Below are 69,930 nucleotides of genomic sequence, written 5' to 3'. Positions count from 1 at the left end.
TCAGACTAACACTCGTACTCTTGACCCTGCCGTGTGGGGCGGGGAGTTAAAAAAGTTACTTCCCTCTCATCCAAGCCTTAAAGTCACTGGTTCCCCACTGTTTTAAAAACAATGAACTTACCCTGAGTGCCAGTCGTTGAAGTACTGGAGAAGTTTAGAGTAATTTCCCTGGTGCATGAAAGCTTTCTCGGGCATATACTCAAACCGAATTGTGCATTTGAAGGTTGCAAGAGGCTGAGGTCCTTCCATCCCGACGCAGCCCCTGGTCAGCTGTCTCACCGTGGACAAGTCACCTGGTTCTTTGCGGCGTCCGCTGCTCTGGCCCCGGCCCCTCCTGGGAGCAGAGGCCCTCCAGGGCCACCACGCCACGTGCCGCTCTGACGCTGAGGCTGTCTTGCTGTGATCTTTAAATGGCCTGAGAGCTTAAAACGCTACACAGGCGTTGGTTATTACTACAGGCTGTCTCTCCATGGGGGAAGTCCGCTAATCTCTCCAGACTGAATTTCTGCATCTAAGAGCCTGGGATAAACCACCACACTCGCAGGGTTCTACGTAAGCCTCAAATGACCCATGGGTGTGAAGGCACCAGTGAGAGTTACAGAGCAGCTGACAAACACCGGGTGGTGTTCGTGGTGCTGATGATAAATGTCTGCACCTGGAGAGTGGCCTCTGCCATCTTCTTAGAGAGCGTGCCTTCCTATCGGGGAGGTGGCGCAGTTAATGGCAGCTGGCGGGCCAGCTGACGTCCTTTATCCACCCAGACTTGACACACGCCCTCTGATTAGACTGATGAGCGTCTTAGGAGGCCTCAGGGCCGACCTCAGCCCGGCTGATGAGCCAGGGCTGCCAGCCCACGTTTCTGCAGGCGCGGCTCCCCTGCTGGGAAAACGGGCATCAGCGTTTTCATGGGTTTTGCTTTTAAGACAAAACTCACTTTGGGGTCTTTTATCTGAAGGCTCCCACCGGTTGGTCGTGAAGTAGCTCAGGTGACCCCTGACCTACTGTTCATTCTGCAGGAGCCATTTGTACCTGTGACATCAGCGCAAGAAACTCAGAAACAGTCTCAGCAAACGTGAGACGAAAGAGGAGACTTTCGAGGGGGTGGGGGAGGCGTGGGGCAGAGTCCCCGGGAGCAGGTGCCGCTCGCCCCTCTGGGCACCAGGCCTCACGGAGAAGACACGCTTCCTTACCACCCCCACGGTCAGCTGCCAGCATCGTCACGGCCTCCAGGATGGACCTAAGGTCCCGTGTCGTTGTTGGGAAGACTGGGCCTTCATCCTGGCCCGAACGTCCCTCAACTGGGCGACGCGGGGGCCCACGCTGGCTCGGGCGGCCATGGGTGCTGCGGCTGCACAGGGGGGTGTCCGCTCGTTCGCTCTCCTTCTTTCCTGGCAGGAACACCTGTTTGCTTTTACTGAGGTCTAGTGGATTTACTGTACTGTGTGAGTTTCTGGTGTGCAGCAAAGTGGTTCAGTCATACACGCATATCTATTCCTTTTCATACTTTTTTGTTATAGGTTATTACAAGATATTGAATACAGTTCCCTGTGCTCTACAGTATCAACTTGTTTTTGTCTGTTTTACATGCAGTATTAATATCTGCAAATCCCAAACTCCTGATTTATCCTTGCACCTCCCTCCTTTTCCCCCTGGTAACACCACTTTCTATGTTTTCTGTGTCTGTGTGTTTCTGTTTTGTAAGTAAGTTTATTGGTGTCATTTTTTTAGATTCCACACATAAGTGATATCATATGGTGTTTGTCTTTCTCTTTCTGGCTGACTTCACTTAGTGTGATAATCTCCAGGTCCATCCATGTTGCTGCAAGTGGCTTTATTTCATTCTTTTTTATGGCTGAGTAGTATTCCATTGTATAAATATACCACAACTTCTTTATCCAATCATCTGTTGATGGACAGTTAGGTGCTTCATGTCTTGACTATTGTGAATAGTGCTGCCATGAACACTGGGGCGCAGGTGTCTTTTTTGAACTAGAGTTCTCTCAGGGTGTATGCCCAGGAGTGGGATTGCTGGATCATAGGGTAAGTCCATTTTTCGTTTTTAAAGGAACCACCGTTCTGTTTTCCATAGTGGCTGCACCAAACTACATTCTCCCTGGTAAGAACATTTAACCCCTAATGAACTTGGAGGTGCACGACCCCCGTGTTACCCTTGGGTCTCTCCCTATGATATCCGAGTTCCCTCAGCCTCCAGTCCTCTCCCCCTCCCCTCAGCCTTCCCTCTGCACCACTGGGAGCAGGGATGTCTCCCTGGAGCCCTGCTTAGCTTGGTGGTTCTCCAGCCCAGCAACACCTAGGGGCTTCCCATCGCCCACAGAGCAACTCCATCCCCTCTGCCTGAGGGGCCCAGCCTGCCACCCCCTGGCACCTGCACCTGGTGCCCGGCCTCCTCCCCTCTCCTCAGGCACCACGTGTGTGGCTCCTCCACCTGAGACGTCCCGCCTCCTCTGGGGATGTGAGCATCTGACCTTGCTGTGCTGGCGAGGTCTCCACAGCTCCTCAGAGCTGGGTCAGAACTGAGTCGGTGAATCTAGAATTACTTGCTCCTCATCCTTGGAGTCAACTGAGTGTCCTCAGGAGCCTCCTGGGCTTTCCTGCACTTGCAGAATCAAAGGGCCGAACGTTTGCCAATTTCAGTCTGTTCCCCTGCTTGTGACGGGGCCTCCCCTCCGCTCCCTGCTCTGTGTCACCTGAACGCTGGGGGAGGGGAGCGCAGGGTGCTGGGCGGTGAGGCGTGGTTCAGCAGCAGAGCACCGGGGACGGAGGCAGAGCCGGGTGTACACGAGGTCCTGGAGGACGTGCCTGCACCCTGGACAGCACACGGGCAGTCAGGGCAGGTGCAGGCAGACAGGGAAAGAAAGAGGGAGAGGGGGCCTGGGGCACAGCCCTGACGGGGGTCTGCGGGTGGGCTGCTCTGGGGTTCCGGGCTCAGGCAGGACTGGTTGATTCAAACCTACAGACCAGGGTTTTGTCAGGCTCCTCGGGGTCTTATCTTGGGGGGCCCAGGGGAAGGCGCTGTGGGGCGGGGGATCCTCTGGGGGGTCAGGGCAGGAGCTCGCTTGTGCTTTGACTCTGCAGCTGCTGTCCAGGCCCTGCGATTGCAGGAGGGTCCAGGCCAGCCTAAGGCCCCCAGGCCACTGGCCACACGGGAGGGAGGCTGAGGCGGCTAAACCCGGCGACAGAAATACTCCCTGTTCATGACAAAGCAGGAGGAGCCAAAGAGAAACCATTAAAAAAAAAGAAAAGGACGACAAGGGAAGAGTCCATTTCCTGTTTCTCATGGAGATGCTGGCTCTGCCGAGAGCCTTGGAGATTTGAGAAATGCAAAGGGGGTCAGAGGCGCTCGGGTGAAACCCCAGACAGACTGTCTTTTTGTGGCTGGAGGTTTGCTGCTGTCGGAGCAAACTCTTTCAATCCCCCACGTGCCTCCGGATCTGGGGGGGTTAGTACTACAACTTCTGCTTCTGTTTGGGGTAGAAATGAAAACCAGGGTGGTTACCACGGTGGGTTCTAACCCACACCGGCTCTGGGAAGCGGCCCGGGACTTGACAACGACTCAGGGACTCAGAGAGACGAGGGTGTCCCAGCCGACCCTGGGAGCGCCTCCTGTTTTTATCACCGTTCCTGGTTCCTGAGAGTCGTTTCTGTTCACGGTAGCCCTTCTGGCCTGGGCGACAGCCTGCGGCACCCCCGAGGGGAGGGCAGGTCCCAGCTGGCGTGCACCTGAGCTTGGGCAGAGCGACCGCCGGTGCTTCCTCCCGAGGTGACTCAACCAGATTTGAACTTGAGTGACTTGAGTGTTCTCCACCGGGCAGGAACGACAGGGCTCTGTGCTCAGACTTGCCTTATTTGCTTGATGTTTATGGCTAATATATGGGCCTAGGAAGTTGTGTGGTGCGTTACAGCTCTAGTAAAACAGGCCAGAGATGTTCGCAGCGTTTGATGTGTGTCTGGGTTCAGCAAACGTCTTCTGTGCTTGTGATCACCAGCAGTGTCTTTCACGGAGACCGTCCACCGTCCTTGTGTTGAGGAAAGAGAGCTCTCTTTTTTCACTTAAAAAACTATGGTAAAATGTACATAACATAGAATTTACCTTATTAAGCATTTTATGTGTACCTTTTAAAGCACATCCACATTGTTGTGCAACCATCACCCCATCCATCTCCAGAACTTTTTCATCTTCCCCAACTGAAACCGTCTGCTAAATGGTCATGCCCTCCCCCCACCCGCAGCTGCACCTCGCTTCCGTCCGCGGGGCCCTCACGGCTCGGGGACCCGTGTAAGTGGAGCCGCACAGTGTCCGTCTTGTTCGTCTGGCTTATTTCACTTGGTACCACGTCCTCTCCTTTCGCCCACGTGTAGCCTGTGTCCGAACATCCTTTTTTTAGACTGAATTGTATTCCGTTGTGTATATGAACCACATTTTGATTATCTGTTCCTCTGTTGACGGACCCCGGTGCATCTTCCAGTTTGGGGCAGTTGTAACGCTGCTGGGCGGACGGTGTCTGTTTGAACGGAGAGCTCCTTCTTCAGGAACAGCCGAGGTGGAGGGACAGTCCAGCTTTCCTGAGCTACTGGGGCTCAGAACTGCGCTGAACCCATTTCCAAGCTTTGTAAAGTAGCCGGAGTCACCGGCATCACAGTTACCGGGCCTGAAAGCCCTGAGGGGGACTAGGCGACCTCTCCCGCCCCAGCAACGTGAGCGAGACAGGCCCAAGCAGCGCTGACGGTTTCGGGAGCCGCTCGCGGTCATTAGACGGTGGTCGGCAAAGGGCCTTCCCTGCCCCCACAGGGGGTGCTGAGTCACAGGTAATCTCACCACAGCCCTTATGGTCCGGGTGGTAAGATTTCAAAGTACAAGTGACAGAATACTTAGCGAAACCAGAGGAAAAGCCGAAATCAGAACCTTGTAGAAGGCCGTGAACCAGAACCATGAGTCACACAAGCTTGCTGATGTTGCTTGTGTAATGTTTATGAGAGGAAATAGTGTATGTTTACATGTGGATTTTAGTTTTTCATTCTCTATGGTCACCCTAAAACACGACGGCTATAATGTCTGCAAATTGGGAAAACAAACCCCTGAATGTGGAAGCAGTGAGGTTTCTATGAGGGTAGGTGGGGCTGTTTCTTAAGAAAACCCGCCTCAAGGGAAGCGGGGGGTGGGGGGCTGGGGTGGTGCCGGGCCTGCCGTCACCTGGCTGACGCTGACGTGGGGGTGGCGGCACTTCAGAGGCCCGTCCCCACCCGGCTCCCAAGAACCCGGCCATCTGGCTGCAACGTCCAGTGGCAGAGGCCTTGTTAAGTTGTGTAGCTTCTCGGAGAAATGGAAAAACGCCAACCTGACCACTAGCCTCTCTTCATGATTCATTTTTTGTTCCTGGAGGCCCTGAAGAAATGATTTCACGGCCGGCCCTCTTCCTGTAGTGTTCTGCTGGGCCTGTCACGCCCTGCTTGTCACGTGCTCTGATTTGTAAGGGGACCACCTTGGACACGTCTGCCCTCCGCCCTGTGACCTCTTCTGCCATCATCTTTGCATTTCATGGGGCCCAGAACAGGGCTCTGCACACATGGTTTTAGGAATGCAGTAAGTGCAGTCTTAGAGTGGACAAGGAAATGGTGGACACACTCAGATGTTTCTGTCAGGCCCTTCACCCAGGGCGCCACAACATTCTTACCATCAGGAAGAATATTTGTGTGCTAGCTGCAGCTCAGTGCATTTATCCTTAAAACTTCAGACTCAAATCCTGCTGTAAATGAACTGCGGTTAAGCTCGAAGGAGATCTTTGGTGGTATTCCACAGTCACCATTTTTACTGGCTTAAGTGACTGTAGGCTCATTAAACTGACAGGTGACATCAAGTCAGGAGGAACTGTTAATAAGCTGAATACAGGGCTTAAAAAGGTCTAATGGCCCTGAGGGATCAGGGGAGACCAGTGGGATGACTCGTAACTGGGAAAACGCAAAGCCCTGACCTAGGGCGTAAAATCCAACAGACGTGCCACAAAAGAAAGTCTGGTCTCACAGGAGGTGGGGGTGCGGGGAGGGGGACACTCTGTGAAAAGGTGGAAAGAAGGCAAGTGCTCACTAACAAGGAGACGCTCGAGCAACCAGGGCACAGACGGCCACTGGAATATTGCACACCCAGGAAAAAGAGCAGTCTAGACATGCTCACGCAGACCTGGAACGGTTCCCGAGGCAGATCACTAAGTGAGACCCTGTCACGGAGAAAACTACCTCGGAAATGCAGACCCAAATGGCTCCGCACGTCTGTGCGTATCTGCCCAGAAGTATTTGCTGCTGCGTGAAGTCTGGGAGGCTCTCCTTGGAGAGGTTCATACGGACACTGAGCCCGGCTGGACTTGAGATTTCACTTTGACTTTATACACGTCTGTATTTAAGCTAAATGCTAGTCATTTACATGTTAATTCTGTAATTACACACGTCACATGGACGGCCTTTTTAATCGAAAACAAGCAAAGGTGATGGGCTGTTGAAAGCAAACTCGATGTCAGACCCTTAACGAGGAGGGGCGGCCGGGGCGGGGCCGTGGCCCAGCTGGCAGCACCTTCCTGCTGGGAGGGCATCTCCTGCTGGACACAGCCGGTCGCCAGGGCTGGACGGCCCGAGGGGGAGCCCGTCTCCTGCTCTTCCTTCTCCGCCTGCACCTGGAGGGTCGGCGCACAGGAGCTGCTTAATATTGAGAGAATGAATGAATAAATGAGGGGAATGGGGACCTGTGTCTCTGGAAAATGGAGTTAGGGTTGAACTTGGAAGTGCTCTCAGCTATTTGAGGTTCTTCCATGGAAAACAGGCTACTCTGGGTCCATCAGAGTCAGGACAGGTGCCTGAGTGCAGCCGTCACAGAGGCCGGTCTCAGCACCAGCCTGAGGGCCCAGGCCCTTCCTGGGCCTCCTCTCCTCCCGTCCTCCCCCGACGCTGGCGTCCCGGCCTTTCTCTCCCGCTGGACCCCTCGTCCCTAAGAGGCCCTTCAGGTCTCCGGCATTCAGGCCTTCCCTGATGACGGGGCCCTCCTCTCCGGGCCTGGCCTCCTTCCCTGTTGGAGGCTGCATTTTTCCCCAGTGCACTTCTCTTCCAGTATTTGTTTGCACTTTGTTTGTTCGCAGTCTGGGTGCCCGGCAGTTCCTGGCACTCAGTTGGGACTCAGTAAATGTTGGCTGAGAAAACAAATAATTAGAGACATGCAGACATGGAGGAGGATGTCTCACGAGGCCGGGGCTGCCTCCTTAACCCTGTCGCCCTGGGGAGGGCAGGGGCCCCAAGGGGCTGGCTTCTAGCTTCTGGAATTGTGCACCCCCGGGGACTCTAGCATCCGATCCACACATTCTCTGTGAGTTGGACCGTCTGTTCTTGCCTCGGCACCTGCTGTGCAGTCTCCCTGACCCCTCGACCCCTGGGTAGGAATGACACGGCCCAAGGGCCAGCCTCGGACTGCTCAGGACTGTCACCGTGGAGAGTAAATGAGATCGCGTACCTATAGCGTCTGGTGATGTGCATGCAGGGACTCCGTCCAAGGAGATGAGTCCAAACTTCCTTTCTCACATGCTGAGTTTTCTTTAATGACAGAGTGACAGAGCTGTCATCACCGTGTCTTTCTGTGATGTTCTGTTTGCACTCTCCCTTCTCGTGTGGCCAGTCTGTCCTCACCGCACTTGTTTTGGGCCTTGTGTAAATGGGAGCTCCCCTCAGGCTTCCAGCGCGTCAAGCTCTGCGTGAGTCATTTCTATCTGAAATCCCATCCACCTACTTTCCAGCCTGGGGTGGAGCTGATGGAAAACAGAGGACAACAGTATGTGGCTTAGCGCTTTGCTGTGTAGAGAGTTTACACCAGTTGTCCTATTGGGTCGTCACTAACCTGGGAGGTGTTCAGCAGGCTGCTTTCAGAGGAGGAAGCTGGGGCCTAGGGAAGTAAGTGAGGTCCTGAGTACCCACGAGACACCGCTGTCAGCCCACTGCCCGCTGCTCCGGGCTGCCCACCGAGGCCGGTGACGGCAGTGACAGACCACGCAGCCCCGGCCCCAGCAAAGCGCCACGCTTGGCCTCCTGATTCAACCCGGCCTCGCCTTCTGACCACTGCATGTGTACAGAAAAGCTGACTGAGACCGTGGCGGCCAGTTTCTTAAGAAGCTCTGTTCAAGGTAGAGTTAGCAGCTGGACTGTTCCCACCGCCTCCCAAACTCCCCAGGGCGACACCAGGCACGCGGTGCCCGGCCAGTGCTGGAGGCCCTCCTGAGGCCGCCCGGGTGAGGCCACGTACTCGGTGTGACCAGCCTGACACAGGCCACTTTGGTGGAAACTTAAAAAGAAAAGAAAACAAAAAAAAGAGCTTTTCCTTCCTTAGTGCACGTTATAAATCGATGACTTGAGATACACCCAGGGCTATCATTTTCAGAGTTCAGGCTCTGATTCCCAGGCATGTGGCCAGACCTCTCTGTAAGTTCTTAAAAGCGGTCAGGTCTGTAATTATTCTGACCCAGTCTTTTAATGCCTGAGAGTAATAATCTTCATAGCTTGTAAGTGAGCACATCTATTTAAACATGTGTGCTGCCGGGGGACCGGCTGTGCGCAGGGCGCCCGGGAAGGGGCCCGGGGACCACTTCTCTACCCCTCTGTCACCTGGATGCAAGTTGACTGCTTTTTGTCCTTTTAAATCTGTCTAGAAAGCGCATGGTTCCCTGTGAAAGCTCTCACAGGGACTGACGTGTGAACGCTTTGGAGTCCCTGGAGGAGGCTCGGACCTGGGCTGTCGCTGGCCGTCCGGGGGAGCGCGGTGGCAGGGCACCCGGGCTCTGGGGAGCAGGAAGCGGTCATCAGCCGGCTTTGACGGGCTGCCGATGCACGCCGGTGTGAAATCCCCCAGAAAACCCCGTGGAAAAGACACCTGGCAGGACTTCCCTCGGGCCTCGGCCAGCCCCAGCTGCGAGCAACGTTTTAGAGCGTCTATGTGACTCTTAGGAGCCGGACTGGCCAAGTGGCCCCGGCTCAGCCCCCTGAGCGGCAGGCCCGCCTGCACGCCGTGCCGCTCGCCCCTCAGGCTCCCGGAGGGTGAGCGCGCGGGCAGGAGGCGTCCCCGGCAGCCTTCCCGGGGGCAGAGGCTTCTCTGTCACTCGGCAGAAGAATCACAGAATCGTGGACAGTCACCATGGCAACTTGCCCACTCAGCGTATGACATGTGAAGTATTACTACACTTACAAAAGTGGCTATAGGTGAAATTAAAATCTGCTATTCTATTAAAACTGTAATAGATTTTAAACAACTGTTACATGAATTAATTATATTTTAATACTTTGACATTTGAGACATCACAAAATTATTTTAGTTACAAGTATGCAATTAAAGCTATTATTTTTACAAAATGTTTTCTATAATGCTATCCTTGGCAATAGGAAAGTGTTTATTTTCATTGAAGTATGTCAAGTACCATTTCTGGGAAACCATGTCCAGCATCACGATAATATTAGGATTCAGTTTATCTTATAGAACTGCTAAATATTGATCTAACCCCGAGTTCCTATTTTTAAAAAATTCCTATTAATTCTATTTTCACCTAAAAACCCTGGATCCTGGAAAGGGAAGCAAGGCATTTTAATGGTCAGGATTTATAGTCTAGTCTTTCCAACTGCTCTTTAAAAATAGGAACTACCAGCCCACCCCCCAATTTTGCCATTCTGTTTGCACCGTGAAATCATACGATGGCAATAAAATATTCCCAAGCAATCTCTTCCAGCCAGATTCTTCCCACACCCCCAGGAAGGGAAGGGGCAGCGTCTGAGGAAGAGGCAGGAGTTGGGGCACAGCCAGTCTGTGTTTCTCATGCAGAATTACAGCTAAATTTTTGAAATGAGGCCGTTTGCTATGAAAAGCCATCACTAAGGACTTGTAGTTTGTTTCACCTGTGAGAACTGAAGTGCTCTTAGCAGCAAACACCTCGGTTCCTACAGTCGGCAGCCTCTCCGCGGCCCTGCCAGCTACTCACAACTGAAAGGCCGTGTTTAAATTCAATGATAGCGTCTAATTATGCACCATGTACATATCATAATCTGAGCCTTTGTAAGAGGAGAATGTATAATGGTTCCCAGAACTTCTTGTAGATCAAAAGAATATATTTTTAAAGTTTTCACTTAAAAAAAGTATAATAGAGTTTGAAGCATTGTGTAACCTTGCCAATCGTTAGTGACTACAACTTCAAAGCGAATAAAAGAACCAAGATTCTCTAGGTTTGCTTTTAACTTGGGGGAAAGGGCAGAGGGACCCCTAAGTGACCCACCAAACCTCCTCAGCATCCTCTCTAGGCCCTGGCGTTTCTCCTCCTTCCTCGAACAAAGAAAGAGAAACAAACGCCGTACCCTTTGTTTGCCACAGGGAAGAACTGATGGCACCCGCCCCCGCCCGGCAGCCAAGCTCAGAGCTCTGCCGAGGTCCGCACTGAGGTGCCTGAGTTCTACGGGAGATCTACGGGAGGTTCACGGGGTTGCCTTTCAGATGAGAATCTTAGCCTGGGAGACGCTGGTGCACTGACTGCCTCACCCTTTCCCGCCATCTTTTATCTAAAGCTGGGTACCGTGTTACACTGGCTTTTTGGACTTTTTGGAACAAAATCTAATTAGCAGATAGCACAATTCAGTGACATTCAGCAGGATGCAAATTCCGGACACCGCGATCATGAAGACGGTAAAGACAGTCTTCTCTGTGGGCCTGGACACGAAGCAGTCCACGGTGTTGGGGCAGGGCCACGCGTTGCACTTCACCAGGCGCTGCATGGAGAAGCCGTCGTACATGACGTAGAAGACGTACATGAAGGCCGCCTCGAAGATGATCCGGAAGAAGATGCTGCTGGTGTAGGTCCACCACAGGGAGCCCTCGATGCGGACCTTCTGGCTCTTGATCTCTTCAATGTCCTTGAATTCGTTCTTTATCTCTCCCTTAATGAACTTCCTTTTCTTCTCGTGTCTGTGGTAGGCCACGTGCATGGCCACCAGCAGGGCGGGCGTGGACACGAAGATGAGCTGCAGTGCCCAGAGCCGGATGTGGGACACGGGGAAGTAGTGGTCGTAGCAGACGTTCTTGCAGCCGGGCTGCAGCGTGTTGCAGGTGAAGTCGGCCTGCTCGTCCCCCCACACCTCCTTTGCGGCCACCACGAGGATCATGATGCGGAAGATGAAGAGGACGGTGAGCCAGATCTTCCCGATGCTGGTGGAGTGCTTGTTGACGCCCCCGAGGATAGTCTGCAAGGTGCCCCAGTCCATCCTCCCCTCTGTGCAGGCTGCGCTGGAAGAGACAGAGTGAACACAACACCGGAGTGACTGATCAGGCCCAGACAGGGGACACCTGTGGGTCCAGCTTTCTGAAATCCCTTCCCATGCAAGCACCAGTTCTCACACAGCCTCAGCAGGAAAGGTGAGAACAAAACCGACTTGGCATAGGGTGGCTGTGCGTTCCCCAGGCCTCCTCCAGCACGTCTGTGTCCTCTAAGGAGGAGCCGCGTGTTCATCCGAGCAATTCACCCGAGCTTAGCGCACCATCGACTCAGGGCGGGGGCACCATAAGCAAGTGCATCCACTGACCCAGGGCCCCGGACGGTGACCGAACCCCTGCAGATGCCGCGTGTGGTCTTCCCGACCTGCAGTCCCTCAGCGCTCCCACGGCACCTGGCACTTCCACCTCCTTGCCGGCCCCAAGTCTTGGACGGCACCCTGGACTCCTGCCAGCTGGGGCCAACCTCGCCCTAGAGGCCAACAGGCCATGCCTCCTGCAGTGCCTTTTCCTGAAAATATTTCCAGTAATTTTCATGGACGTGGGATGCAGCAGCCATGTGACTGTTGGCAACAGTGACGTCTACACTTGAGGGACCCCTTGTTCAGCATTTCCCAAAGGGCCTCATTTTTTGATATAAAAAGGAGCAGCTAGAAAAGGTCTCTCTGGGGAGAAAAGCCGCTATGGCATGGGTTTTTGTGTCCATTTTGTACATGGTTTGGGGTCCTCGCTGTCCTGCGGGGACTAACTGCTTGGTTAGTACTCAGGTTTGGAAAGTGCTGCAACTGTGTGTTTTCATTGTGGGCTACGGTTTTAATGTCAAAATGTTTCTAAAGAGGTGTATTGTTAAAAAAAAAAAAAAAAGGCCAGAAATTTAACCCAGCGATTCTCCAGGGACTGGCTCCACAAATTCACAGACTGAAGAGGAGGGGTGATGTGCTACTTACTGAAAAGGGGCACCTGTGGGGAAGCCCGTGGGTTGATCATACAGGAGCCAGCGGCCTCCTCTCCATCCCAGGAAATAAACTGCACTGATGCCTGTCTGTCTCAGTCAAACCTCTTTTAAGTACGACTCCACCCTCCACAGTCCAATGAGTAATGTTTCCACACCTTCCAAACTGGTTCTCAAGCCTCCTCCTTTACTTAAAAGCTTAATGCTCTCCTCACTTTGAGCAACTCGGGCCCTGCTGCGCTTCCTGAGCAGGAGAAAGTCTGATCACCATGCCGCCTCTGGGGCGCCGGGGCGCCCCAAAGTCTGGCTGAAACCATCCAAGGCCACCTGGTTCAGATGAGGCAGCAGAGACGCAAGGAGGGTCAGGACACGAGAGCTACAAGGAGACAGATATCCAGCTTGCTCAGCTTGCAAGAGAGAAACAGCAGCGGGAAAAGGGTCTGGGCCAGGGTCAGCCTTGACCCTTTCAGTACCTTCTGTCTGGAGGCCTTAGGTCCTGCACCTCTGTCTGTCCTGCCCCAAAGCACAACCAAAGCTCCTGTGAAATCAGACCCTCCACTTCTTCTCTGGCACTTACTAGGTGGAAACAGGACACTCACTGGAACAGACTGTCGGGTCCGCATCAGTGCATCTGGCTAAAATTCTGGGGTGGGGCTCGTGCCAGACACAGACCACACAGCCAGTCCAATCGGCAGCAGCTGAGAAGGAGGCCCTCCGAAGCCAACGGTGCTCGTTGCTGTTGTTTAAAGCTCGTGGCTGAGCTGCAACTGCCTGTTCTAAAGATCTTTCAGGAAGAGGAGCAAATGAAAACTGGATCCCAACAGGACAGGTAATCGGGAGAGGCGACTCACCGAGCAGGATGAAGTTGTCACGGCACTCAGATGAGCCGGGAGCTGCCCTCCTGCCTCCCTGGCCTGCCCACCCCACCTGCCAGGGGCGGACTGAGGATCTGGTTCCTCTTTGAGAGAAGCCACTGGGCAAATCACCAGGTTCCAGAAAAGGCGAAAGGAATTCTTTTCCCCTGAACTTCTCAATCCTTACTTTTTTGATGGTGGCCTTTGACTAATCTCTCCGAAGTACCCTCCTCCCCACACACCCGAGGTGCGAGTTGTTGTGACTGACTGCGCACTACTTCTGACATGGACTCAAAGGGCACATGGGGACATGGCTGTTGCCACACTTCTGGGAGACTCCAGGTCACAGGAATCTGGAGGGCTGTTCAGGGTGATTCCCCTCCTGGGAGGGGCGGTCCAGGGACGATACAGCCTGGCTCCCCAGTTTGTAACCAGCGTCCCTAAGCCCCCCCACCCCCCAACTGCACAAGCCACCTGGAGACACCAATCTCGAATTCGTAGAAGAGAAGCAACCACAGCGCGGACTCAGATCAGGCAGTGAGCGGCCTCTTCTCTGCAAAGCAGAGTGAGGACGAAAAGGTCAGACTCCTCCAGGCTAAGCTTCCGCTTAACCCAAGATACTGAGTTTTCTTTTTGAGCGACGCGTTCGACCAATTAAAGTCTCCTGGTGGAGGCAGGTGAAGCACCCGGCGGCTGTGCCAGACTTTCCCGGAGGAACGAGATCGACCACCAGGCGACCCGGCGGCCGCACACCTGTCCTGCCGGCCGTCCTTCCCGCGCGCGGCCCACGGCTCCGGGCCAGTCGGCGCCGCCGCCCGTCGCGGGGTCGGCCCGTTCCCCCTCCAGAACGCGGCCCCAGGGGCTCCCGGCAGGGGTTCGCGATCGCCACCCGCCCTGCGCCCCAGGGCCGCTGTCGCGACTGCCAGGGACCCGGCGTCGCGGGGCCTCGGTGCGCACCGGACGCAGCCTGGAGCCCCGGGTCCCTCCCCCCGGGTCCCGCAGCTCCTGGCTGTCCCAGGAGTCCCTCCCCGCCGGGTCCCACAGCCCCCGGCCATCCCCGGGCGCCGAGAGGCGGCGCCGGCCTTACCGCTTGGAGCGTTGCGCACGGACGGGCGGCCTCGCCGGGGTCCGGGTGGTCCTGGCCGGGCGGCCTGCGCGCTCGCTGCGGGCCGGGGCGCCGCGACGGGCTGGGAGCAGGGAGAGCGCGGCGCGCGGGGCGCTCGGGCCTTCAACAGCTGTGCGTCCCCGCGGCGCCTTTTAACCGCGGCGCGCAGCGCGCACCCCGCCCCTTCCCCTGAGCTGTTGAGAAAGTCCTGGAGGGGGCGGCCCCGCGGCGCTGCGGGCGGGGCGCGCCGGGCCCGGAGCCCCAGAGCTTCCCGGTCCCCGCGCCCCCTCGCGCGCCCGGCTGAGCTCCCCGCGCGTCGGGAGCGGGCGGGGCTAAAGGGCAGTGGTCGCTGCTGTTACTTCTGCTCGGACAGGCTCAGGAGCGCTGTCGTAGTCAAAGCTCTGATTTAGTTGAGTTAATTATTTTTTAAATATTTGATGAGTAAGTTCAGGCGCGAAGGTCGGTTTCCCCGCGAGGCTCTCCGCGGCAGCGCGGTTGCCCTGAGCCGGTTCCGCCCTGGGAATCTGGGTTCCTGGGGGGCGAGGAGGGGGCCCCGCGGGGGCTGGCCAGGTCCTTGCTTCTTTCTCCCCCGAAAACCTCACAGGTCTCCTTGACTTCCTGATTTGATTCGATCACTTTCAACTATGTGCCGAGGGCCAGGGCTGGGCGTGGGGGGAGACAGGGCTGGCGCCAGGGACCCCGCACGCGGACCCAGTCTGCCCCCAGGAGGGGGTGCCCCCCGGGGTCCGGCCCGCGATCTCCTGCTCCCACGGCTGAGAAATCGCAAGGGGTTACTCAGCTCGGGGTAGGGGGGCCACCACGAAAGAAGTGCTCGGGCCCGCCCCCCCCCCCCCCCCCCCCGGCACACACACCACCACGGCGCGCACTGGTGGGATTTCTGGAGTTTCCCTGGGAAACTCAGCTCCTCTCCCGGAAGCTTGATCTCGGGTTACGGGTTTCATTGTTCGCCTTTGGTTGGGCATTCTGATGTCTGGAGATGCAGGTGACAGAGGGCGGTGTTCACAAGACAAGTGGACGGAGACTGAGAACTGCAGAAGCTGCAGCGCCCAGCCTGGGAGCAACAGCCTCGCTCAGGACTCCCGCGAAGCGCCCCAGCGTGGAGGCCACCAGCCCGCTCCCACGCCGGCTCCATTAGGTCACTTGTACATTAAGCAAAGATGATTCACCCTACAGGGAAGATCTGGCCTCAGAAATGAATTTCCCATGATTGCCAACACTGGCGTAAAAGCATTGACTTTCCTTGTAAAACGGCCGCCCCGTTGCCAGGGGCTAGCTTGGTCCGACCGTTCTTGCATGGGCAAAGCTGAGTTTGTCCTGTGGTCACTACCCCACCTTTCAGCCCTAGGTCTCAGTCCGGTAGGGAGTGTCTGTTCATGAACAGACAAAGCCCTACAAGGCCCATGGGAGAGATGTGCTGAATCAGCTTGTTGGAAATGACACCGCAAAGCTGGGTGGGGTGGAGGAACCTTCTGGGCCTGAGCCTCCTGGGAGCTGGGGGAGAGGTTGCTGCTGGTGGGGGGGAGCTGGTGGGCACCCCTTTGGTTCTCAGGGGTCTGTGTGGGGGTTGGGTTGGGGTGGAGGAAGGGTGTGGCACCGTTTGTACGCAGCCGCTGGTAAAGATGGTTTGGAGAAGGAATATTGACTGGCTATCCCCATTGAGAAATTTCACCTTAGCTTCCAGTGCCCATGTCGTGATGACAGGTTGCTGTTCAGCTTCCTTCTCCTGTTTTCCCTGACTTACTCTCCTGATTTGCATAATTACCACGCGTTGTTGGCTAACTGAGGATCACAGCCGCTCTGTAATTTAGGAACTGTGCTTAGAACTCCCACGGCGTTTAAGTCTTAATTACAGTTCAGCACTTGATTTTACTCTGTTCTGTGTGACTTCTGTTGTTTTCTGTGTTTTCTCCTAAAGCAGAGGTGGATTCCACAGGACCGGAAGTCTTGCAGAGGCGTCTCTGGGTTCTCCAGCGTAGAGGAGGGGCGGAGGTGAGCGGGCAAGGGTCTCCCAGCCGGCCTCCTGAGGCGGCCTCCCCCTGAGCTTACGCGCAGACGCAGCTAGCAGGTCGCGTCACAGTCTCACACTTCTACAGGTCCTGCCGCTGTTTGTGTGCAGCACAATAGCACCACTGCATTGTTTTTAGTTAAAAGCATTACTTTGTTCAATATAAACATTGAAAATAAACCTTAATTTTGTCCCCCCGTTTTCAGGTCTTCATCTCTGAAGCCTGTGTGGGTCCTGCCCTCACTCCGGCCTCCCGGGCACCACAGGACCCGGATGGGGCAGGTGCCCACTCAGCCCCCTGTCCACTGACACCCCTTTCTGGCCTCACTGGTGAGCCCCGCACAAGAGAGAGAGTAGTGTTTGACTCAGCTCTTTGTGGGAGAACTCTGGTGTCTCCGGGGTAGGTCTTGGAGCTCATGGAGGGAAGGCACGTTCAGGGAAGATTGGGCATTTCTTGAGTAACTGCTGGTGATTAACCAAAGGGGATCTGCTACAGCCACACCCCATCAGGGCAGAGTGTCAGAGGGCCCTGAGACCCACGCTTTTACACACACACTCAGCAGCAAACAGGCAAATCCTGGTTAATACTCGAGCTGCACTTCCATGCAGATATTTAAAGCAATGCAGCTGTCAGGTTGTAAGGTGACATGCTAATGTTGAAAGCTATTTGGTATTTTAATTTGACAGTTGACTTATAAATAAGCCAAAAAAGTTGCTATTGCACAAGAAATCAGTGTGAGACAAAGACCATTTCTCAACATATTTTAATGAGTGAGTGATTGCTGCCAGGTGAGACAGCCTCTTGAGTTCCCCCTGGCAAGGATGCTCTGAACATACAGGAAAAAATGTCTCAGTTAAATTTCTGACTCACAAATCGTATGGACGTGATAGCAGAAGACGTCTCAAGACAAGAGGAGACTTGTAGCTGGGCCGAACCCCACCCTAACTCTCAGCAGTCTTAGAGCCACTGGGTGTCCCGAGCGATTGGTTATAAACCATTTCTTGACTTTGCTGTTGAAATGTTAATCACAATAATTAGCGAAAGGGGGAAATTCAGCGCTCCTTAAAAGAGCAGATGTAAAGCACTCCTGGAGTCTCTGGGTTATTGGCCAATAGTGATATATGATACAATAATTTTACATATGATGCAATACATACGACAAAATAATTTTAAAGCGTGAGTGGCCCTAGTGTGATCCTTTAAAATTTTTGTAGATCATTATCACAGGAGAACAGCACTTCCTTAGGATTTCTCCCTGCATCGTTGACCCACACCCTCACTTACGTATCCTGAAAATGGTTAATGCCCAGTCATTCAGGGAAAAGATCAGTTGCTGTATTCAAAGTCTGTGGGGGAAAAAAGACACTAGATTTCACTAATTTAATTGTTCTTCACTTTCAAATTAAAGTCATCTCATTAAAAAATCCAGCCTTTTTGTTGTGACTGAAAGTGTTATAAGCTTTTCCATCTTCTTCATTCCATTCTTACATTCACACATAAATTATTTGGGGGAAACTGGAGCTGCTGGATGTGTCTCAGTTGCAAGGCAGTGGTAAGTCGGTTTTGTTGGCTTGACTGGGTGAGTGCATAGTCTTACCTGCAGATGTACCAGTGCAGCTCTTGTGTGATTACTTAAGCAGACTGGCGAAATTACCAAGACACTTCCAAATGGGTTTGTATCAAAAGTACGTGTTGGTCGGAAATGAATTCAAAGCTATAACTCCCCAGGCAAACTGCTAGGGAAAATATACTTCTACTGAATATAAAAATTAAGTTCTGTAAGTTACAGTGAGTTGTCAAAATGGAAATTCTGCACCGTTCGCAAAGGAACAAAAGAGATTCCTACATTGTAGTTGTGTTGGAACAGTGCTGTGTTATAGGTCTTCTTGAGGACCTTTGGGAATAGGTTAGGGGACAGCAAACACTCATGTTATGAGTTGCTTTAGTGAAAAACATTACAGGTGTGGTCTGACCTAGGTCTGCAGAGCATTGGTTCTCTGTTTGATAGACTACAGCAGCTTTTCATGGAGTTCTAGTCCAGGGTGTCCTGCATTCAGCGTTGTCACTCTCTGGAAGCCACTGACTCCGGGGTCGGCTTTGCCCATCGGGGGGTGTTCTCCAACTTGGAAATCTCCTTTTTGGGAACTTGATGTGAAATCTTGGATCTTAGAACTGGGTTTTTGTGTTAGCCGAATGCACAACATTCACCTGAATTTCTCTTTAAACCGTTTCAGAGCCATTTCTACTTTGGGGGAACATGGACATATTGGTGTACGGGGTTCTCTGGTTTAATCTTATCCTTAAAAAAAAACTTCCTGCGGGGGCGGGAAGAGGTGCTTGCAATACCCAGAGGGAACAGTAGATGGCGCAGGGAAGACTTGTCAGGAAGACGTGCTGTGACCTCGTCAGGAGGCTGGAGAACAATTTCTTTCCTTTTCCAACCCCAAAATGAAACGAAATAGAACAGAACAGGAAATACCAGAAGGCACTGCTCGCAGTGAGAGCTAAGCAGTGCTCTATGACACGTTTGCCTGGCGGCTGTTTCCGTGCGCACGTGTGCCCGGGGCCCAGCGTGAAGTGTCCTTGTTGCTGTGGAGCTCTGTCACAAGAAGCCAGGACGTCACTGCTCTGCCCCACTCCCAGGACAACAGGGGTAGCACGTGGCCTCAGGGAAGCGGCGTGTCGCCGGCGGAGGGACCTCCCGGCCCTGCTGGGCCTCGTCTGAGCCCACGGCCCTACCAGCTCCCAGCTGAGGGGTCGCTGGTGGGTGGGCTGCTTGAGACCCTGCTCAGGCTGGAAATCGACCTCCTTCGCTTAGATGCGTCCCCCAGGGCCCCGCTTCCTGCTCAGGGGGATGTGGGGTCGCAGGACGGAGGGGAAGCAACCCAGCACTGGATCAGGCTTTTTTACCAACTTAATAGAACTGTTTGTCTGCAGAAGGGTACGTGTGATGCTCTGACGTCCAGGGCGCTCAGAAGCCAAGGCCAGCCATTCTGATGAGTTATGTGTTTACGACGTGATATCGAGAGTTTGCTTGGACTATTGGGCTTTGGGAAAGAGGAGACAGTAAACACAACTCTTCTTATGATTTTTTATAAGTAGATCCTTTGAAGTAGATCCGTGATGGGGGACAGTTCAGACTCCGGGGCCCCTCTGTCCAGTGAGATGCGGCTCCTCTGCACACAGTTAGTGGAGGTGGGACTGGTCGGTCTGGAGGGCCTTGGTCTCACCCTCTCAGTCACCGTCTGATGGGAAACACCCATTTTTTCTTACAGGCAGATGACATTGCACACTAGGTCATTAGGTTGGTCTGCTCTGAAAGACACAGCCCCTGCTTACAATTTACTAAAGGGAAACAGAGACTGTTGCAGGTGTAAATAGTTGAATGACTAATTTAGGCTGTGTGACTGACATACAGACACCACGAACGCAGACGAAGGACTCTGGGTATAATCCGTGTACAGGGGACTTGCTCTCCTGACGCTGCTGAATGCTTTAGGGTTATTCTGTCCCGTAAACCCCCCAGGAGGGGATTTTTAATCCCATTCTAAAGACGTAGGACCTGAAGGATCAAGAACTTTAAAAAACTGAGGTAGCACTCTTAGCACTTTGTTTTGTGTCTTTTCAGAACTTTCCATGTCCCACGACCGTGCCAGAAACTCCGCTCAGCCCCGTGGCCTCTCAGCGGTTCTGCTTACTTGTCTGAGTGAACTGATTTCTCTCTCACCTTCTCTGTGGAGGCTCTTGCGGTTTCAGCAGCTCTCTGACACTCTGACGTGTTTTGTTCACATTTTCCAGCTTTCTCGTTCTTGGCAGTAGGGTTGTCTCAGATAGACTAGCCCACCTTCCCTCAAACCAGAGATAACTTGCTTATTTAAAACACTATCTATACAGTAAATAATGTTAAAAATTCTGATCATACTTTCTAAATGTTTTTCATAAATATTATTTGATAAAATTTTAGATACTTTTATTGTTTCCAATAATCTGTTATGTGAAACTTTTATTTACGGCAGTCTTCTAAGTTTTCCTCACTGATGAGGCAAAGTCTGTGTACTGAATCTCGATAAGGTCTCTGTACTTTCACAACGGGGCTTTCAGCATCACTTCCTCTCACTGACAGTCACGAGCGCTGCTTCTGCTCACGTCCAACCCCGGGGTCACCCCCTCTGTCCACCTTCCTCCCGCCAGGTCTGCGCACGGGGCGTAGTGCTGGGGGCAGAGAAGGAGACAGCGTCTTGGAGACGAGGCTCGGGGTCCACGCCCATCACTGCCAGCCGGGGCCGTGGGGGAGGGTCCGTGCACGCCCACCACGTGCAGAGCCTGAGGAATCAGGATCTCCAGCGGAAGACGTTGACTTGGCAGAAAGGAGAAAGTCAGAGTTGGGAGAAGGAGCAGCTGAGGCCAGAAATCCACGCCCTCCGTCCTGCGAGGGAAGGTGTGGTCCACAGCCCAGGCTCGACCTCAGATGCAGCACCCCCTCCCCCATGGTGAACTGGGACACTGCTCTCACCTGTGACCGGTGGTCTGGGTCAGAGAAGACAAGGAGGCCGCTGTGAAAGGAAGGAGAAAGAATCTCGGCGGAGAACAGAGAGGAGCTGGTGGGAAAAGGCGCAAGACTGTGGGCCGGGCCACAGAGATGGGTAAAGACATCTTTCATCATGTGCTTTGTCTGCGAGGAGCGAGGGCCTGGCACCGACCGCAGGGCCTTTGCGGGACACCGTCCTGGGGCAGACCCGGCCAGAGCCCCCCGCCGCCTACCCGCAGTGGGACAAGCTGCTGGGAGGACCAGCTCATCTTGTGAGTGGTGGGGGCTGCAGAGAGTGTTTAGCAACAGCTCTCCTCACCCTCAGCCTGTGGCTGAGCACCGCCCAGCGTTCACAGACGCTTTTCCAGGGTGGAAGTATTTCAGAGAGGCACAGCTCCTCTGAAGGAGCCTGCTTGAAATGCCAGCATCTGGGAGTGTTTTTGGAGACCACCGTGAGGCTCTGGGTTGGGGGGAGTTGGAACGCAGCCCGCCGCCACCGGCTGAATTAGATTCTGGCCCTGGGACAGGCATGTGCAATGACGCTGAGGTCGCCGAGTCTGCCTGCCCCGTGGGAACTGGGAATCAGGCTGCTGCATAAAAGTCAACTAAGACTTTGTTAAAAATACAGGTCCATGGGCTGTGGGACCAGAAAGTCTGATCCAGTAGGTTTGGGAACCCACGGGCTGTGGTCTGTGTTAGTCGGTCCTCATGATTTTGTGGCTGCGCTGAGCAGTCTTCACAGACGGGCCTCAGGGGACTCCGGATCCTGACCCTGCAGCAGTAACTCCCGCGGAGGCTGCCCGCCTCTGTTTGGGTTAGAACCACCACGTAGGGAGGAGGCACAATAGGACAAATTCCGAACTGGAGCATCTGGGAGGGCGGGGGAGGTTGTGGGTCGTTGCCAAGACCCTCTCTTTGGTGTCAGCGCCGAGCCCAGCGTCCGTTCTCGCCCGTGTTGGAGTCCCTGCTACGAGCAGAGTCTAGACCAGCCGTGGGTCTCTTGGGGCTGAAGTTCATCCAGAAACAGTCAGTTCCCTTCTGACTGAGACGCCTTCCCTTTCCTGAACACTGCGGTCTGGTTGCTGATCACCAGTCAGCACACACTGTCTCTGCCAGGTTGAACGAACATATTTTGGGTAGAAACTAATCTCTTAGTCAATAAGGGATGAGGAAGGGTAACGTGGTGCACAAAGAGATCATCCCCTAGAGTCTGGCGCTAACTACGGTGTGAAATACCGTGTTAGCCCTGGATTTGTAAACTTAAAAGTTATGTTAGCAAAAAAACCTGGAAATAAATTATTTTCATGTCTGTCTAATAAATCACCCAGAAACAGGCTGACAGCACCGTCATGTTCCTGAGGCTGGTTAGTGGAGGAGTCCCTGACGTCTGCGGTGTTGTCTTTGCAAAGCTCCTTGGCTGTAGTTTCACAGTTAACTGGATTCCGCATCGTGGTGAGCTGTTCCCACTGTGCTCTGACATCTGAATGGTTTCAGAGCTTCCTGTCACTTCTCCAACTTTTTTCCTTCTTAAAATGACCTGAAAAGGCCTTGGCCGGCCTGCTCCCGCATCAGCATTCACCTGCGTGTCCCTGGCGGTGGGGAAACCATGGCAACAGCGGTCCCGCAGCCAGGGAGGTCGTTCTCCGGCTTCAGGAAGCCGCGCCAGGTTCCCTCTGTGGGAGATTGCTGGTGATCAGGACCCCAGTTAACTCAGCAGACCCCCGTCGGTGCTCATGACGTGAAGGGACAGGTTTTGGGGGCAGCGTGATGGACTGGCCCTCCTCTGTCCAGGAGCCCCCACCCTCTCAGAGAAGCAAGGACCCTGGAGCTCAAACAGCACGGTGTTCCTTGCCAGGGGTGGGGGTGGGCAGCAGAAGCGAGCTCTCCCCTTGGGGGGGGGCAGGGCAGGGTGGAGTGGGGGAGGGGTGGGGGGGTGAGTGAGCCCCCGGGGGCTGGGAAGCAGGAGAACGCAGCCTCCAGTGAGAGGCAGACTCAGGACAGTGCTGATGTCACACCCTTGGTCATAGAAAACACAAGGATGAAAGAACACTAAACAACACCACGAATGTGCAGCCACCAAGGTCTAGGCTGTGAGAAACTCTAGGGGACAAACGATCCAGATGCTGAGAAAAAAGGTTCGAGAAAATAGGAAGAGGTGGAAGGAACCAACAGGCTAGAGAGGCCTAAGGGACACGTTAGGCAGTTGGAGCTGATGGGTTTCATTGGTTCCCAAACTAGTGTTTGAAAAGAAAGGAAATGTTTGCTTCTGGGAAGTTGGTTGATCGACTTCTTCCTGTTCTCCTGGCCAAGCACAGTTAAAAACATAAGAAACCTCTGAGGGGTGGAGAGAAGGAGGCAGGCCAGGTGGGGCCCCTGGGCAAACTCTTGAGCGTGGTTTCCGTGGGGAAGGCAGGACGGTCAGGCTGAGGACTGGCTACTCTGAAGCATTTCTGCGAGTGGTCCAGTGCCTGGCCCTGGGGGCATTAGGGCAGGGGGATTGTGGCCCAGAACGTGAGACCCCAGAGAGGGCCTTGTAAAGGAGGAGGTTGGGGTTGGGTTTTGGGTGGGTTGGTGGGCCTACGAAAAGTATGCTTCACAGAAGAGTTGTTTGTTGTCTCTAGGAATCAGCTAGCCTCGGAGGGGCAGTCTTTCCAGGGTTAGTAAGACCCAGAATAAAAAGGCATGCTTAACATGTGAGCCATTAAAAAACTTCAACACATTTAAAATAGTTGAAATAATAAAGAGTGTTCTCTGATGACAATGGAATCAAAGTGGAAATCAGTAACAGAAAGAAAATGGGAAAATCTCTGGACACTTGGAAACTAAACCACACTTCTAAATGAACCATGGGTCAATACATTGTATTAAATGAAAATAAAAAATCCAGCATATCAAAATTTGTGGGCCGCAGCGGAAGGAGTGCTGATCGGGAAATCATGGCACTGAGTGCGTGCACTGGAGAAGAAGAGAAGACAAGACTCAAGTCAGCCGTCTTCGCTCCCACTTCAAGAATCTAGAAAGAGAAGTGCAAACAGGAAGAAAACATAAGGATAGGAGCAGAAATCAATTGAACTGAAAACAGAAAAAGAGCAAACTGATGAAACAAAGAGCTGGTTCTTTGAAAAGATTGATGAAATCGATGAACTTCTAGAAGGACTGACAAAGGGAGAGAGAGAGACACAAGTCACCAGCATCGGCTCCAACAGGCGCGTCACCGCGGACCCTGCCGACGGTAGGAGGTGCGTCACCGCAGGCCCCGCTGACCGCAGAGGGAGCGTAAGGACACTAACAGAGTTTGCAGTTTACACGTGATGGATCACTTCCTCAAAAAACACAAGCTATCGCAACTCACCAAATACGAAACAGGCCATCTGAAGAGCCCTGTAACTACTAAGGATACTGAATTTGTGAGAAAGAAACTCTCAGGAATGTCCAGGCCCAGATGGCTTTGCTGGGGAATTCCACCAGGCGTTTAAAGAAGTTTACCACCTGCTCGGCATAACCTTTTACAGAAAGTGGAGACACAAGAACACGCCCCAGTTCATTTCGTGACGCTAGGGTTACCCTGATACCAAAACCAGACAAAGACAATACAAACTAAAACCCTACAGACCAATATTTTATGCAAAATTTTTCACAAAACTCAACAGCCATTCATGATAAAAACCCTCAGAAAAATAGGAATAGAGTTCTCAACTTGATAAAAAACATCTACAGAACCCTACAGTTAAGATCATACTTCATGGTGAAAGACTGAATTCTTTCCCCCTGAGATCAGGAACAAGACAAGAATTCCTGCTTTTACAATTCCTGCTCAACACTCTGTCCGAGTGCTAGTCAGTGCGACGTAGCACAAAAAAAGAAATACAAGACACACAGATCATGAAGAAGAGAGAACACTGTTTCTGTTTGCAGACGACATGACTGTCCTTGCATGAAAATCTGAGGAAACTATGAAAATCTAGAACTAATGAATGAATTCAGCAAGATCACTGGATACAAGCAAATAAGCCAAGAGAAACGACATTTATTTCTATATACTGGCAATGAACATGTGACACTGAAATTAAAATACAATACTATTTACAATCAGTCAAAGAAAATGAGATACTTACAAGTAAATCTAACAAAACTTCTATGACTTGTATGCTGAGAGCTCAGAGCTGATGGAAGAATCAAAGGAGTATAAGTAAGCAGACACGCCGTGTGTCTGGATAAGAAGACCTGACACAGTAAAGACGTCAGTTCTCCCCACATTGATACAGGTTTAATGCCATTTTTACAAAAAGAGCAAGATTGTTTTTGTAGACATAGACAGGACTATTCTAAAATTTATACAGAGAGGCAAAAGGACCAGAATAGCTGAAAAAAATCGAAAAAGAATAAAGTGGGAGGAGTTGCCCTAGCAGATTTTAAGACTTATTTATATAGTACAACTATCGAGACTGTGGTGTTGGGGGAGAGACAGAACAGAGATCAGCGGACTGGAGCAGAGGACCCAGAAATAGCCCCGCACGAATGTGCCCAACTGATTTTTAACGAAGTGCAAAAGCAAGTCAGTGGAGAAAAGAGAGCGTTCATCACTGGGTGTCCACAGATGACAAACTGACCCCAGCTGATGTCTCAGACCTCTTCTAGAAGTTAACACAAGATGGACCACAGACTGAACCTGGAGTGTAAAGCCATATAGCTTTTAGGAAAAACACAGGAGAAAATCTTTGGGATCGAGGGCTGGGCAGAGTTCTCAGACTTGACACCAAAACCACAACCCATAAAAGAAAAAAATTGGTAAATTGGACTCCGTTAAAATGAAAAACTATGCTTTCAAAAGATCTTGTTAAGAAGATGAAAAGAAAAGCCACAGAGTGAAAAGTGTTTACAAACTGCCATCCCTGTCCAAGGACTCGGATCTGCAATTCGTGAGGATCTCTCGAAACTCAACAGCAGAGCAGCGAACAGTACAGAGCGGGCTCCAGAGACGGCAAACGGCTCTAGAGAAGGCGGTCACGTCCACCAGCCGTTAGGGGCGCGCCCCTCGAGCACACCCGTCAGAATGGCTAACGTGGAAAGAGTGACAGCACCAAACGCCAGCGAGGGCCAGGAAGACCGGTGCTCGGACGTGGCTGGCGGGGATGCTTGACGGCGCAGCTACTCTGGAAAGCGGTTTGTCAGTTTCTTAAAAAAATGAAATGTGCGCCTACCACACCGCCCAGCAGTGGGAACAAACTCCTGTCTGTCTGCACGCAGCGGCCTGCGTGAGTCTGCGGAGAGTCACGCTGAGCGGAACAAGTCCAGCCCCAAAGGCTGCAGGCCGCTTGATTCCTTTTACGTGACATTCTTGAAATGACAAAATCAGAGAAATGGTGAGCAGAGGAGAGGTGGCCGGGGTTTAGAGAGGGCTGAGGGGGTGGGCTCGGAAGGGAGGGAACTGGGTGTGGGCGTCAAAGGGCAGCGTGGGGGCCCCTGCGCTGATGGAATGTTCTGTATCTCAACCGCTTCGGCGTCATGTCCTGCTGGGCTCTTGTACCACAGTTTTGCAAGATGTTGCCACTGGCAGACATGGTGCCACGAGCACATGGGACCTCGGTGTTATTTCTTACACCTATGTGTGAATCTACAATTATCCCAAAATAACAAGTGTAACTTAAAAGAAGAAAAAAGGACATTTATAGGACAATTGGGGAATTATGAACACGAACTGGCTTTTTTAGTGTGATGATGGCATTCTGTTTTTGTTTTAAAATGTTAGTCTAGACGCTTACATTGAAATGTTTACAGATGACGTGGCCTGTCTGGGATTAGCGTGAGCGTCAGGCAGGCGGGGGCTGGGCAGGTGAGACCCTCGTGGGAACGTGACCCGCCTACCGCTGGTTGTTGGAGCTGGATGGGGAGCGGGGGTCTTGAACGCTGCCCGGTGCACGTGGTCACCAGGAAGAAGCCTTGGGAGCTGGCAGCTAGGCCAGCAACTCTGGGGATGGTCAGCCTGCTTTGACTGTTGGCTCAGCTGCTTCTCAGCTGGGTGACCTTGGGCAAGTGACTTAACCTCTCTGAGCCGCCGTGTCCTCATGTCTCAGGAGAAAAGAAAGGTGTTCACCCGAGTGGTGCGGTGGGGGGGAAGCTCGTGCAGGAGGCCCAGGAGCTGCTGGAGTGGAGACACACAGTCGGGTTGGGCAGGGTCTTGGAATCCAGGACAAGGCCTCAGGAAGAGTGTTAAGCAGATGACAACGGAGAAGGAGCCGTTGGACTGGGGTTCAGAGCATCACCAGTGCTGATGACGGCCTGGGCTTGGGATGAGGCTGGACCCCAATTCAGGTGCTGGGGGGCGGGTGAGAGGCTGGAGGGTGGCCACCGCACTCGGACCTCGTCGGGCGGAGGGGAGGCAGCTCCAGAGGGTAGAGCTTTTGAGGGGGTGAAGGAGCAGGGCAGAGACGGGACGTGACGGAGAAAGGGGGGCCGGCGGGGGCCGAGGTGGGGGCACGGCCCACGGAGGTGTGGGTGCTGCCAAGGTGTCTCATCCCCCACGATGTTCCCCCTTCCTGTTTATGGACTTCCTTCGAGGCCCGTTCGAACAGCCATTTAAAAAGAAAGCATGTTGTGGGACGAGGGGGAATTATGAACGCTGCCTAGGTTTCAGCTGGAACTGGTTTTGTTTTAAAAGGTTAGGTCTTGGTTTTTATAGATCGACACTAAAATACGGATGAAATGATGTGTCTGGAACTTGCTTTGGAGCCTGAAGAAAATGAGACGGGCTTTGCCGTTTTTCTGGGGAGAGGTTCTGGAACCCCGGCACGTGTCAAGCCCTCAAGAATGCCCCTTATTCGCTGGGTGTCCCCACGCTTAGCACGTGTGCTGCTGCACCCTGACAGAGGTGGCCTCACGTGTTCGGGCTCCAGTGACCAGCCTTCCGCCGCTGCGCCGATACCCGCACTCGGGGCGTGTGTCCAGCGGGAACCGGCGGGAAGGCTTCCTCGTCTCCATCGGTTGGGTTGGGGCCAGGGCCCCTTCAGTCCCCAAGGACTGAAGGACTCAGGTAATGAGTCCTTAGAGGACGGCCAAGAGCCTCCCAGCCTCCTCTGTCAAGGCTGAACTGACCCAGAGGACATTTTCCGTGTCCCAGAACCGCCAACCCCTCTCCCGGCTAAACTCAGCCTCTGCCCGTGGGATGTGAGGATGCGGGAGTCTGTGAGCCCTGGCGCTTCAGCCACGCACCCCGACCTGCTCATCGCCCCGCCAGCGACGGGGCTCCACGGCCCCCTGCAGAACAGACACCCGCGAGCCATGCAGCCTTCAGCCAAGAGCTGACCTTTATTGAAGGAGCACGTTCCTGTGTCACGTGCAAGACGATCGCAAAGGGGCCTGTTTAAAAAAAGCTCCCCGCTTGCATACCACTCTGTCCATCCAGAAAGTAGTGACAGGATATCTATTGTGCGACGAACTCCCCCCACCCCAAGAGTATCATGGGAGGTCACAGATTTGTCAGCAGACGATGCAAAGCAGCACTTACAACAAGCACAGTAAGTTCACAACTGAGACACCTATGCTGTAATTCTAAAACTAACCGTGTGTGCTTTTCCAGGTGAGAAAGACCAGTCATTCCAAAAACACTTTATATAAATTCCGAGTCAGATCTAAAACATTCAATCCTATAAAAATATCTTTTACTAATAAAAGTATCAATTTTTAAAGAAACGATCTGTATCGACAACAGTTATGTCCTTAAATTTTCAGGAACTACCCACTGTCAGATGGCCCGCTCACATCCACGCGTTAGAGCCGCGCGAGGCCCGGCTGTCAGGGATGGACCACACGCTGATTAAGCAGCACAAGAATGACCCGGTTTCTCTACAGAAAGTTACCTCAAGTATCTACGTGTTACAAAAGCCGTTTGAAAGGACAAAGTCCCAGCCTAGAGCCAGGACCCCCGGGGGCACCGCCTTGCGGAGAAGCCCCAGCTTTGTGACGACCAGCCAGCCACGCGGGGCCTCGGCGCTCAGCGGGGAAAGCCGGTGACGGTGCCCTGCCCGCCCTCGGAAATCAGCTCGTTCATCTCGTTCTGCTTGCTCTCTCTGAGGGTGTGATTGGGGTGATTTCTTTGCGTCTGTGCTCGTCTCGATCTGAAACACACCTTCAGGAGCAGGTAGCACAGCTCGGCCACGTTCAGCAGCATGCAGATCACAGACGCGGAGATCATGAAGACGGTGAACACGGTTTTCTCCGTGGGCCTGGAAATGAAGCAGTCCACCAGGTTGGGGCAGGGGTCGATGCCACACTTCAGCACCCAGGGCAGGTGGTAGCCGTTGTACAGGAAGTAGAAGACGTACATGAAGGCCGCCTCGAAGATGATCCGGAAGAAGATGCTGCTGGTGTAGGTCCACCACAGGGAGCCCTCGATGCGGACCTTCTGGCTCTTGATCTCTTCAATGTCCTTGAATTCGTTCTTTATCTCTCCCTTAATGAACTTCCTTTTCTTCTCGTGTCTGTGGTAGGCCACGTGCATGGCCACCAGCAGGGCGGGCGTGGACACGAAGATGAGCTGCAGCGCCCAGAGCCGGATGTGGGACACGGGGAAGAAGTGGTCGTAGCAGACGTTCTTGCAGCCGGGCTGCAGCGTGTTGCAGGTGAAGTCGGCCTGCTCGTCCCCCCACACCTCCTGGGCGGCCACCACGAGGATCATGACGCGGAAGATGAAGAGGACGGTGAGCCAGATCTTACCGATGCTGGTGGAGTGCTTGTTGACGCCCCCGAGGAACGTGTGCAGGGTGCCCCAGTCCATCGTGCGGGCAAATCCTAGACGTTAGCAAAGATGGGTTAGTTAGTGGAAACTTCCCTCGATTTCTACAACTGCTGCCGCGTTACAGACTGAGGCACACTCCTCTCGATGACGTGCACTGTGGCGTCTTGTCACCTCGGCCGCTAAGCTGCTGGGGGCTTTCTGACAAGGAGCACCCACCCGGGAAGCCCTCTACCCTCCTTCTGGGGCTTTCAGACCATCTTGATTCAGCTGGACTCAGACTGTGCTCAGTGACACCAAGGCAGGAACTCAGGCACACAAGTTCATTTCCAAGCTCCCTCTGAATCACTGTTTCCTTTTGTCGGAGGATCATGGAGGTTCCATGGTAGATTATTAATTAAACGGCTTATCCAAGAAAAAAAAAAAAACATTCACTGGAATGACATAATCTGGTTTGCCTGGCAGACTCAGAAGGGAAAAGGAAGCCAAACACTTGTTGGTTCCTTTCTGCAACACACTGCTGTTTATTCCCAGCTCCAGGAACATCATTTGCCAGAATCACACGTTCTTGGGAAACTGCTTAAAGAGCCTCTTCCAACAGGGAACCCCAGGCTATCACGAAAAGTGCTCACTTTCCTGCACCGAGCCGGGCAGTCCTGGCTTCCCCTTCCCCCCCGGTGCCCTTCACGCTGGAAACCCCGGGTGAAGGCTCATCTCCTAGTTGCTGCAGAAGACCCAGCCTTCCGCTCAGAGAAGAAGGATCATGAAGCCTCCGAGAACCTTCTGAAAGTGAAAACCCTCTCTTCAGACAAACACGGCTCACAGGTTTTCCTGCACCTGTCGGGGGGCTCGCGGGGGAGGGGGTGCCGGAGGAGGGGCTGCTCCCTACGCGCCCCACCGCCCCATGCACCGAGTGCCCTGCAGCCCCGACCTCGGTCCTCGCACCTTCCGGGGCTCCCTCCAGATCCGCCCGGGACCGGCCTGCACGCCATCCTCCCGGGCTTAGAGCAGAGGGATGAGCGTCAGGACACAGACTCACAAGGATCCGGCTGGGGTACCACTGCCCCCTCCTGCCACGGTCACTGGGGGGACACAGAAGTGGGACAGGGGCACCTCCCCCTCACTCACACCCTCCCCGAGGAGCAGCCCCCGGGGCCCTTTCCTAAACTTCTGGTTACAGAGGATCTGAAGGCCAGTACGCTTCAAAAATCACTTCCCAAAGTCACTGCCTCCGTCCGGTTCTCACAATTAGGGTTAAACAAAGCGCCTCTCTCCTCTCCTGCCTCAAGCAGGCTGCAGCCAAGGGAGGAGCGGCTTCAATAAAAAGTAAAACATTAACTCTTTCTTTGTGACCCCGAGAGGGTTAAGTGACGCCTTCTGGGCTCTCTCTTAAGGAAGAACAGATACACTCTGCTTCCTCGTCTTCACCGAGCAGGAATCACGGAGGCGCGTGGCACTTGGTGGAGGAGGGTCTGATCACGGTGGACAGCCAGCTCCAGCCCAGACACTTAGCTCCGAAGATAAAACCGCTGACTCTTCTTCTTCTTCTTTTTCTGGCGGAGCACCGGGGATGGCACCCGGGACCCGCCGTGCTGAGCCCATGCTCCACCCGGGATGTACCCTCCCACCTCCTTACTTCTGATCAGACCACAGTCCTGTGAAGAGACACTGAACGTCCCTTTCACAATGGAAGTCACTTGTCTATTAGCATTCTGCTCAGTGACATCATTTCTTGACTATCTTAAACTTCTTAAGAATTTAATCACAACTGTTTTGCTTAACAAAGTCGTTTTACTTTCACTGATGGGCCCTAAACATGACAGGGTCCCAGAGTCCCCTCGCAGGCTGAGGGCCCCACGCCCCCCATGACCCTTCCCAAGTCCTTCCCAGGTCTCTGATGGGCCTGGGAACAGAACAGGGCCCCATCTCCACGTTGGCTATGGGCTGCTGAGGAGCCTCCCCTGAGAAAGGGCAGTAAAGTCAGAGCAAAACCAGTGGCCTCAGCCTCACTTTAGGGACTCACAGCTTGGGAGCCAGAGAAGACTCAGGGCAAGGTTTCCTCTTCAAGGGCCCGGCTTCCCTGCACCATCGGTCACCTCACCAGGCAGCCAGCGTTGCTCAGCAACCCCAGGAAGGTGGATCTGTGTGGCTCCCAGGTCCGTGAGGATGTGACCTGTGGAGGACAGTACTAGACGTGGCCAAAGTTCCTCAGGGCTCTCTGGTGTCTCCTGTACGACCCCGTGGTGGTTTTCCCCTGGACCCAGCCAGTCTCCTGATGCTCTGAACTTCGAATACACAATAACATCAAAATAAAATCTTTTCCCTATCAAGATAATAGTAATACTAACAGTATTATTAAGATAATAATAACAATACAATAACAATACAAGCCCCAGCCCATCCCTGGACCAACAGAAAAAGGAGAAGATAGAGTTCGAGAAACTGGATTCACGCCCTTACCCCCAAGTCAGCAATCCAAAAAAAAAATCTCAAAGTCTCTCTTTAATCAAAAAGTCTTTTCCTTTTGTCTTTGGAGATCTCAGCTCATTCCAGGGACAACCTGATGGCCGATTTTTAAATTTAACGGCTCAAAACCTCATCAAAGCTGTCCTTTCAGAGCGACGGCAGAGAGGAAAGCATTCATATACTTCTTCAAAATTAGCTCAGTAAAGACGGAAACCACTTTCTCTATGGAGTCTACCTGTAAAAATGGACCATTCACAGAACTACATGTATTTCTTAATCCATTAAAGAATTCAAAGAGTTAAATCCCCCCCGATTTAGCATCTCTGTTCATTCAAGCAGCCTGTGTCCTTTCCAAACATGCAGGTCCAGCTGGAGGTAAGTGATCCTGGGAATGAAAATGGAAGGCTCTCCAGGGACCCAGCTCCACTCTCAGGGATCCAGTGAGTCAAACAGAAGTCTTAGCAGGATAATGGAGCCACTGGAAGGACGCTGCCCTCACGGACCCAGAGCCTCGGGCCAGAAATCATCTGCCCACAATTTTACTCGAACATTTAACTCAAGTATACAAACCACTCACAGTTCCCGGAACATTCCGATTGAATTGGGGGTGCTGATGAGGGTTTTCAAGTTAGAATTTTCCCCTCATCCTATTGAATTGTTGTCAGAAGTTCTGTTGGTTCTTTCCCTTCATAAAGCTCTTCGAATCCAGAAGAGACAAGTAAGAAAAAAAGCATGAAGTCCCCGTTTCCTGCATGAGAATTTGTTTTAAAACGAAAACACGAGCAAAGCAGCTGGACTGGCTGGGTTGTGTCACGGGGGTGACAGCAGGGGGGCCCTCCCCCCCAGTTGTGCCCCTGGCTTAGGTGGACGTCCTCCCCTTGGGTGGCTGGGCTCCAGCACCACCCCCCGGGTGCGGCGGGATCCGGGCAGCAGACAAAGCTCTGCACAGCGCGTCCTGCGAGGCTAAGGAGACTGGCAGGGGCAGGACGTCTTCTTCCAGGACACTGGTCAGACGCTGCCAGAACCGAGGCACGAAGACTTCTGTGGCATCTGGTCTGCCCAAGGAAAGGACCCCCACGGTGCATGGCTAAATTCAACCAGGGCTAAACCCACAGCCAGATCCCACCTTGCGGCCACTGAGGTCGCTGGCCTGGGGCCCCCAGCCCCTCCAGGCGACCCGAGCTGCGACGGGCTGCACTCACCTCAGACTTGGTCCTCCTCTCCAGGAAGGGAGGCCAAGCTGTTCAGAAAACCACACCGTGCCGGGTGCTACCTGGGACTGGTCTCCTTCACCAGACAGGAACTCCCTTCTGGTGCCTCCACCTTCTAACCGAGATGTGTCACCATGACACTTAATTACTGTTGTCCGGTGCTGCTATTGCCGCGTGTGTCTCATCATGCAGCTGCACCGGCCAGTTCTACCCGGGCTGAGGGACTGGCCCCAGCCTCCAAATGCGAGCCGGACTCTGCCGGTGACCCATAAAAGCGAAGAAAATCGAAACGCAGCAGCAGAAGTGGGGGAAAGGGGCATTTGTCCGTACACACGACGTGGAGCATCTAGAAAACCCGTTGTGCAGGTCAGGGGGGACCACCTGGGGTAAAAGTCAAACCAGTCCATCCTCATTCCTGCGAGCGCGCCAGGACGATGCGGATCCCAGGCTGGTAAGTTTGGTCCGGGCAACGCCAACGCGGACAGCACCCCACCCGCAGGACCCCCGGAGCGGTGGCCAGCAGGGCGACAAGGGGCAGGGGCCACGGGCTTTCCACCTACCTGCTCTGGCTTCTCGGAGGCAATTCCTCCGCCCGAGGGGCCGGGATGGCGCGGCGCGCCGCCCGCTCACCTGCTCAGCGGGGCTGCGGCCGGGCGCGGGGTCCGGGGCGCGGGGTCCGGGGCGCGGGGTCCAGGCGCGGGGCGGCGCCTCCGCTGCAGCCGGACGGGCAGGAAGTCTGCAGCCGCCTCTCCCGCCGCTTCGGCGCAGGCCCGGCGCCCACCTGCGGCGCCTTTTAACCGCGCCCCACCCCGCCTCTGTCCTGACGCTCGTCGGGCGGGATGCGCGAGGCCCGCGCGCGGCGACTGGAGCGCGCTCGCCCCGGGGCGCGGGGTGCGGGGCGCGCAGCGCAGGGCGGGACTCTCGCCTGTGCGTCGCGGGCGCGGGGAGCGGCGCGCACGGCGGTGCAGGGTGGACTCGCCCGCAGGGGCGCGGGCCGCTGGGGAGGGGCTTAGGCGGGTGGCCCAGCCTGGTCCCGGAGCGGTGGGGCGGCCCAGGGGCGCGGCGAGCAGAGCCTGCGCTCTGGCTGGGCGGAACCGCTGCGCCGGGCCCGGGCCCCTGGGGAGGCGGCCTGGGCGGGTGGGCCCGAGCCCACAGCGGGGCTTCCGACCGAGTTGGACCGGTTGGGATGCATGTTAGGGCCGGGCTGTGTTTTGCCCGGACACGACCTCCTTTTTCCTGGAGACTTCCACCTTCTGACGGCCGCGCAAGGCCCTCTCTTAGGGAGCAGCCTGCAGGCACGGAGGCTGTGGGCCTTTATTAATTAATGACCGCTTATTAGAGTTAAAGGGGTTGTTTTGTTAGTCACCTCCTCCGGGGAAGGCAGAGCGGGGCCCGGGCTCCGGCCGCCTCTCCCTCCCAGGCTCCCAGCACCCAGGGCCGCCCCAGGCAGGGGCTGCAGGGACCCGCGGGGTGGGAGTGTTTGGAGCCATTTACGGCTTTTCAGGTTCAAACCTGTCCTACAACACACGAGAGATGTGTGTCTTACTTATTCCACACAATTGTTTGGCAATTAAATGTCCCCTCCTAAACCGGATGCTGTGGATTTCGGCCTGTTCTCCAAGGCAAAGGATTAGTGGTGCTTCTTAAGATTTGTCTTCAAGGTCGTGGAGAATAAAGCAAGACTTTATAAAAATCCGCCTTCTGAAATATTTTATTTGAGAAGAAGGTTCTCCAAGAATTGCCCCTGAGTCAGATAGGCTGAGAGCATTTTGAGGCGGCCCCTGGAATGCCTTGAAGGTAAGGGTGGGGAGAGAGAAACCCTGCTTCAGACTTTTCCATGAGACACACTTGCTTCCTTCATGTGTGCCGTGCCCTGAGTGTGCCCTGGCCTAGGGGGTTTGGCTGGTCCACTCCTGCCCTTCAAAGTCCCACCCTTTTCCAGGCCCCTCCCCAGCTCCCTGCCAAAAACAAACCCTCCAGCCAGGCACAAACGTCTGCACGGTAAAATAACTCAATTTTAAAAGCAGATTGTAAACTTCCTTGGGGATTATAGCAGCTTAAGCCCCCTCCCCTTGTTCCCCACAGCACCAGGTGAAGTACTCTGCACACAGCAGACACTGCCCGGTGACTACCTGCACGTTGGTCCTGGAACTCACTCTTGCCCCTGAAGCACCACGGCCCACGTTCCCACTCCTATAGGCCCAGCTCCATGCCGCAGAGCCCAAGCGCTGACGCTCTGGACCTAGGGCAGCTGCTCCAGGACCCATCCAGCAAAGACCTTTCCAACCCGAGTGGTCACAGAGAATGTGCTGTGTTTGTTCAGGTGTCCCAAAGGGAGCCGTCCTGCACCGGGCCAGACATCTCTTTCCCTGTTCAGGTGGTCAGCGCCAGCCCCACGGCCGCTGGCTTTTCATTTTGTCATTTGTTTCTTAATGTTTAACCCCACATTCAATTTTCACTTCTCATCAGATGGCCCTGCTGTAGCAGAAATTAAATATGGACTATATGAAACTTACAGACTTGTTGAGATGTTTCTCTGAAGCCGAAAAGTTAAACATTTTAAGCTGATGATATCCATAGGCGTCTGGAGTGTTGACCGATTGTTGGCTTTTTGTGCCAAATTTGAAAAAACCTTCAGGAGATGATCACAACCCTACTGTCTGCTTAACAATGTCACACAATTCTAAAATCTAAATGTTTGTAGTCCTGTTGTAATCAGTGACATGAAACTCACTTGATACCGTCTCTCTGCATCTTAATAATGTTTTCCAATGTTACAAATTTAATCAGCACAAAACGTATGACGTGCAGATATACCTTTACTACAGCAGGAGGTTTGAAGGGGTGATGCTGAGGTGCTGTTTTGAAAATCTCTAAATCCCCTGGGTGGCCACTTGAGCTTTGCGCAGAGAAGGAGGACAGCCCCCTGCCCCCTGCCGAGTGACTCGCGTTACGTTTGCTCCACTTCCACAGCCTAAGCTGGAAACAGCACATGGGCTCTCCGTGCAACTGATGAAGTCCTAGAGATCCGGCAGTCAGCACCCTACTTAAATAAAAACTGACATTTATCTGTTTCTTCAACAAAAAAGCCTGGACTGAGCGGGTGTATATTAGGCTGGACACACAGAGGAGACGGTCTGTCCCAAGAGTTTCCTGGTTTGATTTTCAGATCTGTGACGAGGCTCGGACTTCCGGGGAGGACGTGGGGTATGGTTATGACGGTCGATGCTGTTTTGGGGTCGGGAGTGGCTCAGTGGCATCGCACGGAGGGGTCGTCTGGAGGTGCGCTGTGTCCTGCTGCAGCCCTGGACCCGCCGGGCCGAGCTTGCGACACGCTGTGCACGGCTGCTCTGCGGGCTCCTCGTTGGTTTCCGAGTTTATCACTAAGAGACGTGGCTGTGGTTGGTGAGTTTATTTTTTACAACAAAATTTTGATTTTAGAACAGTGTTAGATTTTCAGAAAAACTGCGAAGTGCAGAGAGTTACCACAGCCCCTGCTCCGAGTTTCCTCTAAGTCACCTTCCTGCATCAGTGTGGCTCACTTGTAATTAATGGATCAGCACTGATGAACTGTGACTCCCTGAGGTCCTCTTCACTCAGGGCTCCGTGGTTTTTACTAATGCCCTTCTTCTGGCCCAGGATTTGTATGCGGGGTCCCACATCCTGTTCAGCCGTCACATCTCCTTGGGCTCCCCTGAGCTGTGATGGTTTCTCAGCCTTCCCTTGTTTCTGATGATCTTGATAATTCTGACAAGTATCAGAAAATCCAATATCCACTCACAATTTAAAAAAAGCCTTAGCAAACTAGGAGCAGAGGGGGCTGAGGTTGTTAAAGGATGCCCACAGGAGCCTCCAGCTAACGTGAACCTTAGTGGCGAGAAACTGAATGCTTTTCCCCAAGGTCAGGAGCAAGGGCAGATGCCACGACCCCCGTTCCGTCGACAGCATATTGGAGGAGCCTCCCAGCGTGGTAACCCAAGGAAAGGAAATACAAAGCACACAGATTGGAAAGGAAGAAATAAGACTCTCATTGTATACATGACATGTATAAAATATCTGAAAGAAGCAGTGAAGTTCTCCTGGAACTAATAAACAATTACAGAAACCTTACAGGATACAAGATTAATACGCAGAAGTCAATTGCTTTCCTATTATCAGCAATGAACAACTGGAATCTGAAATGAAAATCACAACAGTATTTATATTAACATGAAAAAATTAAATACTTAGGTGTAAATCTAGTGAAATACGTACGAGATCGCTATGGGGAAACCGCAAAGCTGGCGGAGGAAGTCACAGAAGCTCTAAACAACACAAGCAGCTGTTTCGTGTTTGAATCAGGTTTTAGGGCCACTATAACAAACTGCTACAAGCTGGATGAGTAAAATGACAGAGTTTCCCTTTTCTCTTACAGTTCTGGAGTCTAGAAGTTCAAAGTTAAGGCTTTGGCCTGGCTGCGGTCCCTCGGAAAGCTCTAGGGAAGGGCGAAGCGCTTCCCTGTTTCTCCGCAGCCCCGGGGGTGGGGGTGGGGGGGCTTCAGCTGCCACCTTCCGGCCGCCGCCGCTGTCTCACGTGGCCTCCTTCCCCATGTGTCTCTGTCTCCGCTGAAATTGCTGGTCTTTTTAAAGGACACCAGTCACATTGGATCTAGAGTCCGCCCGGACCCAGTATGACATCATCCCCGCTGATTACAGCTGCAAAACTCTGTTTCCAAATAAGCTCGCGTTCACAGGTGCTGGGGGTTCGGGCTTCAGCGTGGTTGAGGGGAACCAAATTCAACCCATAGCGATGTTCTTGGACAGGAGGACTCAACATTACTAAGATGTCAGTTTTTCCCCACTTGGTCTCTAGATGTAAAGCTCTCTCAGTCAAATCTCAGCAAGCTACCTGTGGATGCAGCAAGCAGGCTGATCGTAAAGGTTCTATCAGGCAGAAGAGCAGAAAGGCAAAAGGTAGAAGACCCAGAACAGTCAGTCAACACACACTGGAGGGGAGCAGAGCTGGAGCGTGGCGCTGTCCAACTTCGAGACGCGCCATCAAGCGGCAGCCATCAGGACAGCGTGCTGTCGATGGAAGAATCAACGACAGAAGAAGGAGCCCAGAAACCGACCCACACGAATCCAGTGAACTGAGCCGATGAAGGAGCGAAGGCAGTTCGATGGAGGAAGGATAGTCTTTTCAATACATGGCGCTGGAACACCTGGACACGCACATCCCCCACTTCCACCAGGGGAAAGAAAGGGAGGGAGAGCGAGAGAGAGAGGAAGGAAGATAAAGAAAGAATCTGGACACAGAACTTTCACAAAAACTAACTCAAAATGGATCCTAGATCTAAATATAAAACCCAAAACGTAAAACTTTGGAAGGTAACATAGGAGAAAAAATCTAGAGGTAACCTTAGGTTTGGTGATGACTTTTTAGATACAACACCAAAAGCATGATCCATGAAAGATAATATTGTAGGTTGGGCTACATTAAAATGAAAAACTTCTGTTCTGCAGAAGAACTGGTAAGAGAAGGGAAAAACAAGCTACAGACGAGAAAATATTTGCAAAACACACACCTGATGAAGGACCTGTACCCCGAATACACAAAGAACTCTTAGAACTCAACAATGAGAAAGCATTGCCCATTTAAAAATGGGCCAAACACCCTAACAGCCGCCTCCCTGAAGAAGAAACACAGATGGCAAATAAGCACACGAGGACATGCTCACATCGCGTGTCATCAGGGAGGAGCAAATGAAATCAACGAGCTACTATTACACCCCTGTTAAAATGTCTCAAATGCAAAACCTTGGAAAGACCAAATGCTGGCGAGGATGTGGGGCAACAGGAACTCTCACTCATTGCTGGTGGGGATTCGAAATCCACAGCCACTTTGGAAGACAGTTTGGCAGTTTGTTATAAAACTAAACCTACTCTTACCATGTGACCCAGAAATTATGCTCCTTGGTATCTACCCAAACGAGTTGAAAGCTTATGTCCACAAAAAACCTGCACGTGAAGGTTTATAGCACTTTTATTTATAGTGGTCAAAACCGGGAAGCAACCAAGACATCCTTCAGTAGGTGGATGGAGGAATAAACTGTGGTCCATCCGAACAACGGGGTATCATTTGGTGATAAAAAGAAGTGAGGTATCAAGCTGCGAAGACACATTAGGAAACTTAGATGCGTGCGACTAAGTGAAAGAAGTCGATCTGAAAAGGCCGCAGGGTGCACCTCCAGCTCAGCCACCTTCTGGAAAAGCGGGCCTGCGGAGGCCAGACGCGCGGGTGCCAGGAGCGAGGGGGCGGATGGAGCGGTGGAGCACGAGGGTTGGGGCAGGCGCTCTGGGTGCTGCTGCGAGAGGGGGAGGCCGCCCCCGGGAGCCCTGCCTCCCTCTGCTCCACCTCCTCTCACCCGTCCTCCCCCCACACAGGGTTGTTCATTCACGGGCTCTGTGCAGAGGCCGGTCAGAAGTTTAGGGGCTTCGAATTCTTACAGCGAAACGACAAAGACTCGGAAGGGAGCCCGGGGCTGGTTCACCCAGCGTCCATGCCCCACGTCCGCAGGTCTCGGTTCTCAGAGCGGTCTGGTCTGGTCTGGTCTTTCCTGTCTTCCTTCCTTCCTCCCTTTCGTCCTTTCCTTCTTTTAAATTTTTTACTAAAGTGTAGTTGATTCACAATGTTAGTTTCAGGTGTACAGCAAAGTGGCTCAGTTACACGTGTAAACATCTGCATGTGTTTTCTTTTCAGGTTCTTTTCCATTACAGGTTATCACACGGAATCGAACACGGTTCCCTGGGCTCTAGGCAGGTCCTTGTCGTTCATCTACTTTATACGTAGCGGTGAGCATCTGTTAGTCCCCAAGCCCTGCTCCGAGCGGCGTCTCCTGAGGGGCAAAGAGGCCTTGGACATGGTTATTTATCTACTACACAGCTGAGCCCTCAGGGTACTTGCAGGCTCTGAGCTAACTTCAGACGTTGGTTCGGTGGACTGGACTGTCCAGCCCAACGGCTGGACTTTGACTTGAAGCCAAAGCTATTTTCCCTTCCTTGGCCCCCGCGTCACAGCTCCAGCTAAAACAATCCGGGCAGCCAGTCCTCTGCCTCCACTGTGAACAGGGCTGTGCCCCCACCCCCACTTCTCTTTTTAATCTTCTACGAGAATCTCCACGCACCTCGGGGGAGAGTCGCCCGGACACTGTCACGCAGCAGCTGGGAGGCCGAGCGTCCTCTCCGACTCACAGCCCACGACTCAGGTCGCGTCCTCGGCCAGTGCACATCCAGCTGGGGTCAGACAAGCAGCTGGCGTCAGTCATCCCACGACCCACATCCCTGAGTTGGGTGGCACCAAACTGTTGTGTCCGAACAGGCCATGCCCTGTGCCTTGTGTTAGCCATTCAGTTAGTTTGTACTGAGGTCATTATGTGTTATGCTGAGAGCGCAACAGTACATGACTCTTCTAGTACCCAGCACAGCACCCAGCACCTGGTACCCAGCACAGCACCCAGAACAGCTCCCAGCACCTGGTACCTAGCACCTAGTACCCACCATAGCACCCAGCACATAGTACCCATCACAGCACCCAGTAAAGTGCCTTGTCCACAGCAGTTTTTCAGGGAATTTTGTTCAACTGAATGAGTGCTCACTTCCCTAATCCAATTAATGATGAAGACTCTTCCTTTATTAAGAAAACATCCCTGCAAAATTACAATCTATGGGCGTGATTTTGCTATAAGATGTTTTTGCATGTCATTAAAAGTTAATATTCTGTAATAGCTAACAGCTAAGTCCATGTAATTTAGTGTGGGGTGAGGAGTGACACTGAAATGGTTTTTAAGCTGCGCTGAGTGAAGGTGGTTAAGCCCGGCGAGGTGTTGCAGACGGAATCAGGAAGATGCAGTGGAAAAGTGACCCCACACAGCTGACATCCGGGCGCAGAATCCGCCCTCACCAAGCCCAGGTCTCCACTGTGGGTGTGGCGGCCGGCGAGCCCTGCCGGAGACCTTGCAGGCTGTCGGATGTGCTTCTGAAGAGCTTTCATGCACATCATTTATCTGAGAACACTTCTCAGAAGAGGCAGCATTTTCACGTGACAGAGGGGGAGGCCGGAGTTCAGAGAGGTTCATTCACTCTTCACTTAAGAAGGATTTACTGGACGTGGCTGCCCCAGACACACACAGCTGGGCACCTGCCCCGTCTCCGGGCTCCTCACCAGCCTCACGCGCCTGGAGCGGAGCAGTGGCGGAAGTGGGAACAGGCAAGAATGACGTCTTCCTGTGACTTTGGGGGGGCGCTGACGTGTGTGAGGGCTACTTCGTCCCTGGCCCCCACCTAGACTGAGAGTTGAGCTTCAGAGGAAGAGACATCCGCCTCCCAGGATCCTTTGACGCCCCGGGCGGGCACATGCTGAATCCTTAGATGACCCCATGGAATACTTCAGAGTCGAAGTTCTTGGTCTATTTGAGCTACTTGTGAGCTGAGTCGCATAGCTCTTTGGTCTGTGTTTATGGACAATGGCTGTTTGTGTGCATGTGTGGACTGTTTCCATGTCACTCCTCACCCCACTGGACAGCAGGGACTTGGGCGTTAGCTAGTACAGGACATTACGTTTTAATTATATGCAAGAAATTCTACAGCAATATCACACCCTAGATTATAATTCCGCAGAGATGATTTCTTAATAAAGGAAGAGCCTTTTTTAAAGTCATTACTCCGGTTGGGGAAGTGAGTGTCATTCAGTTCAGCCAAGTTGGCTGAAAGCCTGCGGGGGATGACTGAGCTCCCACCCACCGCCAGGACTGTCAGGGTCTAGTGTCTGCGTGGAGACCCCTCCAGGCCCCGCCTGCCGAGCGGAGCCGCACAACTCACCCCGCGGGCTCGCTGGTCTGCTCCGGCATCGCCTGCTCAGAAGCGCACGTTGCTCCGGTGATGGGAGCGGCCCCGCCCGGTGACAGTGCCGGGTCGTTTTCAGGATGGCTGTCCCTGAACCACCCTGCTGGCCGCACAGCTGGTTCGCAGCAATTTTCCTCTCCTTGCAAACTCTGTTCCGAAAATACTGGGGAAGAGGGAAGCTTCGAAATGAAAATGTTTTTATCTTTTAAATTTTTCTCCCTAAAGGAGTCTCCAGTTTTTCTCTCATCTCCCTCTTGCCCTGGCGCCTGGCTCGCCTCCACCACACCCTGTCACCCCACAGCGGAAGCAAGTCATTCCGTGAACGTGATCCTTTCACGAATCATTTTCCCTTTCCTGTGCCTTTGCGGGCGCAGGGCGCGTCACCCTGCACGGGGCTGGCTGTTTTCCCGCTCCTGGTTTCCCCACCGTTCTTGTGATGACATTTCCTCCACGTGGCCGCTCTCAGCCTCTCACTTTCATAAGATCAGGTATTTTAACACATTTTCTTGGAGCCTCAAAATGTTCTATGCATTCTTCACAGCACAGAAGCTCTTGTGGGTTACAAGTCTGCCATTTGTTACTTACTATGGAGAATCTGGTGTTCTTTTCTGTTTTGTTTTCACTGAGATAGAATTGACGTACAACATCATATTAATCACAGGTGGACAGTATATTCTGAAATGAGCACCACCCTAAGTCTAGACACCCCCGCCCGCATCCAGAGGAGAAGTTTGTCTTTTCCTTGTGAGGAGAACCTCACAGGTTCTTTCGGATGTGCAGTTCAGTCCCAGTAGCTCGAGTCACCGCGCTGCGCTGCGTTTGTTTTGTAACTGGAAGCTTGTAGCTTCGACCCCCTTCCGCCCAGCCCGGCAACCACCAGTCTGTTCTCTGCGTCTCTGAGTTTCTGTGTCCCAGCAAGCGAGATCCTGCGTGTCTGTCTTTGTTTCGTTGAGCGTAATGCCCTCGGGTCCCTCCGTGTTGCTGCAAACGGCAGGAGTTCCTCTTCCCAGCTGATCCAACGGTGCTGCGTTGTGCACACACATGCAGAAGCCACTTCTTTTTTATCCATTCAAACATCGACGGGCACTTAGGTTGTTCCCACATCTTGCTGTTGTAAATAACTGCAGTGAACGCAGGGGTGCAGATGTCTTTTCAAGTTATTGTGTCTTCTTCAGATAAAACCAGTTGTTTTGTCAGCATGCTGACCATTCATTCACGTTCTCACTCAAAGGTTTATCATGCTTCCTCTCTGTCGGAAGCACTGGGGTCACGGTGGTGACGAGAGGGATAGAGTCGCGTGGGTGTCCGTGTTCTGTATCTGGCAATGGGGAGGAGCCAGCACCTGAAGTCCCATGGTTTCTCTGAGAGTCTGACGACCGTGCAGGTGTGGTTGACAGCGGCTGTTCATTTTGCTTTAGGCTGGTGCTCGGAGCCACCACCGGGAAGAACACAGCTGTAGACAAACGCAGCAAACCACTGGGAGTGCCAGGTGGGGCGAGGGACAAAGGGGCAGCGGACGTAGGGTCCAGCGGTGCAGTTAAATGGCAGTGTTTGACGCGAGCACCCATGCCCTCCACTTCAGTCTGGACTCCCTCTTCCTACAGAGGTGACGGCAGGGGCTGGACAGGACGGGGACAGTCAGCACCCACAGGGTGACCGACGTCCTGGGGATGAGCTGCCCGTGGGAGCTGCGGTGGTCTGCTCAACCCGCGCCTCCCGAGGTCTTCACCTGACAGGTCAGGCGGAAAACCACCCCTCCTCCCAAACCCTCCTCCTCAGGGCGCCTCAGACTGGCCCTCGGTCTGCTCGCAGCGTCTCTAATGGGGTCACAGGTTCCTCGGGGCAGGAGCCCTTCCTTCCACATCTCTCTCCGCTTGACGCCTGTGACCACGTCCAGCACTCGCCGGGTTCATGTGGTCCAGGTCCTGTCGGTCCCTGGGAAATGTATTATAGTGTCATCTTGTGCAACCTGAGGAAGGTCCTTCCAGGATAATCAGAATAACCACGTGCTCTTGGATGGGGCTCAAAGCCTAAATCTCATTCCATTCTGTGAGTGAGGAACAGGACTCTAATTGTGAGTAAGGAAGACGAACGTTGCAATAGCAGAGGTGATTATCCCGGTTTACAAGGGAAGAGAACTTAGGACAGAGCCTTCCTGACTTTCCCGAAGCCCGTGTTTGAGGCCCCGTGAAAGGCAGGAGGGAGCAGATCTGGTCAGCTTACAGCTCACCTGGTGTGCAGGTCACAAACCTTTCCTTCCTCTTCAGTTTCCCTGCATTCCTCTCTATCATGAAAAAGCATCAACAGCTAAGTTTTTAGTCTTCACATCACATCCACTCTTAGGTCTCCAGGATCAGACTCCACCAGCGGCGACGACTCCTCCGGGGCCGCCCTGGATGGCGCGATGGTCCCTCCGGCTGGGAGGGTCTCTTTCCCGGTTCTGCCTCATTTGGGATCAAATACTTGCTGAGTGTCCTGGTAAAATTACAGTCCATTATTTAAAGTTGTGAAAGACGGATTTCAATGGTCTCTCATGCTATTTAACTAAATATTGACTAAAATGTTAATTATTAAAATTTTTTTATCAAAATCCAAGTGTGCACAGTATAAAACTTCAAGCAGAACCAAAGGCTCTCAGTCCTCTGCCCACCGTCTTCTTCCAGAAATGCTTTGCCCCGAAGGCAGCCAAAGCCCTTCATTTCCTTTCTTTTTTCAACATTCTTTTATTGAGTTGTAGTCATTTTACCATGTTGTGTTGCCCTTCATTTCTGTGACGAGCCTGGTATTTACCTCTGCGTGTCTAGACGGTGCGCACATTCTGCCGTTGACTGATTTAGGATCTGGGGCCTGTTGACTCTTTTATCGTGGAGTTTGGAGGGTCGGCGTTTGCATAACGCCCACGGCTCCCACCCGGCACGCACCTCCTTTCCTCCACCTTCATAACTCATCCGCACCCCAGAGTTTGGTTAAATAGACGTTGGTTATTTGCATTGCTTTAACTCTGTACGGAATCACTTCTGGGCCAGTTTGCTCCGCCCACACTCTTTCTCTGACGCCCTCCCACCCATGGCGACCACGGCGGCCCAGCGTCCTTTCCCTTGGTTTTCTGTGTCGATTGTTCAGTTTTCCCTGCACGTCCAACAAGCCTGTCATGTCGCAGAAGTAGCCGCTGGAGCTGTGGACGTGGTTCTGGACTCCGCTCTGTCGGGACGGTCCTGCGGGCCTGCACCTGCCGCCGCCTCGGCCTCTTGGTCCCTCCTGGCCGACTTTCTGACCCTCGGAGCCCACAATGCCTCTTCCTCGCTTTATTCCCTCATTTTGCTGAAGCACGTCTTCCAGCAGGTTCTCGAGAAAGGGAAGGCGGGAACAAAATGTGTCCTTCTGCATAAAAGTGTCTTCCCATCACTGCAAACCTGGCCTGTCTTGCTGCCCACTGTCCCCTCCTCTCCTGCTTTCTTTGCTCTGATGAGTTTATTCCCCTTCTCTCTGTGGTCATTTAACTGGCATTTGGATGGGCGTGGAGCCGGTGCACACGGCCAGGCTTGTGCTGCTGGGAAGCCTCAGGGAGCCTGTGTCACTTGAGGTCCTCCCCCAGCCCCACAGCTGCCCCGAGCGCTGGTGCAGGGGCCTCAGGGCTACAGACTGAGCCAGGCGAGGCCGGCCCTGAGCCCGGCACTCAGAGCCTCTGAGGAGCTGAGACCAAGACTCGTGGGGCTAAGGGACGTCCCCAAAGCCATGTAGTCAGTGATTGGAGCACAGAGCCTGAAGACCAAGTCTGAGTCCCCCAGTCCGTTCCGCCCACTGGGGCCGCGCATCTGAAATATGGGTCAGCATCCAAAGAGGCCACCGCCGTGGGGACGCGGGGGACGGGGACAGCTTCAGGAGGAGGCCGGGAGCCCGCCAGAGGGCAACAGTAAGTGGGAAGTGTGGTCTGGGTGGGCGGGTCAGGGCCTCCAGGGAGGGCGGCACATTGCGGGAGCCGGTGACAGCCCCACCCCTGGTGTCTCTGATAAATAATGTGTTATATGCAAAACATACATTTTGTTGACTTCAAAGCACTTAATAAATGTAAAGTATGATTCTTTTCAGTCTCGAAAAATCCACTGTGTATGTAAAAGACCCGGAACCCCTGTCTGAGGAAGGCTCTTCACAGGTGAAGGGGAAACAGAAGCTGCTGCTCCTGCGGGAGGGCCGGTAGCCCGAGGACAGAGCTGACGTCTGACCCCAGCCTCCCCGCAGGGTCCGCAGCGCGGCCACACCGGGCCCTGTCTGTTCCCAGGCGGGAGCCCAGTGGAAAATTTTGAGATGCTGTGAGAAGCCGTGCACGGTCTTGGAAACTGAAAACGTTCCTTTGAAAGAAAAGTCAGTGCTTTTTAAACTCAGACGGCAGCACTGACCGCGATCTGCTTTTCCCTCCTGCCAGCTCTAGTTTTCCTGGGATGTTATCGCAGCGAGTGTCAGAACAATGCCCACTTCTGTTTTGTTTTTAACCTGAATCACATACGCCCGACGAGCAAGTGTAGGCCAAGCAAGGAGGCTCTCGGAAAGCTGGGCTTCTGCAGAAACGGGGGGCGTGAGGTGGCCACTGTCCCTTTGCTCCAGTCAAGGTGCTCTTTGTGCTCAGTGTTCGAGGGCGGCTGAAGCTTGAGAACTTGACTGCTGGGCAAAGTCCTGACATTTTCTCTTGCCAGTTGTTATTTATTATTCTACAGAAATCAAAGGAGCACAAGCTGTCCATCCAACACAAACACCAAAACCAAAACAAAACACGCAAACAAACCCCAGCTTTCCTGTGGTGGCTTCTGAGAAGCGAGATGCTTTTAGTGTCAACAGTACAGCAAATGCAGCGTGTATCAGACTGCTTGTGCCGCTGTGGGAAGCTTCTCTTCCTGAAAGAGGGACGTGTTCAGATCCCTTTATCCAGGTTAGTTTCCAGGGGGTTGACCGGCAGGGTCACGCTGGTCCCCTGCTCGCTGGGGTTAGTGCCACCCTCTTCTCTCTGACCGGTCACTGTGCTTCCTGCTGATTTATGGCCGTGGTCCCCACTCAGGGGGGCTGCTGGGGGGCAGGGCTGGGTGGACTTCAGCTTTGTGCGGAGCAAGGTTGAGGGGCCCACGTCATCAGTGGGACCTTGGACTGTCCAGTTCTGGGGACGGGATGGGACGGGACTGGCTGTTGCCGCGGGAGCTGCCTGGTTTCATTCTGGTGGGGTGTGGGGTCCTGCTCGCCTGTCCCCTCATCACACTGCATTTCCTGAGGGGTGGGGCCCCCGAATCGTTCACACATCCCCCCACACCCACGTATGCAGTAGAGGGGCTGAGGTGCTGTCCTGGGGTCCCGGCGGGACCCGAGCTCTCTCGGCCCCCAGCCGGTCGCCACACAGCATGGACCCTCAGGGGAAACGCTCTGGGCCAGCCTTGAGTCTCAGGAGCAATTTCAAGATGGAGGGTGACAGACTCAGTGGCGTTGTCCGCAAGCAAGTTGTCCCTCGCCCCAGGCCAAAAAATAGTAAGAGACAACCGAAAAAATTTATCTCAATATGTTCCATTGTTTCCCGAAAGGGGGAACACAGGGCCGAGCAGCCCTTCAGAAGAAGCCTCTACGCAGGGAGCAGGGCGCTGCTGAAAACCGAGGCTTTAACAAAGGTCAGACCCGCATTTTCATTAAGGTTTCGTACTTGGGTGCAAATTCACTTATGATCGCTCCCGTACTTTCCACCTACAAGGTTCAAAAAGTGTGCGGCCTCGGTTCAACATATGCAAATCAATCAATGTAATACATCACATCAACAGGAGAAAGGACAAAAACCACATGATCATCTCAATAGATGCAGAAAAAGCATTTGATAAAATTCAACACCAATTTATGATAAAAACTCTCACCAAAGTGGGTATAGAGGGAACATATCTCAACATAATAAAAGCTACATATGACAAACCTACAGCCAAAAAACTGTAGTGAAAAACTCAAAAGCTTCCCACTAAAATCTGGGATAAGACAAGGCTGCCCACTATCACCACTCCTATTCAACATAGTCCTAGAAGTCCTAGGCACAGCAATCAGGCAAGAGAGAGAAATAAAAGGGATCCAAATTGGAAAAGAAGAGGTAAAAGTGTCACTATATACTGATGACATGTTACTATATATAGAAAACCCTAAAAGTTCCGCACAAAAACTACTAGAGCTGATCGAAGAATTCAGCAAGGTTACATGATTAACGTTCAAAAATCAGTGGCATTTCTTTACACTAACGATGAATCAACAGAAAAAGAAAGTAAAGAAACAATCCCCTTTAAAATAGCACCCAAAGTAATAAAATACCTAGGAATAAATCTAACCAAGGAGGTGAAAGAATTATACACAGAAAACTATAAACCATTGATGAAGGAAGTTAAAGAAGACTTTTAAAAAATGGAAAGATATCCCATGTTCTTGGATTGGAAGAATCAATATTGTTAAAATGGTCACACTGCCCAAGGCAATCTACAGATTTAATGCAATCCCTATCAAATTACCCAGGACATATTTCACAGAACTAGAAAAATAATAATAAAATTCATATGGAACCATCAAAGACCTAGAATTGCCAAAGCATTACTGAAGAGAAAGAAAGAGGCTGGAGGAATAACTCTCCCAGACTTCAGACAATACTATAGAGCTACAGTCATCAAGACAGCATGGTATTGGTACCAAAACAGACATATAGACCAATGGAACAGAATAGAGAGCCCAGAAACGAACCCACAAACTTTTGGTCAACTCATCTTCGACAAAGGAGGCAAGAATATACATTGGAATAAAGACAGTCTCTTCAGCAAATGGTGTTGGGAAAACTGGACAGAAGCATGTAAAGCAATGAAGCTAGAACACTCCCTCACACCATACACAAAAATAAACTCAAAATGGATCAAAGACTTAAACATAAGACAAGATACAATAAACCTCCTTGAAGAAAATATAGGCAAAACACTATCTGACACACATCTCAAAAATGTTCTCCTAGGGCAGTCGACCCAAGCAATAGAAATAAAAGCAAGAATAAACAAATGGGACCTAATGAAACTTACAAGCTTCCACACAGCAGAGGAGACCATAAGCAAAACAAAACGACAACCTAAGGAATGGGAGGAAATTTTTGCATATGAAACCGACAAAGGCTTGATCTCCAGAATATATAAGCAGCTCATACGACTTAATAAGAAAAAAACAAACAACCCAATCCAAAAATGGGCAGAAGACCTAAACAAGCAATTCTCCAAGGAAGACATACAAATGATCAATAGGCACATGAAAAAATGGTCCATATCACTAATTATCAGAGAAATGCAAATCAAAACTACAATGAGGTATCACCTCACACCAGTCAGAATGGCCGTCATTCAAAAATCCACAAATGACAAATGCTGGAGAGGCTGTGGAGAAAGGGGAACCCTCCTACACTGCTGGTGGGAATGCAGTTTGGTGCAGCCACTGTGGAAGAGTATGGAGATTCCTCAAAAGACTAGGAATAGACTTATCTATGACCCAGGAATCCTGCTCGTGGGCATATATCCAGAAGGAACCCTACTTCAGGATGACACCTGCACCCCAATGTTCATAGCAGCACTATTTACAATAGCCATGACATGGAGACAGCCTGAATGTCCATCAACGGATGACTGGATAAAGAAGATGTGGTATATTTATACAATGGAATACTATTCAGCCATAAAAACTGACAACATAACGCCATTTGCAGCAACATGGATGCACCTGGAGAATGTCATTCTAAGTGAAGTAAGCCAAAAAGAGAAAGAAAAATACCATACGTGGAATCTAAAAAAAAAAAACCAAAAACCAAAAACAACAAAAACAAAGCATAAATACAAAACAGAAACAGACTCATAGACATAGAATACAAACTTGTGGTTGCCAAGGGGGCAGAGGGTGGGAAGGGATAGACGGGATTTCAAAACTGTAGAATAGATAAACAAGATTATACTGTATAGCATGGGGAAGTATACACAAGATCTTATGGTAGCTCACAGAGAAAAAAATGTGACAATGAATATATATATATGTTCATGTATGACTGAAAAATTGTGCTGTACACTGGAATTTGACACAACATTGTAAAATGATTATAAATCAATAAAAAATGTTTAAAAAAAGGGTGTGGCCTTGTGAATCCATGTCTGTGTGCGTGTGTGTACAGATATTTAAGCTGCCAAGTCAGGTTGGCAGCTTTTCCTGTGAAACATGGATGTTCAACAAAGTCTCCCAGGATGTATTTAATTCACTTTTATTATCAGACTGTCTCCTCCAAACATAACCACCACACAATAGTTCCACAGGAAAACCTAAGAGTAAGGTGAGGCTTTTAAAAAAGGTTTGGAAAGGGGGAAAGGGTGGGAAAGGAATCAATTAGGAACTGAGGATAAGCAGACACACACTAGTACATATAAAATAGACAAACAACAAGGTCCTACTGCACAGCACAGGGCACTGCGCTCAGTGTCCCGTAGTAGACCGTAACAGAAAAGAATGTGTGTATAAGTGTATGACTGGATCACTCTGATGCACACCAGAAACTGACACAACATTGTAAATCACCTGTGTGTCAATGAGAGTAAATAAAGGCTTGTGATTTGATATTTGAGGGGATAAGAGCTCAGACCTTGGCATTGTCTTCAAAATGGAGCACCTGGGATTTACTCCATTTTTGTAGAAACAGGTAAACCCCTAAAGGCCTTGGCACCTAGGGGAACAGTCATGCTTCAGCTGCAACTTTATCCCTCAAGCTGTGGTTCTCTGCACCCGAGTGAGAGGCCCTGTTTGCAGGCCAGGGTCTGTCGGCCGCGTGCTGTCCTGCAGAGCAGAGTGGAGGTCGGACATCACGCACGAACAGTCAGAAGTAGCCTCAAGGCTGGTCTAACCGCCTCAAACGTGTTGGTGGAAACACCCTCGAAACTCCCCGCGGGGCCCCAGTCTTCACTCTGCGGAGGGTCGCGACCAGCACTGACCCGGTGCCTGGCGTGTTTGGGCCAAAGCCGTGTTCATCACCACGTTAGGGAACGCTCAGCACCCTTGTAACCAGGGATGTCATCATCCCACCTTTCAGGGAAGCAAACTGAGGGTCAGAGAGGGTAGATAACTTCCCGAGGTCAGACAACCCAGAAGTCTGGGCGTCGTTCTTCAAATGCATTGCTCACTAAGTCGACGCTTCCCGCCACGGTGCTCTGCCGTCCTCCTGGTGCGATGCAGCTGTGGACGCCCCTGTTCTGGCTTTCGCTTAGTGGAGAGCTTGCTGGAACGAGGGAGAACTCTCGTTCTTACATAGAAGATTGCTAACCTGTTTCCTCCGGGGGGTGTGACTCCATTTAGTGGTTGATAAATACGTTGCTGTGTTAACGCGGATCCTTCCGAGTGACCGTTTCCCCCAGAAACACTTTGGGCTGGCAGCGTCTCGGGTGAACTGCAAGGCAGACCCTTGTTCAGTGGAAACTGGGACTCACAGGCCCCCGGACCCTGCTGGAACTTGTGGTTCTGCGTTGACACGGAGGAGGAAGCCAGCTTCATGAGCTGCGCAGATGACAGGCATCAGATCTGCCCTTTCCACTCCCGTAGACGCAGGGGCTATTTGAGTTAAATTTTAACCAGTGAAATAACACAAAGTAGAACCCAGTCCCCCACCCTGCTGGCCGCGCGGGGGGTGCTTACCCCCAAGTGGTGGAGAGACCACGCGGGCAGCACAGATGTAGACTCTCCACCCTGGTGGTCGCAGGCAGATGATTGCTTTTCTGAGTCTAGTGCTCACGCTAGAGGGAGAAGACCCTTCGAGGGGGAGCACAGACGAAAGACCAGGTCTGGACGCTGAGAGACTTGGCTCCTGAACTGGACGGGGTCTCCAGCCGGCAGCCTCAACCCCCCACTTCACAAAGTCTATGCCAGGCCCCCCTTCTCCTCCCAGGTGCTCAGGGAGGTGGGCTGCGGGGGAGCCCCAGAAGGACGCCCCACACGTGGACTGCAGACCTGTCAGCAGCGGAGGAAGGGGTTCTTCGCCCTTGGTGTTTCCATGTACATTTTAGAGGCAGTTTTTCAATGTCCAGGAGAGACGTGTCGGGCCCGTACGTGCTGCTCTGGGGAGACGTGTCGGGCCCACACAGGCCACTTTGGGGAGAGTCGGCATTTGTATAATTCCGAGTCTTCCAATTGAGAACACGGTCTGTCCTCCGTTTCCGTCCGTCTGTCCTTCACTCCTTCTCAGGAACGTCTCCCGGGGTCTGCGTGGAGGACTGAACCTCCTGTTGGTCTGTTCCCAGGAGCAGCCAGCTGTCATTGCTTGTGGATCCCGAAATTTGCAAATGTGCCTACTTGCTAAAGTTGATTTCTGACTCCAAAATCAATACTTGTGGCAAAAAATTGAGTCACTCAACGCACATTTCCAGCTGAGGTCATGTGGGGTCATGGCTGCCTTCACGGCCCAGCTCTCATGCTGTGAACAAGGATCCCTTTCAAAGTCTGTTTAGGCCACACTTTCCACATTTTTGTTTTTTTTTGTTTTTTTGAGGCAAGGGGGAGTGGTTTTGCCGTTTAAAATGGCCCCAGTCAGGCTGAAGTGCTGCCCGCTGCCCCAAGTACAAGAAGGCTGTGACGTGCCGTGTGGAGAAGACGTCTGCGGTAAATGCGCTTTGCTCAGGCTTCAGTTATCCTGCTGCTGGCTGTGAGTCCAGTGTCAGTGAGTCAAAAATATATATTAACTGAGTGTCTGTAAACAAAACACACTCAGAATAAGGTTATGTCCTGAGCCACTGATGAAAGTGTGACCAGAGTCTCACAGGAAACTCAGCCTTCATTTCTCCAGGAGAGATCCGGTGTTTGTGGTGACCGAACAGAGCAGAACCACGGCAAATAATGAGAGCTGACCGCCTGACACTGTCCGTACTATTCTAAATGTTATCTTTTGAAATTTTCAGTTTAAAATATTTGTTACTGGTATTAAGAAGTCCAATTATTTTTTCACAACTGTAATATGGTTTATTAAAAATATTCAGCTAAGAGATTACATTTGAAAATTACTGATAAATAACTGTAACAATTCTAGGAAATTTGAAGTATTTATAATTATTCCCTTCAAAATCTGTATATTTTATAATATTATTTTGCAAAATGATACAGGGTTTAGACAGATAAAAATTTATCAGTCTTATTTTTAAATGGGATTCAAACTTTATAATGCGTCATTACCGCGGGATCTGTTAAAAAGGAATAAATACTAAGTGTGGTAAAACTTTGTAAACTAACGATAGAATGAATAGGTTGGAAAGCCTGACGGGTAAGTGTCGGGGAGAAGCCGCTGATGAAGACGTGTTTTTCCCCCAGTGCGCTGAATGGTTGACCTTGGGACGGTTGGTTATGACTTTTGAGGGGCAGTTCACACTTCTGAGCACACAGTAAGCTTGATCTTTGGGGGGCTACACAGTTCTATGAATGTTGGCACAGGAAGAGACGGTGTAGCCGCCACCGCAGGCAGGACACGGACCAGGATCTTCCTTGTGATGCCCCGTCACGGTCACTCTGCCCAACCTGAGCAATTACCCATCTGTCCCCCATTTCAGTAGCTGTATGTGTTTGAGGCTGTCAGATAAACACAAGCGGAAAAGACAGTTTTTCACATCCTGGACTTTGCCCATCACTCGAGCCAATCACTTAATTTTATCTCAATCCGGTTTTTCCTTCAAAATTTGGACAAATGTCGTTTCCCTGGAAACCGTCCCTTGGCCTCGGCTTGCTGTCATCAGGCCAATTGTATGTCCTTTCTCTGGGCTCCCGCAACATCCGGGGCCCCCTTCTCATCTACCTGTTTAATCTCGGTTAGATTCCAGGCTTCTTGGGAGGCAGAGATGACGCCTTATTCAAATTTCTTTCCAAATTGCCCATCATAATGTACACGTTATATGTATACACACTCGCATATGTGTGTATCATTAATTACTTATCAGACATTTAATGACTGGGTGAATAATTAGGAAGGATGTGAAGAGGGTGGCACTGCACCCCGAACTTTGGGTGTCTGGATGCTGGAGTTAAGAAAAAATTAAAGCACAACACACAGTAACTTTGAAACACAAGAATTTGAGGAAGTTTCTTAGAAAGCCATCACAGGTTCCATCATTTATTAGATATTGTAGCCCTGCACTCATGCCCATGTGGTCCGGTGCCAGCGGTTATAAGCACAACAGGAGCCCCTGCGATGCAGCCAAGGCAGGTGGGTGAGGGCAGGCTGACTTCCTCAGGCCAGAAGTTTTCAGACTATTGTCCATCTCTCAGGTCTAAGAGGGGCTTTAGAACCTCCTCCGAGGTCAGTGGGACTGGGTCGTGGGCCCAGACCCCTGCCCTCAGATTTCATCGGAGTTTTGCTTTTGTTTCAATTTGAAGAAAGAGTTCTGCTGCTTGAGAAAGTGCCAGCTGGGGCAGCTCTGCCTCAGGCGGAGCAGCCCGCGTCCGGCCGGTGCAGGCCAGCCTCTCCAGATGTGCTTCGGCTGCGGTGTCTTTCATCAGATCATTTTCTTCGGCGTTTGGTCCTATTCACAGTTGGAATCCACTCTCGTCCTTCTTTCTGGAATTCCTGCCATTAGTCTGGGTGGGTTTTTGGGGGGTTGTCATGGGAGTACGGTCTTCAGCCAACTCCCGAGACCCCCTCAATAGCCAGCAGGCACTTAGTTGCCCCCTTCCCACGTCCTTTGCAGTGAAAACCCTTCTCGGTGGATAACTGTGGTAGTGGTCAACATCCTTTCACTAACACGGCTCATTTGTACTCACAGCGTTCCTTGTGTGGCACTAAATTGTGAGGCATGTAAATAGCACAGATGGCACCACCTGAATTCCGAAGTCAGTTTCATTACTATTATGATTTAACACCTTGGCAGCTGTGATGGACTCAGCGTGTCTTTGACGCAGTGTCTGCCTCTGAGTGGGAAGGGAGGCAGGCGATCACCGTCAAAGGAGGGAGTCAGGGAGGGGAGGACGGGCAGGCTCGGGAGCAGGACCTCCTCACGAGGAGGAAGAGCAGGTTCCATGGGTGGACGTGTGTGGGGGAGGCAGTCAAGACAACTCCTGTCGGGAGAGGCTCCTCCAGCAGGAAGCCTCTGGAGGTGGAGCAGGTCTGAGTGACAACAAGATCGAGGCTGTGACCCTGCTGGTGGGCGGCTGACGCCAGGCGAAGTTGCTGGAGCTGAGGTCAGCTTGTGAGGCAGCTGCCCAGACGGGCTCCCGATGTGGCTGCTTTGGCCAGTTAGCTTTCTCCCCCAGGTGTGTTCTCGGTGCTGCAACAGGAGCCCGTCCCACTTTCTTCTTGGCAACGTTCTTGCTGGAGCCCTCTGCCCCCAGTCCTCCGCCGGCCTCCAGGCTGATGCACAGCCCCTCCCTGGAGCCCTGCCTTGCCTCTCGGGTCTGTCGGGTCCCTGATTCAAGGACCCACATCCTCCTTTCTGTACATGCCTCATTTTGGTGGAGAACATACTTCAGGAAGCTCCTGAGGAAAGGTGCATGGGAGAGCACTGTCTCAATCCGCTCTCGACTGGTGGTTGAAGGCAGTAACCGTCACCTACATTCTGAGGAGGCTGACGAGAAGCCTGACGTCTCTGTCTGCTTCTCATCAAGTCCCGAGTCTGCCCTCAGCTGCGCTCAGTCTAATCCATTAAAGGGCTCCTCTGATTTGATGCCACGTTTATTTAAAGACTAACAGAGACTTAGGCGAATAGAGCTCCTGCCCCCAGATGGGCGTGTCCTCTGTTAGGACTTGGAGGGGAGGAGGCAGCAGGTCTGGGTTTTGTGTTTGCACCTTCAGACATTCCTCCTCTCATCCTTCACCTCCGTCGGATCTCCGCTCAGACACCCCGTCTCGGGGGGCCTCCCTGTCCCCCCGCCCCTCCACCCTACCCCCGGCTTCGTGTTTCTGCAAGCGCTCGGGACCAGGTGCTGGTCCATGGGTCTTACTTGCTTTTCCTCTGATTTCCCCACAGAATGTGACCCCCTAAGGGCAGGGAGCTTTTGTTTGCTGCAACATCCCCAGCGTCTAGACCAGTGAGCAGCACGTCACAGGCACAGAGGGAAAGCAGGGGCTGGCCTGGAAGTCACCCCAATGTCCTGGGACTTGCTGGGGATGTGCACCACTCTCTGAGGTGAGGCCACGGCCCTGGCAGAGCAGGTGGGGCGGAGGGAGGCCTCCTCCAGCGTGGTTTATGCCACACATCCTGGGCGGGTCGATCAGGTGACACCCACTGACGTTTAATGACCGGTTAGTGCTGTGTTAGGGCTGGCGGGCAGTAGGCTGGGCCCGGGGAGGGGAGTTGGGGGGGCGGTCAGATGGTCCTCGTCCTCGTGTCTGCGCCACCTGCCCGCCTGCCTCCCTCCCTCTGCGCCACGGGCAGGGCACACGCTGCTGTGCTGTCTTTAGAGAAGAAATGAGTCTCAGAGAGGCTGGGTGACATTCCAAAGCCCCAGAACCAGTGGGACCAGCCCTGGGCCCTCTGACCCCACTCTGCCAGAGGAGACCTGGTGCCAGCTCCAGCCGGTGCTGCCACCTGAAACCGTCTGGCAAATTGCCTTTGGGGCGCAGGACCCTGGCTGCCCACTTCTGATCAAAGATAACCCAGTGTAGCCAGATAAAAACATGCTAAAGGATGATAAAAGGGCTGATCCCAAAGGAGGAATCACACACGTGTCACCTGCGAGCGCCCAGCATCTGCTAGAATGGTTCTGGGGCTTCGAGTGCATTTCTTCCTGAGAGCTGCACGGAGGACGGCAGTGACATTCCCATCCTGCAGATGGAGAAACCGAGGCTCAGAGGGGCTCCGTTACCTGCCTCGGTCCCCACTGCTCCAGGGGGCCAGGCTTTGACCTGAGATCTGTCTGGCGCCAAAGTGGCCCCTGCACAACAGCAGAGTGACTCTAAGTCGGGGTTATGTGTTTGGCTCTTTCCTCTCCTGCTTTATCAACGCTCAAGAACCCCAGGAGAAGCGTGTGGCTGGAGGACAGACTCTGCCCTAGGCCGGAGCCCGGGCCAGGCCTCAAACACAGAGCGTGGGTCTCTCGTGCCCGTGGGGTTTGGGTGTCGTCTGCCTCTTTCCCCACATTCTCTTGCTTGGAGCCTCTTTCTACTCGCTCCATCCAGTGGACGTGCCCCTTGAGGGGGAGCCCTGCTGTTACCCGGGCGGACTGGACGCTGGTGAGACGAGAATTAGGAGACATGCACTTAAAGCGGACGGTCGTGCTGGGGAGTGTTGACCCCAGTGGCTTTTGGACAACGTGCTTCACGTCGGCTGGTTGTTTTCAGTGCTGAGCGCAGCCCAGGAGGTCCTGCCAGGGCCCGCCCACAGTGGGACTTCTGACGTAGCCCTGCTGATGGGCTTCATGACAGGGAACGTCCTTGTGTGAGTTTCAGCCACCGATACTCACAGGATCTGGCTGGGAAGACTGATTGGGAAGACGGTGCGGGCGCTGCAGGAGGGGTGTTTGGGTGACTGAGTAAGGTGTGCGAGGCCTTCTGAGTCCGTTCTGAACGCAGAGCTCAGGTGACATGCCAACTGCAGGGCTTGCCAAGGGGCCCAGCCTTTCCCCAGCAACCCTGGTGGATACTTTATTTCTGGGGAAAACGCCATGTGCTTCTGATTGTCATTCATAACACCATCGACAGGCTGTTTCATATGAAACGGTTCCTTTTATCACATGTAACTTCTATCACTTGGATACTTTGGGAAACAGTTAATAAAAATTTAGCTAGTGTCTTACACTCGGACACAGTGTTGGGAGCTATAAGATGGCACAGACCTTTAAAGGGTTCAGCTCAGGAGACGGAAGACACACACACACACACACACACACACACACACACACACACCCCACCCTCAGTCGGAGTGGTTCTTTGGCTTTGTCTACGATTATTACACGGTCAGAAAGATCCTCCTCCTTGGGAAAAAAATCGATGTCCTCAGTGACACATCTGGTGGACCAAATGCTGAGGTCCTGCCCTCGGGATTTCTGCCAGCACTGAGCTGGCTTTCTCCACCCTCCCCAGCTTTCTGAGAGGTGTTTCAATCTCTAACATCTGACCCATCCTGTGGGATCAGGGGCAATCTCTCAAAGAATTGGGATCAACACACTCTGTCCACACTGGGGCTGGCGGGCGGGCCGCGCACGGGTGGGGGACGCTGGGTGCCTGGGCTGGGACCCGGGGGTGCACTGGAGATGCACTTGCAGGCTCTTGGAGGAGAACTTCTTTGGAGGGGGTGCGTGGGTTAAGAGGGAAGCAACGAGTCTCCGGATGGGGCTTCTGAGTGGATCTCTTGTTCTTTCATGAACACCTGAGTCAGTTCCCCAGACCTCTCGGGAGACCGCCTTCATCCAAGCTAATCAACCAGCCGGCTCGGCCTGAGACCACCCCCAGGTCCATGGGAGTGAGAGGAGGAGGGGTGGAGACAGTCCGCAAGGAAGCTCGTGCACTTTGATCAGAGGACAGGGCCCCCAACCAGAGCCTGTGGGTTTGGAATTCCACACAGAAGCGGGACCCCTGGTTTCACCCCAGCGATTGTATCTACAGACATGATGGCCCGAACATCAGAGATGCAGGAGGCATTGTCGGACGCTCCCAGGGGGTCGCTCCCGTGAGGTCAGAGTCGGGGACCAGCAGCTCTGCCACCGGAACCCAGGGCCTGTGTGAGGAGGTGAGCAGTCTGGGTGCCCCAGGAACCCGAGGGCCTCGCTCTGTTCCGACACAGCCTGGTGGGAACCGGGTGGTGACCCGCACCATCAGAGGTGAATCATGCCCGTGCCTCACTGTTTGAAAGATGGGATTCACATAATATGTTACTAATATTTTTAACAAGGTAAGTATGACTATTTTCCTTGTTCTTAGAGACAAACCAACGATCTCTGGAAAATCTGCTCAGGTAGGTCAGGCCATCCTCAGGGAGGCTGGACAGGGCTGCGTCACCGGGCTGTAACACGTCATGTTGAGGGGCCTCCATCGCCCGTTATCTGTGAGGACTTGCTGAATCCTGAGCCAGGGCCTGAGACGGTCAGCTCTGAGTTTTCAGGGAATGTCTGCGGAACCGTGAGGGGGTGGGCAGCTGGAGGCGGCTGCGACGTTTGGGGACAGAGGACCTGCACCTGAGGGGGTTGCAGAGGGAGCGTGGGGTGGAGGGCCTGCACCTGAGGGGGGGGTGGAGGGAGCGTGGGGCGGAGGGCCTACACCTGAGGGGGGGGTGGAGGGAGCGTGGGGCAGAGGGCCTGCACCTGAGGGGGGTGGAGGGAGCGTGGGGCGGAGGGCGTGCACTCACTTGGGCACTCATGGAATAAGCCCGGGTGATGACTGAGAAGCAGAGATAACGGAGGTGTGACAGGTGGGGGGGACACCCCAGCTGGGGACTCGGGGGTGGGGCTGGAGGGGTGGCACTGGGTCTTGGTGGCACTGAGTCTGGGGCACCCACATGTATCAGCCTGACTGGGACGGCTTTAGAGGGTGACAGTATGTAGCCGGCAGGTGACTTTGTGGCTATAGGAGAGGGGTTCCAAGGGTGGGTGTGAGGACGGGAGGGAGAGCTGAGAGAGGAGAGCTTGAGAAGGAAAATGGGGCCGTTTCCAGCAACTCTGTTCTTGGGTCAGAAACAGGAGTAAAACCCCCATCGCCTCAAGGTCCCCAGAACAGCAGTTTCTCTCCCTACTTAGCTGAGCGCCTCACGTCTCACTGAGCATCTCACATTTCACTGGTAACTGTCTTTCCTTGTGCCTTTTAATGCTTTAAATTACACCAAATGCTTTTCGCAAATGGGTGAGGCATACATTACAAATTATAAGTAAAAATATCAGTTTCTTGATTCTGGTGGATTTTATGCCTTTGTTCCTAAATGTGATGCCTAGAAGGGCCTTGTGTGGAGTTCTGGTTATACCCCAAAGGAGCCTCAGCTGCACAAAGACTCCCAAAGTTGGGGTGAGACGCACCCGGGGCCTGGGCTCATCACATAAATCACCCTCGTGCAGCCCTGCTGAACTGGAGGTGTCGCCTGCATACACGTCCCAATGTCAGAACCCAGACTGTTCTCTTGCAGCAGAAAGCAAGCGCCTGAAGCCGGCGGTGTGTGGAAGTGCAGATTCGTGCGGTGTGGCTGGTGCGGCCACCTGTGTCGGGGCTGGGGACCTGTGCCCTGTGTGGTCTGGCTGGTGCAGCCACCTATGTCAGGGCTGGGGACCTGTGCCCCATGCGGTGTGGCTGGTGCGGCCACCTGTGTCAGGGCTGGGGACCTGTGCCCCATACGGTGTGGCTGGTGCGGCCACCTGTGTTGGGGCTGGGGACCTGTGCCCCGTGCATGGGGGACGCGTGGTCCCTTCTGCAGTCTGGGCAGCAGCCACATGCGTCCCTCTCAATCGGACCACGCACATTTCAAAGCACTTTCCTCTACTGTTGAGAAAGAGGGGGCTTGCTGCAGACCCAGGGGGATACCCAGGCCTGAGTTTCTTCCCTAACTCCCCACCTCTGTCGCCTTATCTCCTAGTTAAGTTTGCTTCACAGACAAGGACGGCCTGGGCTTTGGAGTAGACCCCCAAGGGCCTGCTTGTGGCCCCTGCTCTACTGACTCTGCTCCCCGTAGGATGAACCCCACCAACACTGAGACCCCAAGAACCTGGAATTCCCCTAGTGGGAAGCATTAAACCCCAAGACAGTTCAGATAAATTCTTCCTGCAAAGCATGTTCAGCCCCTTCCACTTCCTGCTTCTGCAGGTAAGAAACTCTGAAGCCACCGCTGTTCACTAACAGGTAAAAAGCTGGAAAACTGAAAAATTTAGAGCCTTGAGAGAAGGGAGGACACGGGGAAAACCAGTGCCCCCCCGAAGTAGGAGAGACCAGCAGGAGAAGCAACTTACCGGAGCAGAAACCCAGAGGCGGGAGGCCGTGGGACCACGCGGAGGTGAAGCCCCGCGCTGTGCTTTACGCTGGGCCTCCCTGGCGTCTCAGCCTCCAAAACTCCAGGGTAGCCGGTCAGGAGGAATGTCCCGGAGCAACCCCCACGTGCTCCCTGCACGGGAAGGAAACGGAACCACTTGGAAACACACCTGAGCGTTTGGTTCCTCTTAACAAGGCCTGATTGCAGGGAAACTAGGAGAAATCAACAAATACTTTAAAAGAAAATAAAAACACAACTTATCGAAGTGTGGGGGATACAGCAAAAGCAGTGCTTGGAGAGGACCTTACAGACTTGAATGCGTAGACTAGAAAAGAAGAAAGACCCAAAGTCAACTGTCTAAGCTGCCACCTTAGGAAGCTAGAAGAAAACAGCAATCAAACCCAAAGCGGGAGGGAGAAAGGGAGCCAGAACAACCAGAGCGGAGTCGGCGACACCAAACACGGGAAACCAACTGAACAACCAGAGCGGAGCCGGCGGCACCGAACACGGGACACCAACTGAACAACCAGAGCGGAGTCAGCGACACCGAACCCGGGACGCAAACTGAACAACCAGAGCGGAGTCGGAGACACCGAACCCGGGAAACCAACTGAACAACCAGAGCGGAGTCGGAGACACCGAACCCGGGAAACCAACTGAACAACCAGAGGGGAGTCAGTGACACTGAACATGGGAAACCAACAGAATAAACCGACAAAACCAAAAACTGGTGTTTGAAAGGGTGGATCAAAATCAATTAGCTTCTAAGAAAAAAAGGGAGGACATACATTTCTAGCACCAGAAATGGAAGAGGGCCACCACTGAAGGTCCCAAGTATGCAGAAAGAATGATCAACACGACCGTGAACAACTGCGAATTCTGTGGACAGCCCGGTGCCCACAAACTTGATAAAACTTACATTAAATTAAAACAACGAATGTGGTTTACAAACTCTCTTTGTTATCAAATGTCAGAAGCCATCTGATAATGATTTCTCTTCTGAGTCCTCCCGCTAGGAACACAGCCTTTTACGTAGTGTCGCCTTTGTTTTAGTGGAAACTCCAGCGCAAGGAGAGAGAGAAAACAAGGGGAAAAGGAAGCTCCTAGGCTTCGTGTCGAAGCTTAACCTGAAGACAAACCTGCAGCAAGCTGGGCGGAGAGCGTAGGAGCAGAAAGCAGCAACGACGCGAGAAAAGACAGGACGAAAAACGCTTTCTCAGAATGATCACTTTTAAACATCAGACCTTTCTTCCTCTGGAGACATTCACACACAAGCACCTGTCCCAGTCCCTGTTTTCCACTCTTTTGGGCATAATCCCTGGCAGTAGAATCGCTGGATCATGTTTGTTTCACTTTCCGAGGTGCCACCAGGCAGGTTCCCTTTCACATTCACTCCTGCCATGTACGAGGATTCCAATTTTTCCGAATCCTCAAAAAACAATCATGCTAATGGGTGAGAACTGAATTGCACACCCAAGAATAGCTAAAATGGCAGATTTTGTTACATATGTATTTACCACAACTGAAGAAGTAACACAAAACCAAGGAATTGTACACTTTAAATGGGTGAACTGTTTGGTACGTAAATTGCGTCTCAATAAAGCTGTTTAAAAAAAAAGACGTAAAAGCAATAATTGGGTGAAACAAAGGTCTGCTCTTGCTGGACTTCCCGCGCGTGGCCTGCGCGACGGGGGCGGGCGGGGCTGCTCCCGGGCCCCCCGGCACACAGCGGCCTCGCCTGGGCCCCGGGGGTTGCCCGGCTCCAGCAGTGCATTCGCTTTCACAGATACTGCTGAGTCAGGCAGAAGTGTCCACATCCATCTGTATTTTGCTTGGTTTCTGCTTTCTTACAAAAAAGGACAATCGAGACAAAAAAGCAATAGGTCCAATTACTGCTCTTCATTTCACCCCAAAGCAAAACAGGATGAGTTCCCAGTTGCTGTTTGGATGGAAAGCAATGCAGGTCTGATATGACGTCCTCTTCATAAAAGAGGGGCTGGAAATGCCCCAGAGAAAGGCACTTTTCTCCAAGGGTGAGGACTCTGCCTGCGAGGGGTTGGTGTCAGTCACTGCAGGGTCTGGGGACAGACCCAGGCCCTGGTCCCAAGAGTGTCCCCTTGTCAGACCGCCGGCTGCAGGATCCCCTAGCGTGCTTGTAATTCTGGGGGCAACATCAGGAGTCTGCGTATCTAGCCAGCGCCCCGTCATCTCCCACCTGGAGAACCTGGTGTGGGTGCTTCCCCTCTGACCCGCACTAGGCACACAGTGGCTTGGTGGCTTGGAGGGACAACACGACTAGGGTGCACTGGCAGGATGCTCGTGGACAGGTGACCCAGCTGGAGGGCCCCCCGCCCGCCACCTGCCCCCCACCTGCCTCCCGCCTGCCTCCCGCCTGCCTGGTTCCTGATCCGATCCGACTGGAACAACAGGAGGGCGGGCCAGGCTGTGTTCCTGACCTGCCCTGGGCCCCAAGCATCTCCACCTCAGCTTAGGTCCGGGGCTGTGTCCCACCGGGCAGGCTGCCTGTCCCCAGGAGGCAGCCCTGGAAAGAACGTGTCCAAACCCCAAACTGGCGTGGAGCAGGACTGCAAACACAAAGGCTCGACCTCCTCGCCCGTTTCCCTCTTCAGTCGCCCCTGGAGGTGCTCCACGTCCCAGCAGAAGTTTTCTGGGATGTGAACCTATGAATCATCCAGGCGCCTGCTGACTGTGGACAGTTTCACTTTTATGAATGTCATTTAAAAACTCATTTTTTTAGTTTCTTTATTTTTATTTATTTATGATTGTATTCTTTAATTATTTTTGGCAGGGGGAGGTAATCATATTTATTTATTTTTAGTAGAGGGACTGGGGGGTTGCACCCAAGACCTCATAAAAACTCATTTATTCAACAGATGTTCTGACATCCTGCTTGTGAGGTACTCAACGAAGCACTCAGTATTCTGAACGAGGCAGATGTGGGTGGCGGGTGTAGACAAGGGGACCGAGTATCCGCCGTGTGCGGGTGCAGAACCGTGTGAAGAGGGGGTAGGGTGCCTGCAGAGCCCTTGGGGTGGGGGCGGGGACTGGTGAACTGTGTCTCGAGGACTCAGGAGAGAACTGCTGGAGGAAGTCACATTAGACCGTGGTCTGAAGGTTGAGCAGATTTTAATCCAAATGGCCTTAGGCCAGACAATTTCTCGAAACAAGAGTTCACTAAACAGCTCTCTTTACCTGTCTCTTTGCCCTCTGAGTTAGAAAGATTTTCTAAAGGAACAATTACCTAAAGGCGAAACCCATCAAGAGGAACCTTAGGGACTCAGATCGTGGATTCACGAGAGACAGTTCAACGGGTAAAGGACGCGAATCCTCGGGGCGCCACTTGCTTCCGCAGGAGCGGGGCTGTTTCCTTTTTTGGTACCATCATGTCTCTCGCCTTCAGAGGAGCAGGTAACAATAGTCTTTATGAGTTTGTAATTTTTTTAAAAAAGAATTAGCTGTTTTAGGACACTGGACTATTCCCTGTTGGTGACACGCTCTCTCTGGGGAGCAGTTTATCCCCAAGGGAAGGAGCCCCACCAAGGGGAGCACGTGAAGTCACACATGGAGTTGCTTTCACAGCCGCTCTTTATTTATGAGGGAAATATGAGCAGCAACTTCAGAGTTGAGTCCATGATTATTAAAAAAACCCACCAAACTGAAAGGCCAAAGACACACAGTCCCTCTGAAACAGCTTCTCCAAGATGCATATCTTACTCCTCGTGCTCAAAAAAAATGCTAAGAACAAAGAAATGAAAGAAAAGCCGCCACCATCTCCAAGCGTAATCTGACCGCCTTCTATGAAACGCGACTCATTGGCCTCTGCGTCTTTGCTCTCAGACGTCAGAATGCCCGTTTATTAACCCACTTGTCACAGTTTTTCCTTTCTCAGCATCGTTCTGAGAAACACCGAAGACCTGGTGACCACAGTCCACCAAGGAGCTCGCCAAGTAGAAACGCCAAACGCTTAGGCCCTGTTTTGCATCAATGACCACAAAACCCTGAAAACCAGGAAAGTGATGAATAAGCATCGGCAGTAGCTGCGCTGGGAAGTCGCAGAACCACGTCTGCAGGGCCGTGGGCCCAGATACGCCCGTCCCTGCAGACGAAACGGGGAATGGTCCGGAGGGTGGGCTTCTCCCCGAATCCCGTGTTTCATTGATCATCGATTCAAGAATATCGATGAAGCGAAAGTCTGTTTGGCCATCGAGAACTTCAGTCAACACATTCTTGTGAATGACAGGTTGTTCTGTTGGTGTTTTCGCTGGTGTAAATCTTCCTAAATTGGCTCTTGAATGAAACGGAGGGCCCAAGCTTGGGAGAGCCCAGGGAAAGGCAGCCGTGAAGCCCCTGCTCCCTGGGGTGCTGTGCAGGTGAGGTGCAGTAACGCCGTGGGGCCGGCTCTGAGCACCACACACACTTCCCTGGAGCCCCGAGCTGTCCTCAGGGAGATGCAGTTGGAAGTCGCCCTCACAGGTGACGAGACTGATTCACTCAGAATCCACAGGTGATGCAAGTTTAAGGCCGGGGTCTGCAGCGTGCTCTTGGCCACCCTGGCTGCTGTTTCTCAGGGAGGTTAGCCGTCAGATGGAGTGGAAACAGGTCTCTGGCTCCAGTGTTGGTTCTGGTGCCAGTCCATCTTCTGGCTGGATGGCCTTTGGGCACTCAGTTCTTAAGAATTCCCTTCTCCTCCGGCTAAACATCCCCGGGCCTTCCAAGCTCCTCAGACACCAGAAAGGCCAAGCCTGTTTGTCATCTGCTTGCCCAGGACACAGGCGGGGACAGCTTCAGCCGGGGGCACAGCCCAGCCACGACCGGGGCGCAGGGCAGAGGGAACTTACACGCAGTGACGGAATCAGGGGGTGGGGGGGCCACGGTCCAAAGTCACCGGCAGGACTCAAATGGCGTCCACTGAAAGCGTGCTTTCCTCTGACACGCTGCACCGTAATTGTGCAGCTGGTCTCACGAGCGTGAGTGCAGGACGCGCTGTGGCCGCTCACAGAGCACAGCCTGATAAATCCAGCACAGAGTTCTAATCTCTCTTAGTATTCAAATCCCGTTCGCTTAGTCTCTTGTGTTTCTAGCTGTTGGCGTGTGCAGCCCCACACGGTGGGAAGAACTTAGTTCAAGGTCATCCTAATTCAAGGTCATCCGAACCTGGGTTCAAATTCTAGTTCTGCCGCTTACCAGCCATGCAATCCTGGGCGGCCAAGGCACGCACCTCACCCCGGGGGGCCTTCCTGGGCGTGGCTCTCGAAGAGCAGAGAGAGCACCTCCACACCTGGGGTTGGCCGGAGTCTGGGGAGGCAGAAACGGAGGTGGGGGGAGTCTGCTCGGAGGGCAAAGCGTGACCAGAGGAGACCAGAAGAGGGGTTCCAGAAGCTGCCGGGGGGGGTGGGGACACCACTTTCTGGAACCGGCTTCCCCAGCATGGATGAAATCACACCATGACCCCCGAGCCCCGGACACCACTGTCATTTGAGGGCACACTCCTCAGGCCACTGTCCCAACACAGATGAGGGGCCACCCAAGAGTCCTGAGCTGGGTCAGGAGCATTCCGGTCCCAGCGGACCCGCTGAGCTGGTGTCTGGTGTACACACGTCAGTCTCGGGGGGCTTCACAGCGGGTGTTGTCCCAGAGGGGGGCCACTCTGGGACCCTCCATGCTCACCCTTGGGGGGAGGCCTCCTGAGGACCCCCGATTCCTGGGTGGATGCCAGCCCCCTCTCCTCTCCCTTGGACCTGCAGCTCGCTGCCCTTTTCCTGCCTGTAAAGATGGAAACACCTCGGGAGACAGGGACACCACGTCCTTGGTGCAGCTCTGGACGCCGGGCACCCAGGCACCCGGGCACCCTCACCCCACCAGCACCACCGCTGTCCAAACAGCCCCCTGAGGACCGGGCCCGGGCACACGGACCCCTCCCAGCGGCATCGCACCCCCCCACTGCCGCCCCGGCCCTGCGTGCAGCACTTACCGCCCTCGCTTCGTCACACCGTCATCCTCCGTCGGCACTGCTCGGTGGCCCGCGTGGTTCTGGAGGGCATCGGGCTGGGGTCCCGATGGAGCGTATTTACACATCTCCCTGGTCTTCCCGGCAAGCCTATCGAAAACAGAAACCGTTTAGGGCGACAGGACCCTTTTTTCCCCAAACAGGATGCACATCAGCTACGTGTGTTTGTAGAGGGCCTCGTTAGAATTCTGTCATAGAACGTTTCCAAGATAAACGTAAACACAGGATAGGGTTTTAAAAATCCATTTTTGAAAATTAGATCCACACGTTCCGAAGTCTGGCCTTTCCAGTTCTTCCCTGTTTCCTACGATTGTCTCTAAAAGTTCATAGTGATGGGGTTACCCTGGCCGCAGGGACGCCCCGACTGCAGCCTGTCCAGCCAGGGGGCTTCGGCTGTTTTAGAGCTGCTTCAGACTCTGTTAAAATCTCTTTAAACCCCGATTTTAATGAGAAAAACAAAACCCCGACATTCCCTTTTCCCCTCGGATCTACCTGCTAAGGCCATCCTGGCATACTTTGCTTCTTTCCTTTTTTTTAAAGAAAATTCACTCCATTATTTTTATAAATGTTGCTGGAGTTTGTGATATAAAGTACAAAAACGCAGCCCCTAGAAAGGTGGAGCTTTAATTACCCACTTCCACTCCCAGAGATGACGGCTGTTGACACGGCGTGAGCGTTACACAGGCCGCCCCCAGACAGAGAGAACTTGGGACGGAGGGAGCGAAACACACTCAACTGTCATTATCAATGAGAGTATTCAATTTGTTTTTTCTGAATTTAATAGAAGAAAATTAAACTGAAGGAGCTTTGAAACTCAGAAGTTACTTTGAGAGATCCTCTTTCCTAAAAATCACCCTCAGTTGAAACGGAGAAATTACGAGATTTAGAGGAAAGGGGTCGGTATTGCTGGTTCTTCAAAGGGTGTGTTCCGGTTTTGGAGTGTTTGTCGACCCTCGGCTTCGAGAGGTAACAGAAGCCCTTTCGCGTACCCCCCTCCCTGCCCCCCGTTTTGCGGCCACGTTCTGCTCTGCCCTGTGCAGGCTGTCGCTCCCCACGCCGTGGTCAGCAGCGCGGCTGCGGGCCTGCTCGCGGGCGGCCCTGGGAGCATGGCTGCTCCACCGCGGCCCTTCCCCACCTGCTCCCCGCTGCCCTGGGGTCCCCGGGGATGCCTGGGGCCGCCCGTGTCTCTGGCCCTGGCTGCTGCTGTGGGCACATTAGACGTCAGACGGATTTGTTTTTGCCTTGTAGGTGTTTTGATTCTTCTGCCTGATGCCTTAAGAATTCATTCTCCACCTTGAAATGCAACAGCTTAACTCTGTATCAGAATTTCTTGAAATGTGGTTCTTTTGATACAAAGTTCTGTTCTTTCTCTTTTTCAGGAAAATGTTTCTTGTGTTACGTCTTTGACTGCATCTTCTGTACGGGGCAGGGAGCCCGGGGGTCGGCGGTCCGGGAGCTCAGACTTCCTCCTTCAGGTGAGGGGCCAGGGGTCACACAAGGCTGATCAGAAGGGTGAGAAAGGGGCAATCTGATTCCAAAGACAATGAAGGGCAGTGGGCTCGGAGGTCTCCGACGGCGCCATACGGAGGGCACTGCCTTGTTCCACACACACACTCTCACACGTACACACACACGTACACACACTCACACACAAACACACACACTCGCACACACACACACTCACATACACACACATACACGCAGTACACCCACACATACACACATACACAGACTCACACACATACACACCCATACACACTTTTAAAAGTTTTGGAGTCACTGCTGCAGAGCTGCTGTCCCCCCATAACGCCAAGAGTGGCCCCCCACACAGGACGTCGGTCCGCTGGCAGTCCCCCACGGGCCCAGGGCGGGGGGTGGTGAGGAGCAGTGGCTTCTGGAAACACAAGGATATGCGTGTCCACATGGAGAAAGGCCCAGACCCCCAGGGGTCAGGGCGGTGGCACTGATGGTCCCTGCCGGCGTCCTGGGGCCAGCTGGGAACAGAGGGAGGCCGCTGACCAACGTGGCATGTGACTTCTGCCTCTTCCTCCGGCCTTTTCCTAGGCAAGGCCCTGTGTTGACCTTCCCGTGCCTTCAGGGGGCTGCTGTTCACAATTCTGAGGGGTCTGATACGGGGACGTCCCACTGTTTGCAGTAAGAGGTGTGCGTGTCTGTGTGTCTGTGTGTGCGTGTGTGTGCGTGTGTGGACACCTCAGAGGACGCAGGTGGAGACGGTTGCCAGTGTGCATGGTGGGGAGAGGACCCACCTGGAGCGCGCAGCCCGAGTCCAAGGGCAGCAGAAACTGCTCACAGGAAACCTCGCCTCATTTCCACACCCAGGAAAAGCTGCCCGGAGCCACCTCCACGGCCCCCGGCCGGCGCCCTGTGCGGGTCTGAGCAGGTGGCCTCCACTGGAGAAGCGCGTGGGGAACGTGCCCCACGTAGAGAACAGGCGCCCACCCCCCCAAGGCCACCTTCTCGCCGGTGACCCCAGGCAAGTTACTTCACTTCTCTGGGCCCTGGATTTCTCATCCTTAATTGGGGTAATTTTACCCACCCCACCCACCTCCCAGCGCTGTTGTGAAAGGGTGAGCTGGGTGCTAAATCACCAGAGCAGTGCAGTTTTTATTACTATTATTAATCCTAATAACAGCCTTGCCAGGCAGGCAGGACACAAAGTCATTTTGCAAATGAGGAGAGAGGGTCGGGCAGGCCTGGGCTGAGTCACCAGCTGCCTGGGGGGACGGAGCCGGAACCCGGGCTGCGGGAACCTGGTCCAGTGCTGCCTTCCCTCTCATGCAGGTGACCGTCAGCTGACATTTGACTCCTGGGTGATAATTGAGATGTAGTCAGGGCTGCGAGGGTTAGATCTTCATTCTCTCCTACACCTGACACGAGGCTTGGAGCCATGTATTCAGTTCCTTCCATGATTGTTTTTC

At 53.0% G+C, this 69,930-nt stretch overlaps 2 protein-coding genes and 1 long non-coding RNA gene across 6 annotated transcripts; 1 reads left to right on the top strand and 2 right to left on the bottom strand.

The window, feature by feature from the left end:
* Positions 1 to 9,296: 9,296 nt before the first annotated feature.
* On the bottom strand, positions 9,297 to 14,332 carry GJB2 (gap junction protein beta 2). Of its 2 annotated transcripts, none has more exons than XM_031465698.2 (2): positions 14,184 to 14,332; positions 9,297 to 11,305 (listed from the first exon to the last, which is right to left on the bottom strand). In XM_031465698.2, the coding sequence occupies exon 2, from the start codon at positions 11,281 to 11,283 to the stop codon at positions 10,603 to 10,605; it is 681 nt and encodes a 226-aa protein (XP_031321558.1). In that variant the 5' UTR covers positions 11,284 to 11,305; positions 14,184 to 14,332; the 3' UTR covers positions 9,297 to 10,602. The 2 variants fall into 2 exon arrangements, with proteins under 2 accessions (XP_031321558.1, XP_031321559.1); XM_031465699.2 differs by having other exon boundaries at positions 9,297 to 11,300; positions 14,184 to 14,330.
* A 13,710-nt stretch (positions 14,333 to 28,042) lies between these two features.
* GJB6 (gap junction protein beta 6) lies at positions 28,043 to 33,947 on the bottom strand. Of its 3 annotated transcripts, none has more exons than XM_031465693.2 (3): positions 33,725 to 33,947; positions 31,511 to 31,660; positions 28,043 to 29,543 (listed from the first exon to the last, which is right to left on the bottom strand). In XM_031465693.2, the coding sequence occupies exon 3, from the start codon at positions 29,527 to 29,529 to the stop codon at positions 28,747 to 28,749; it is 783 nt and encodes a 260-aa protein (XP_031321553.1). In that variant the 5' UTR covers positions 29,530 to 29,543; positions 31,511 to 31,660; positions 33,725 to 33,947; the 3' UTR covers positions 28,043 to 28,746. The 3 variants fall into 3 exon arrangements, with proteins under 3 accessions (XP_031321553.1, XP_031321554.1, XP_064349364.1); XM_031465694.2 differs by having other exon boundaries at positions 33,795 to 33,947; XM_064493294.1 differs by lacking the exon at positions 33,725 to 33,947 and adding an exon at positions 32,531 to 32,744.
* LOC135322797 (uncharacterized) lies at positions 32,856 to 69,478 on the top strand. Its single transcript, XR_010383718.1, has 3 exons — positions 32,856 to 33,615; positions 68,371 to 68,466; positions 69,332 to 69,478. It is a non-coding gene; the product is annotated as an uncharacterized LOC135322797 (long non-coding RNA).
* Positions 69,479 to 69,930: the final 452 nt, after the last annotated feature.

This window comes from Camelus dromedarius, chromosome 13 (assembly GCF_036321535.1).
Source record: "Camelus dromedarius isolate mCamDro1 chromosome 13, mCamDro1.pat, whole genome shotgun sequence".
Classification (NCBI taxonomy): Eukaryota; Metazoa; Chordata; class Mammalia; order Artiodactyla; family Camelidae; genus Camelus; species Camelus dromedarius.
The sequence above is the reverse complement of the archived record's forward strand: the minus strand, read 5'-3'. Positions and strand labels throughout refer to the sequence as shown.

Excerpts from the sequence above, each read along its gene's own strand:
- GJB2 (XM_031465698.2), bottom strand. The coding sequence starts at position 11,283 with ATGGACTGGGGCACCTTGCAGACTATCCTCGGGGGCGTCAACAAGCAC.
- GJB6 (XM_031465693.2), bottom strand. The coding sequence starts at position 29,529 with ATGGACTGGGGCACCCTGCACACGTTCCTCGGGGGCGTCAACAAGCAC.